This window comes from Sander lucioperca, chromosome 19 (assembly GCF_008315115.2).
Source record: "Sander lucioperca isolate FBNREF2018 chromosome 19, SLUC_FBN_1.2, whole genome shotgun sequence".
NCBI classification, from domain to species: Eukaryota; Metazoa; Chordata; class Actinopteri; order Perciformes; family Percidae; genus Sander; species Sander lucioperca.
In genome coordinates, this window is record NC_050191.1 from 15,776,831 (window position 1) to 15,848,509 (window position 71,679).

At 40.0% G+C, this 71,679-nt stretch overlaps 4 protein-coding genes across 14 annotated transcripts in view; 3 read left to right on the top strand and 1 right to left on the bottom strand.

Annotated features, from left to right (window-relative positions):
- Positions 1-404: 404 nt before the first annotated feature.
- LOC116066293 (F-box only protein 30-like) lies at positions 405-5,760 on the bottom strand. 2 transcript variants are annotated; one of them, XM_031322274.2, is made up of 4 exons: positions 5,602-5,760; positions 4,453-4,541; positions 1,696-3,813; positions 405-1,196 (listed from the first exon to the last, which is right to left on the bottom strand). In XM_031322274.2, exons 3-4 carry the CDS (start codon positions 3,766-3,768, stop codon positions 1,002-1,004), a joined length of 2,268 nt encoding a protein of 755 aa, XP_031178134.1. In that variant the 5' UTR covers positions 3,769-3,813; positions 4,453-4,541; positions 5,602-5,760; the 3' UTR covers positions 405-1,001. The 2 variants fall into 2 exon arrangements, with proteins under 2 accessions (XP_031178134.1, XP_031178133.1); XM_031322273.2 differs by lacking the exon at positions 4,453-4,541.
- A 3,252-nt stretch (positions 5,761-9,012) lies between these two features.
- grm1a (glutamate receptor, metabotropic 1a) lies at positions 9,013-42,682 on the top strand. 6 transcript variants are annotated; one of them, XR_004895893.1, is made up of 12 exons: positions 9,013-9,129; positions 9,979-10,827; positions 14,162-14,411; positions 30,569-30,804; positions 31,001-31,009; positions 31,269-31,280; positions 32,225-32,471; positions 33,101-33,269; positions 35,783-35,909; positions 37,599-38,532; positions 40,201-41,095; positions 41,144-42,682. XR_004895893.1 is itself a non-coding variant. In XM_035995399.1 (11 exons), exons 2-11 carry the CDS (start codon positions 10,098-10,100, stop codon positions 41,012-41,014), a joined length of 3,528 nt encoding a protein of 1,175 aa, XP_035851292.1. In that variant the 5' UTR covers positions 9,013-9,129; positions 9,979-10,097; the 3' UTR covers positions 41,015-42,682. The 6 variants fall into 6 exon arrangements, 4 of the variants coding, with proteins under 4 accessions (XP_035851292.1, XP_035851293.1, XP_031177918.1 ...); XR_004895894.1 differs by lacking the exon at positions 41,144-42,682 and having other exon boundaries at positions 37,599-39,043; positions 40,201-40,313; XM_035995399.1 differs by having other exon boundaries at positions 40,201-42,682.
- Positions 42,683-43,035: 353 nt separating this feature from the next.
- rab32a (RAB32a, member RAS oncogene family) lies at positions 43,036-60,083 on the top strand. Its single transcript, XM_031321879.2, has 3 exons — positions 43,036-43,451; positions 54,438-54,715; positions 58,779-60,083. Exons 1-3 carry the CDS (start codon positions 43,238-43,240, stop codon positions 58,926-58,928), a joined length of 642 nt encoding a protein of 213 aa, XP_031177739.1. The 5' UTR covers positions 43,036-43,237; the 3' UTR covers positions 58,929-60,083.
- A 1,259-nt stretch (positions 60,084-61,342) lies between these two features.
- adgb (androglobin) overlaps positions 61,343-71,679 on the top strand; it is a 40,700-nt gene continuing 30,363 nt past the window's right edge. For 2 of the 5 annotated variants that reach the window (XM_035995276.1, XM_035995277.1), the window contains exons 1-9: positions 61,343-61,565; positions 61,896-62,055; positions 62,228-62,320; positions 63,373-63,444; positions 63,689-63,865; positions 66,310-66,449; positions 68,241-68,327; positions 69,188-69,354; positions 71,194-71,270. In XM_035995276.1, coding sequence (XP_035851169.1) covers positions 61,495-61,565; positions 61,896-62,055; positions 62,228-62,320; positions 63,373-63,444; positions 63,689-63,865; positions 66,310-66,449; positions 68,241-68,327; positions 69,188-69,354; positions 71,194-71,270 — 1,044 coding nt within the window. In that variant the 5' untranslated portion in view covers positions 61,343-61,494. The remainder of the gene's footprint in view (positions 61,566-61,895; positions 62,056-62,227; positions 62,321-63,372; positions 63,445-63,688; positions 63,866-66,309; positions 66,450-68,240; positions 68,328-69,187; positions 69,355-71,193; positions 71,271-71,679) is intronic. The other 3 variants (XM_031321877.2, XM_031321878.2, XM_035995278.1) reach the window with 3 other exon arrangements.

Genomic DNA, 71,679 nt, shown 5'->3' on the forward strand with positions numbered 1-71,679 from the left:
GTGTTTCACTACATATGGGAATCGCCTCTCTGTGACCAACTATGCTCCACTGATACCACTGGTTTGTCCAGTCAAACCAGGCTCAGGGGTTGCCATTCTAGACCAATTACTTTCTATGTATATCCAAGGGTGTGAGTGTTGGTGAAACTAGTCAAAATGCTATTGAGGATCATCATATCATTCATTATATTATTCATAGAAATCTTAAATAAGTCAACATAAGTGATCATTTGCAAAGGTCCTATAAAGTTTTGTACGTTTGTTTGTATTTAAATTTTTCCAAAACAGGAAAAAGGTTGCATTTTAAAGGCAGAGAATGTATTTTCCTTTTATCCAGGCACCAATGGATAATTTTATATTGAATAACTAAGAAGAACTTTAAAGATTAAACCAACCAGACCAACCATAAAAGGCTGTAAAGACTTTATTAAATGGTAATGGTAGCAAATTACATGCATTATCGGGCTATCCTCATATTAATATCAATTCTGTTAAGACTCGTGTCCTGACATACATACCGAGACAACAGACTTTCATAGGTTGACACCCGCTATAGTGATCAGAAAGACTAGATCCTTTAGGGTCACATATCAACAGGAGGAAGTGGCAAAGCTTGTTTAAAGTGCTGGCATAACTTCTGACACACAGAAATAATGCAATATAACCAACAAACTGCTTTTTCCCCATGGCTACTGCTAAAAGGCAAGATAGTGAACACATTTATACAGTATTTCACATAGAATAATATAAATATATTGTGCATATTTGTATTCAAGAAAATATATTTTATTGTTTCAGAATAAGGATGCATTTTTAGCACAAATCCATGCAAAGCTAAATGCTTAATGTGTTTCTTTTCTCCACATAGGGGCCACCCACAACAACAGACCTTCATTGTGGCAAGTAAGGTGTTCTTTCATTAAGGCTTCTTCATAATCTAGTGTAATACAGGAGAAGTTATTTGTTTTCTCGTGCAGCTACGAGAGGTCAGCGTTGTTTGGTCAGGTGTTAATGTGACGCAGGACGCGACGCAGCGAGTGTCCATCTCGTGCAGAACACATGGCAGGAAGGGGTATGGGCTCGGTCTTGTGCTCCACTATGTTGAAGTGGCACTTCTTCAGATGGTCCGACATGCTGGGGAGATTAGTGAAACCCCACGACAACACAGGGCTGAAGGCAGTGCTGAATCTCCACACCTGCATCAGTAAATAAAAAAGATATCAGAAAGAAGAGGACATTGGATATCAACACGTTTAGAGGGGCTCCTGTTGATTTGTTAAATGCCATTTCCATACAATCCTATGTGAAGGCTCACTCCCTGCTTTTGTTAAAGCACCCCCAAATCCTAAAATGTCCTTCTAGCTCACTGCTTACATAAATTTACAAAAATTTAAATTCAAAACATACATGTTAAGCGTGGGGGGCACTACTTAACAAAATTAAATCTCTTTAAAACAGCTTTGTAATAGTTATTCTTTATTGTATGCAGTTAAAAGTATGGGCAGTTATTTTCATTGAGCACGATAATATTGTAGCATTTACGGTAGAGCTACAGTGGCACATCACCTATTTGGAATGTTGCCTCTTGCAAAAGCACATGCATCTTTTCAACTGTTTTGAAGAGATTTATGCATTACAAAAATCCATGAAAAACACTGACATACAGTAAGTTAACAATACACGTTTTCTACTCACCCTATTTTTGATCTGCCATGTCACAGTGCCAGGGGAACCAGGATGTTGTCTTCGCTCCCACTGCAGCTCTACTATGCCCCTGGTCTGGAGGAGACTGGCACACACTTCCCTCATAGTCCGTGACACCAGTGACAGCTGACACAGGCTGAAACTGTCCAGGAACCCAGCTATGTGCCACAGTATCTCGATGGGAAGCCCACTAAATTGGTCAGACTGGAAGTCACTTGAAAGTTTTTCCCTTGGGCAAGGCTGAACCCCAAAGGACCTGAGGTGCCTGTCATGAACCACTTTGGCCCCTTGGGTAGATGGGTAAAACCTCCGCTGAGAAAATGTGCAGCCATAATATGCCAGCGGGCAGCGGTGCTCCATCCAACCATTGAGACCAGCGTGAATGTCACCATGGACATTTGTGAAATGGGAAGAAAACTGGTCCCGGCGCAATGACTGACCACAGACGAAAGGGAACATGTGCTGGTAGCGGGGGTTAGAAGGGAGGTAGCGGTTATGTGGGACTGCCTCGACCTCCAGAGATTCCAGGACAAGGCCGAGGCGGAGAGTGCGGAAAGGGCTTGGGTAGCAGAATTGGGGGGCAGCATGGTCGCAGGCAGATGCAGAGGCAATGTCACCCACTCTAGTGTTGGTTAGCAATATTGCTGCAGGAAAAGTGAAAGTCTGTGTGCCAAAGTCAACACGGTAGCCATCAACATAGACTGTGTCAGAGATCTTTCTACACTCTCGGGACTCCTCTAAACAGAAGAGCAGCGCTGCTGTGATCAGATCAATTTCTCCGAGACCCATAGGGTCATCATCCTGTTCCAGATCCGAGGTATCTACGGCTTTGTCCTCCATTTTGGGTCGCAATCTATACAGTGACCTGTCTGGGATGTTACCTATCCGTCCATTAGATAATGAATATTGGCCCTGGCCCCTAAAAAAATGGTAGTTGTGGAACTTACGCTCAGGGCCATGGTTTTCTAAAATAACTAGCCCCCTATCTTCCAGGACCACATGACCAGCCCTCTGTGTCACACCCTGGCTGACATGCACTGGAGATGCCAGTAGAGGGGTAACTGGCTCCTGAGAAACCCCAGCATTCATCTCATCGTGTACCTCACCAGGGCAGGCCTCCATTGCTCCTGACGGTGATCCATTTGTTGTTTTTACAATCTTTAGATCTATTCCTTTCAGAGCCCCATTTTCTCTCAAACAGCTAGAACAAACACTCTGCTCCTCCATCTCTCTTTTAGTCAAACCATCAGCAGCTACAGGCGTTTTGTCTTCCAGTCTAGTCTTAAGGTCTCCGTTGTTGCTCTGTTTACTCTTCTGCATAGCTTCTCCTCTGTTCACACACTCTGTGCTGCTGTCAACAGAGTTGGCACTACTGACAAAGTCCAACGCAGCAGCTAAGCTTCTTGCAGTCTCCACTGTGGCCTCGTAGAGTTTACTGAAGTGCTCCTCATTCAAGCCATTAATTCCACAGGCAATTCTCTCCTTCGCCGAGCCTGGTGGGGGAGGTTTTGGCTGACGTGAGGATATTGACTGTGAAGGTGACTCAATAATGGTGGAGGCCTCAGAGGCAGTTTTAAGCAAAGCTGAACCTGTTGCCCTATTCTCCTTACTAACAGGGACAAGTGGCTCTCCTTCTGCAGTTGGTGCCATGGCAATCACCTTGAGGGACTCGAGTAGTGTACGCTGGTCTTGAAGAGCAAGTGCCATGTCCAGCTGCTCCACCTCCTCCACCCCACAGCTCAGGCTCTCATAGGAAGTATAGTCCAGGCAGCTAACTGGCCATCTGTTCCACTCCATAGTGCAGCACACCACTCCAGCTGGACACACTTGAAGGTGTGCATACATTTGGTTGCGCACAAGGGTGGCGGGGCAACCATAGCCACTGTTTAGGCAGGGCACCCTCATCAGTGGGCACATAAGGTGGTGCTCATCAACTTTGCAGGAGTGAAATACAGAACCACACACCAGAGGACAGGTGATAAGATCACAAGAAATGCCTGGTTGAGGTCTGACCATGCATCTCTGATTCACACAGGACATACAGTGACCATGGCCCTCCTCCATCTTCAGAATTCAAGGGGTGGAAAAGCTGTGAGAAAATCTGCTGTCCTGCCGAATAAGCGGAAAGAGAAAATAATGTCAGTGTATTAGAGATGTGATTAGGCTATACAAAACAAGCAGGCACAAACAGGAAGAAAGCTCCAAAACTTGTTAAAGGTGGAGTCTGCAAATCTGGAGAAAGATTGCTGATATTTGAACTCAACACCCAAACAAATACACCCCTCCCGTCAGCGCTCCTTCAGAAAGTTAACAGATTTACCGTCCCTCTCGCTCCCACTGCCTTTCTCTTTATACATCCATGGCCTTTCCCCCGTTCTGTGCTCTAGCACTAACTGAATAGTGGTGTGTGGCTCAGTCCGGGCATCTTTGTTTGTTTCCCATTTACAGAACCAGGGCTGAGTATTAACATGGTAGATCTAATGGAACTGATGTTAATCTGTTGTCATTTGTGGTAAAAGTAATTCAACACTGACGTTGTAACATAACAGTCTACTCATATAAATACATTAGCAAAGTCAGTACAACAGCACTACTAAACAAACTGAATGACTAAGCGAACCTACATTGTCTGAGGCGCTGTTGGTCTCTTGCCAAGTCTAGAGCCTGCACAACGACAATGAAACAGCGCCCCCACACGTTTGTGGAAGCTAACTGTAGTGCACCTAAAAGGCTGTCTCATACAAATACCTTATTAGGAAGCTTCCCAGCACGATATCAAGGAGGTCAGAATCTTTCCTTGCTTACATTAGGAATTCGTGAGCCAGCTCCAGAAAGACCTTAGAAAAAAATAATTCAGTATTAAATCTGTGAAAAATAGATTTTGCTATCTCTTTGTGAAGTTGAATTGGCAGTGATGGTGCCAAAGTTTAATTGACGTCTGATCGTTTATACATTGTATATTTTCCTATAATTAATATGCAATTGCATAGTATAAGTTCTTACATACTAACTGCAAAAAAGGTCTATAAAGATGTATATAATGCATATTATATGCAATTAAAATAAGTATTTTAACAGAAGTGTGCCCGAAGAACTCGAACAGGCAGAAAGGGCACTATTTGTGCATTTCTTTCAGTACATCCAACATGCTTGCCATTGTATTTTGATAATTTTATGTGAAGACTGAGTACTTAGATAATGTTATACAACTGAGATGCTCATCTATGATAGTAGTGCTAAAGTAATTTAGCAGCTGCCTGTCTGTTTGTTTCCATAACCGCTTCATTAACCAATATATGAATATACGCAAATGCAAATTTGACAAGGAATAACGTTTAGCTATTACTTCAAAGTCTTTGCCTAGATTTATACATGCAGCTTGCATACATTAGTAAACGTACATCATGTAACTAGTAGTAGTAGTCACTGAGCCATAAATCATACATTTTATCGTAACTAACGTTAAATCTTTAACTGTGGTGCCATGCCACTTTTGGTTAAAAGAGTTAGCAGTTCATCAGGCTAGCTTAACAATTGGCCCAAATAAGGCGCATACACTGTTGACACTGCAGCTTCCTAGGAATACACAGTAAGTTATTGTAGCTAACGTTAGTTAATGTTCCTGACAGTTAACGTTTACTTACAACAAACACCACTGTACCAAACCGAGGATGACAAGCTTTAGATACTATGTACAGTAATTATACACCCCTGTACTGCAAGCCAGTTGGTTGTCAATTTTTCTTTCGCTATTAAATCCACTTGTTTTTGTAACAATGGAAAGCAAACCGGTTACTGGCCGGCTAATGTTGGCTAACAACAGTCAGCCAGCTCGGAAGTTCACAACAAGCTAACTTAGCAAGATAATGTTGGGTTAGCACGCGAGTAGCTTCTCACCTTATCGTTGTGTTGGTAGGAAAACGTACGATAAGATGTGTCTGGTTGTTATATATAAATACAACTAGCTGTTACTATAGTTGCCTTTCTTGAGAAACTGCTAATGATAGCTAACTACAATCATTGTCACTCCGCCTCCCCTTTTTCTGTTCAAAACTTTATTGATCAAAATGTTAATCTGTTACATTTATAATTACAAGGCTTCATGTGAACATGAAAAAAAGAAAAACGACATGAACAGTCGAATAAAATATTTTTGTGTAGATAGACACCGCTTTGTAATTTTAAAATAGCAAAAAAGTAAAGTCTGGAAGGTAAGTTTTAAACAATAAAATAAAATGTGTTAATACATTATTCACCATATACTGTATAAAACATTGTATAATATTACCCAGAAGATCAAATCGTTTACACTGAAATTAATTGTTGAGTCCTTTCATTTAAAATACATTTGATACCTTCAATTAACAATTTGAAATTGTACTTGTATATTACGAAAATGAGATTTATTCTGACAAGTAAAATTAGAAAAGAGATCGTTGTTTTTTTAGCAGTTCATTTCGAATATACTAATATTTGCGACATCTTTACCACCTATAAATAAATGAAACCATCCAAAATACCTTTGCAAACAGACGCATTTTCCCAGGACAGTTATGATACATTCATGGTATGGCAGTTGACTTTAAAAGTAGGCTCTATGCGTCCATAAACAATAAATAAATCAGACACAAAACTTACTCCCAAACAACTCACAGAAATCATTATTTTTTTTACCTGATTACATTGCCTACACACTACACATTCTTTTGTTTTCTTTTTTTTACATAACTGCAGTGACCAGTCACAAACCGGAGAGGTCACTGTTGTACTATTTTTGCCAAGCGGCCTCCTAGCTGGAAATGGTAAGACTGTGCCTAAATTCATTGTCGTTAACTGAGGGAGAGATCGCCACGTTTCGAGGACGGGGTCACCTGCAAAACAGCACCCATGTAGCTGGAGGCGCTGACTCATGGACACATCAGCAGGACAGTGCTTAGCAGTACCGAATACACTTGTCATGAGGTGTTGAAACAAACCCATGCAGTCAGTGGGATGGTATAAAATGTAAATATAGTCAAAATATAAAAATGAGTCCGAATTTGCAAAGACTTTTCCTATTAAAAGCTTTATCATTTTTTAGCTAAGTAAGCAAATAAAAAAAATCAGTTGTTGTATTTATATCTTAATCATTGTATACAATTCAAACTCAACTCCGATTTCCAAATCCTTAATACTGTATCCAAACTTTTATAGTGTTACATAGATGGATTAAGTTATTATAAGATATATGCTGTATTAGAACCTATGTTCAGTGGATTTTGCATGAGAACTAAATACAATCATAGTGTTTGTTTGAGATGTTTTCTGTCAAACTGTTTAATTTGTGTATACGGTGAACCATGAATCTAAGAATGATGTTATGCAAACATTTTTGTTTCAATAGTTCATACTGCTTCAGCTGAGGTTTACTTTAGATGCATGGCAACGATAAAACAATCTCATACTTAAGTCCTACTGTTAAGGCCAGCATTGAGAATAAGAAACCACCAAAAGGTCTACCATGACAAGACCGGACTCTAGATCACACACACACACACACACACACACACACACAAACAGACCAGGCTGACCAGGCACCATGGAGATGTCTTGTCAACTCTTAACCCACGAGACAGACAATAGATGGGTGAAGAGAATTACTTTAAGTGTGGAAGAATAGATGGCTGGATGGATTTTTAACTTCACCACTAATGGTGCTATGAACTTCTCTGTCCTGTGCTGAAAACCATGCTTTTCCCATTCCCTTGCGAGTTTAATGTTGCATGTTAGACAACTAACCAAATATTTACATTATTTGTGCTGTTGTCTTGTCTGGAAAAAGCAATCAATCCCACGTTGATAAAAATGATAAATGTTGCCGAATAAGTGCCAACTTTCCTGATTTCCCTGGGTTGCATAAAGCAAGGTCTACGATGGAAAATAGGCTTGGCAAAATATTGATTGATGGGGTTTATGTTTTGAGGAAGGGAGGGTTTTGAGGAGGGTTTTGAGGAAGAGGCAGATTGCAGTCCTAGAATAAACCGAGCACCGCCGTCACCCTTTGCCCTGAAGTGTGTCTGCAGCATCCAAGATGTCTCTTCTTCTCAAACATGTCACTTTTATTTAGGGTCAATATCAGATGCTCGCACCCGAAGCCCCGGGCACCAGCAGTGGCAGTGTCACAGATATTCCTATAAGTTTATTTGTGATTTGTACCGCCTGGCGTGAGTCACGACAGGACCTTACAAAGTAAACTGCATGCCTCCCGGCAGTGGGCCGTGGCTTTGCGTGGTATTACGCGCAGATAGATTATTAGAGGGGTGGAGTTGTTTCAGAAGTTCTATTCTATGATTGTAGTTTATAGTGGCGGGTAAACTGCTGGAGTTGGCCATAAAACAAACAATTACTGATATGAACAAAATATACTTTTGTGTAATTTCTTTTCCAATGAAAATGTGTTTGCCTCAGGCCTACATCAGTTTACTTAGGCAGACCTTATTGCATAAACGTTAAACTCAGGATGAAATAATGAGTGAAGCTTTATTCAGCAGGTTAAGAGCGATTTAGGCCTAAATGTCACCAATGGCCCTCAATCAAACACTAGATGGCGTGATGCAGATTGTTGACTGCTGTCCGTGGTGCTGAAAACATCCATCCTGTTTGAAGCCTTGAGGCCTTATAAACTCAAGGAGGGAACATATGAGATATAGCCTATTAGTCATAAAGGACAGCGGTGCTGCTTGACACCTCTGTCTGCTTGTTGTTAGCGCTTGTCAGTCTTCTATAAACTTTCAGTTATAGTGAGCTGTCACATTGCTTAATTTAAATCTGGTGATCGCCTGACATCTCACTTTTCCCCTCTCAAAATTATTGACACACGGAATTATTAAATTGCTTCAACTATTTATGATGGGATAGTAATAATGGCACACCCTCCATACACAATCGTGCACATAAACAAAGTTTTGTGCTGCTACAAAAACAGTTGTATGATAGTGCTACAGACCAAACAGAAGACAGGCCATACTGTCTCTCATCATTTCCACACCTGCTTATATGAAGTGGGGAGAATAGTGTGCATGAGATCATTCTCATGGAGATGTAATAAACCAACAGCCAACTATCTTGCACAGAAGCTCAAAGGCTCCACTGAAATGATTTTTTTAATGTATTATACATGACGGCAGATTTTGATTTGCAGATGACCATTGCAGGTCTTAGGTAATGCATGTTTTAAAGACGTGCAGGCATAAGAGGTAGAATACTGTAGAAAAGACGATGGTTGCAGGGGATCTTCATGTTCACGAGAAAAGAGAGAGAGGGGGGTGAGAGAGAGAGAGAGAGAGAGAGAGAGAGAGAGAGAGAGAGAGAGACTCAAGTGATACAGCCGAGGACCACGCGCTACAGAAGACGGACTAAGGCACGCGACATGTCTCAAGGATTCAGGTAAGTTTTGATGCAATAGACTCAGAAATAAATCTGCTTAAAATATGTATGATGTAAATAGGAAAATAAAAACGATAGATACAGAAAAGCTCATATTGGCTGTTGAGAACAGATTCACGTTATGCTTTCTTCTGCTGAATGATATATGCTTAGTTCGTGTATTATTATTTATTATAATTATCATTAGACAATTGTTTAGTATTATCAACCGATGCTACCTTAGGCTGCACGGCAGATAAGAAGAAGAATGTACGGTGCGTTTGTCTTACATCCATCCTCATGTAGAATTTAAATAGGAGTCGACTGTGGAAGGATGCTAGTTTCTCGGCTTTATTAGAAACTAGCTGTGTCAAATCGTGAAGAATGTGTCTGTGAGAGGATGACGAGCCCAGGCAACAGTCCCAAATACGTCCTTGTAACGTGTTTGGAAAGCGCGCTGTCCACGGTGCTGAAATCTGGTTCCTGCCTGATTTTCTCAATGGGCAGCGAGCACAGGACTTCCAGCCTATTTGTATAAAACACGATTGCTTGAGACATTTTAAAGTACCTGGCTGCTCCCTCCAGAACTAACCACATGCACGATGGGGCAATTCCCAGTGGATAGCAGTCCTGTTAAGCTACTAACTGCCCCCTGTTCAGGTGGGTGTGAGTTAAATGCCTTGCTCAAAGGCACATCGATGGTAGCTATAAGAGAGGCATGATGACTGTTGCCAGCTGCAGGAATGTAAAAGGGCGTTGATGGAAAGGAGCATGCGTGCTTAGTCAACTAGTCCCACATAACACTGTAGCACATCTGGCATCGTTTCTCTCAGCTTACATGTCACAGCAGCTTGTCTCATTTCTCTGCAGGTGCGCGAGGATATGCCCCGGGTGTCGTGCTCACAGATCATGGTCGCTGGGATAAACGTGGATGTAGCCTATTGACAGACAGCAGATAGTATGCCTGCACAGTTGGTACGGCTCACGCAATGTGGCACAATATGGCACGCGTAAAGATGGGTCTCTTCGCTCTCCTGTGTCTCCCCACGTTTTTCTTCCGTGTCCTCGTGCTCTCCCACAGCAGCGGCATCAATGAGCGGTCTGCAGTGCCTCGCGCCGTGGTCCGCTCCGTGGCTCGTATGGATGGAGACGTGATCATCGGTGCGCTCTTCTCCGTCCACCACCAGCCGTCTGCGGAGAAAGTGGCTGAGCGGAAGTGCGGGGACGTCCGCGAGCAGTATGGCATCCAAAGGGTGGAGGCCATGTTCCACACGTTAGACCGGATCAACGCTGACCCGAACCTGCTCCCCAATATCAGCCTGGGCTGTGAGATCCGAGACTCCTGCTGGCACTCCTCTGTGGCCCTGGAGCAGAGCATCGAGTTCATCCGGGACTCCCTCATCTCCATCCGGGATGATAAGGACGGGTCCAAATGGTGCATTGATGGCACCCCGTCCCACCAGCCTCCACCGTCCAAGAAACCCATCGCAGGAGTGATCGGACCGGGATCCAGCTCTGTGGCCATTCAGGTGCAGAACCTCCTGCAGCTCTTCAACATCCCGCAGATCGGCTACTCTGCCACCAGCATCGACCTGAGTGACAAAACTCTGTTCAAGTACTTCTTGAGGGTCGTGGCTTCAGACACCCTCCAGGCCCGAGCCATGCTGGATATTGTCAAGCGGTACAACTGGACCTATGTATCAGCAGTGCACACTGAGGGTGAGACCCCTATCACTGTCCTCTCTTAGTGGAAAATCACCATAATGTGCCATCAGCAATGTTGTCTGTTAGTCTGGTAGTGGATGAAAGTGAGTTTAGTGACCCCATCATTGATTATGGAATCTAAATTACCCACAGCATCACTACAATGTACTCATTGATTGAAGTTTGAGAGAGACACATACATTCCATATTTTATGCTATTATTTATATTTAATAGTCAGGATTATATATTATAGACTTTATAGTCTAGTCGGGAAGAATTGTTGGGTCTCTGTAAATTATAGTGTGGTCTAGACCTATTCTATCTGTAAAGTGTCCCGAGATAACTTCTGTTATAATTTGACACTATAAATAAAATTGAATTGAAATTGAGTTGCATTTATAGAGATTCTGGGCATTTGATGGAGTGACTTCAAGTTGAGATATACTGGGAAACCTGGAAGAATAATGACATATTTTATGGTAAACCACTGGCTTATAAAATAATAATTCGATAAAATGACAAACAAAATGTGCGTGGACAACTAAATGGAGGGTTTTGGGGCCTACATCCTCAAACAATCCCACTTCTATGTTTGTCACTTAAGAGGAACTGAATGTCAATGAAATGTAGTCACTCCTTTACAACTCTATGTACAGTATCTGCCTGTCTCAGAGTGTGGCTCTCATGTTTTTTAGAGCAGACGTGCGTACGTACGTATATCTTGATTAGGATTTTTATGCAGTTGTCTGGAGTTGGAGGTTGTATGGACATTGCTTCAAGCATCTTCCCACACATCCTATACATCATCATACATAAGTGTTTGCATTTGTTAAATAACCTGCACTAGGATATTGACTGTAGAGTGTATGTTGAGTAAACACTGGCTGGTCTCTCCTTTTGTTTCTTTGAGAAATAGGCTATATCGAATGTGGAACCAAAGGTGGAGGTTCTTGGCTGTGTTATTAGAGTCCTCAAAGGAAGTTTTAAAAGTCAGTATCTAGCCAAACATGAGAGACCATTTCAGCATTAACAATGTATGTGTATCTTTTCGAAATGTTAAATTAATTCCATGGTTAAGGCTGGGATGAAAAATTACATGAATGTTTTAAATTTCACCAGATACATAAATGTCTTATCTCCACAGAAACCCTAACAATAATAGCATTTGGTTTTTAACCACTTTTTTCTTTTTGATAACTCTTATGCTAATTTGTTCAGCCTAACAGCACAACTGTGTATTATGTTGGAGACATGAGGTAAAAGGAAGAGAGGGTTTGGTTAGAAAGAGTAATTACTGTGACGTGAATTATGTCTATAGCTTTTCATTGAAGTCTTAGTGAAACACATTCATTGATGTGCACCCAAAATATGACTGACAGGCAACATTACCAAGCAACCCCCCCTTGAGGAGCTGTGGACTCATGGGGAGAGTGAAACATCTTTGGAAAGTCCTATTATAGTCAGGTGTTGGAGCAGGGCTTTGACACAAGTTGCTATCAGATACTGTAGATGAAGAGAGGGAGTTAGGGAGCTGTAGTACCTGGAGACATTACTAGGTGGCGTCAGCTGTCTGACCTTCAACATACAGGAGGTGCCTCTGGGACTGAAGTCATAATTTAAGAGTAATGAAAAAACGAAAAAGAATGGATTTGATTGCCAGCAACATCATTTACTCAACAGGCTACAGTGCAAGTGATAAAGTTAGTTTAAAGTACAAACGTGTAAGATTTAATTGGAATTAAATTATGTTTTTTTTTCTTTTACATGCAGACATTCTGTAAATGTAAATCCTTACACTGACTATAGGTTCAGTTTTGCCAGAGACAACAGAGACGTTTGGAGCCACAGTAAATGTTTCTAACTGAGACTTCACATCCTAATTTGGCTGACCTTTGAGGAGTCATATGTAAATCCACTCTATCTTTAGTTATCTCTGAAAAAGTGGTCACGACTGGCTTAAGCTCATGAGTTTTCTCTCCCCGCCACCTTAGACAAGTTATGAATGCAGCTTGTTCCCGTAGCAACAGCTAGGGCTGTGAAATTGCATAAATTACCTGTTCCGAATATCATCAGTCTGGTAGGAATACTCAAAGCAGGTTTTTGGTAGTCACTGTCAAATGGGCTGTCAACTAATGCACCACCACCCACCTGTCTCACAGTCTAGATGGAAAGAGTAAAATAATTGGATATCATTATTTCCATTTACCAGTGGGGGAGTGGCAATGAGGCAACTGAAAATATCATCAAAGGACTATTGGAAAACCAACACATGCCCCATTGTGTGCCAGAGTAAATGCATTACTGTGATGCCTATTTCAGCTGCTCTATAAAGCCATGCCACACACAGATAGAGTTTTCGTTTTTCATCACTCATATAACGGGAAAGCGGCATTAGAGGCCCCCAGGAACCTGGCCTCTCAACAATGCATTTGCACAACAAATGTTCTCAGATTGTTATGGATAGGGGCTCCTAATTTCCTTTTGACAAAATGCACACACACACGCATGCATGCACGCGCACACAGACACACAGACACATGTTCAAGCATGCACAAGTGATTGGATTGCCTGTGTAATCCAGCTCTTATTCTAAAGAGCTGTGGGCTTTATCAACAATCTAGATCGAGGAAATAGAAGATTTAGACTCACACACAAACAGCTTTGCAGGGCCCTTGATTGGGATAGTGTGCAGTTAAACAAGGATAGCTATCGTCATCCCTTTTGGCTTTGATTGCAATCAGTAGCCAGTAAACTCTGTGACACTCATTAAGAGAGGATTAGACCTTCATCTCAGTCAGGACTTGACGCACTAAACAAAATCAACATCATTGAAATAATTAGAAATCTATGGTTGTGGCCGGGTTGGCACAGTGGGTAGAGCAGGCACACATACATTTTGAGGTTTATGCCTCGACGCAGAGGTCAAGGGTTCGAATCCGACCTGTGATGATTTCCTGCATGTCTTCCCCCCTCTCTCCCCTTTCTCACCTAGCTGTCCTGTCAGTTAAAGGCGGAAAAGCCCAAAAAATAATCTTAAAAAAAAAAGAAGTGTATGGTTGAAAGCATTTATGTTTTCGCAAGTAACAAGGCATGTAATGCTTTGTTATCACAAAAACATGATTGTTTCACTTACAATAAGGAAATAATGTCCCATATTTTGAGCTCACAATTAGTGAAAACGCCACAGCCAGTGTATTATCCATATCCACAAAGGCTAATTTAAAAAAACTGTGAAAATACACTTGACAAGGATAATGTTTTATTGTTTAATTCCAGTAAGGTCGGAATGTTTTCCATCTGAATTCTCACTATTTAATAATCTTAATTTATTTTCTTCATCACCTACAGGAAACTATGGGGAGAGTGGTATGGAGGCCTTCAAGGAGCTGGCCTCTCAGGAAGGCTTATGCATTGCCCACTCGGACAAGATCTACAGTAACGCAGGGGAGAAGCACTTTGATCGCCTTCTGAGGAAACTACGGGAGCGTCTACCCAAAGCTCGTGTAGTGGTGTGTTTCTGTGAAGGCATGACTGTTCGAGGTCTCCTGATGGCCATGAGGAGACTGGGAGTGTTCGGGGAGTTCCTCCTCATCGGCAGGTATGGATGTGGTTTTTTTTACCTTCTGATTCACTGTTGAGAGCATCTCGCTGGATGGCAAGACATCAGTTTACAGGCTGGAAGGCTGGGATATGCTGTGTTGTCTTCCTGATGTGCATGTCACCAAGGCAACCAAGAAGAATTAGACCTCATACCATTAGCACTGAATAGAAATGTTCTCCAGCAATGAATAATTGGTATTTCTGTCACAGACACAAAACTAGAGAGAGAAACAATGCTTCTAGTCCATTATCTCCCTTTGGGCTGCCTCTTATTTGCCTTTTTAAGGTCATTTTGCTTTTAGCAATCAAAGATATGCTCACACACATCTATTTGTGCATATAAAGACCATATTGAATCAACCTGAATTGTAAAGATCTTTCCTTTTTGTGATTGATAGTCACATCATCTCTTCCTCTCCATTTTCCCACTCTTCCCCTCTTTTAGTCAATGTTGAGTGACAGTGACTGACTCTAGCTACGATCTTAGTCATTACAAAAGGGCAAGAGTCGTCTCACACACTTATACAGCGGCACATTACACCATGAAATAGCCCTGAAGGAACATTCACACTTATCAGTGAAGTCCAAAGAAACCTTGATGCTACTTTTCAGTTCATTCGTACAATATTTTCCCCCAATCATTTCAGTAAGGGAGCAGGTTTTTTTTGGCACCGGTCTATTGTAGGGCAGTTGTCCACCAAATGTTAAATGAGGAGGACATTAATAAGACAGCTAAGGATGACCGAGACTTGTAGCCTAGCTAAGCAGTATTCGTTGGAGATTTGCATGAACACTGCGTGAGTGCAGGTCAAATTCTCAGGAAGAACCTGAGAGACAAAATACAGTACAGTAACTTCCATCTTTACTCTTTGTCCACTCATTTAATTGTTTGGATTTTGGCTCATAGCACCCTGAATGTTCAAAGACATTGCATACATAAAAAGATGTGCATGCGAAAAGTAATTTTATGATGAAGACTTATGGGTTATTTGTTTTTGAGCCTTTTTGGTTTTTTGGGCCGCATTTTCAAGAGTTTTTGACAATGCACAATCTGGAGTAATATGTACAATGCATAAGATGTAAATGAAATATGTTGTTTTACCTTGTTAAAGAAAAGGGTACTAGATGAATAATTCAATGTTTAAACTACAGTAATGTGTAAAGTATTAACAGCAGGTTTTAAAGATACAGTGGTAGTCTTGCGTTATGTGTGTTGAGGTTGTTGTCTCTTCCTCTTCAATAGATTTCTCCCCGTGTGTTTGTTGTTTGTTTATAAAACAATAGGTTTAGGTAATGTTTAGAAAGAATCAATACAGTACAACTTTTACCATTGATGTTCAAAGTAGATCGTTGAAAATGATTCATTTGGAGTCAATCATTCTGTACATACACCATCCTGATGCTGGCACTATGTGCATTAATCCTCAGCTAAAAATAGTCCCCAACTCATTTTTTTGTTTATTATTTAAATTTATATGTGAAATTTACACCTGTTGGAGTAACATTTGCCAAAAAGGCTGGGTAACTTCAGGAAGTCAGCCTCTTTTTTTAAAAATTAAAAAAGAGAAACTATATATTTGTGAGCAGTTTATAAAGATTTCCAGCTTCAGTGTGAACCAATAGGCTTTAAGCTGAGAGCTGCAGAGTAGGGAAGTTGGAAAGCATTGCGATACAAATTAACCGTTTTTTTTGTCTTGGGATCTGTTGACAGTAAGAAAAATGCAGAAAACCTTAAAAGTGTTTGTTGAATAGCTACAGTATCTAAAATATGTGAGTAAGCACACCTAGTTGTGTTAGATAAAATCTGACTTAATTTCCTTGTATGTACTTAACACACATACAGAAGATTTCCAGTCTAATAGACACTTCTCTATTGGCAGGCACCGAAGGATTTGTTTCTTGTCATTGCCATTATCCTTGAGGAAGCCTTTCTTATAATATCTCCCAGTGGTAGAATCAAAGAGAAGACAAGTGCTGCTCTTGGCAGCCTCCGTTTATGTTGTATGTGTTATATTCGATGCATACGTGCATATTTAAGTTTTTGACAGGGGAAGGCACTCTTTCTTTTCAGATGCAGAACATGCCTTTTAAATTATCCATTATAATGACACTCTAGGGTTACATTCCTTCCCATGTCTCTCCTTTTCTTTTTCCTCTATAGGAGATGGGAAAGTGGGTCTTTTTTTAGCTTTTGTGGAAGTCTCCATGGGCGGAGGAAATGATTTTGGGTCAGAGAGAGAGAGAGAGAGAGAGAGAGAGAGAGAGAGAGAGAGAGAGAGAGAGAGAGAGAGAAAATGATGTTGGGCCAACACAGATGCCAAGCCATGTGTGTGTTTCCTGGCATGTAGTGGACAACTGAATGAGGCTGTCAGACAGGTATAATCTCATCAAAGGGGAGCTTGTTTTCTCTTAAATCATGCTTTTCATGATGTGTGTGTGTGTGTGTGTGTGTGTGTGTGTGTGTGTGTGTGTGTTTGTGTTGAGTAAGGTACACAGGACAAACAAAGAGTGAATGAAATAAAGTGCCGGAGCAAGAAGAGTACTGACAAGCCAATCTGTCGTTCTTACATTTAACATCTAACGCACTGGCTACTCAGTCTCTCTTTTATTACTGCAAATGCCAAAGTCTGTTGTCAACAAAAAGGTAATTGTATTAAAATTGCTAATGTAGGACAAAAATGCCACTGAAAGACAGACAATTTGCAACTGAAGTCTTTTGCACCTTTTTGACTTTTATGCTGCTGTAATCAATATTTTTATATTAACAATGCATTAAATGACTATGTGTTTGTAAAAGGGGTCACTCATACCCACAGAGAATTATCTCTGCAGTTCCCCTCAGCTCTACGAAGCATTTAAATGTCTTTCACTGTTATGGTGTTATGGCAGTACCTGCCCAGCACCAAACAGTAGACAGACAAAGTTAGCGACTAGCTGGTGAACATGGAGTGTTATTCATCGGGTGGCCAGAAACACAACTCCAAATGAATGCTAATGTTGCTCTCTATCTGCTGGATATATACATAGTCAACTGTTTGCTGACATGTTCACCATATCATCTTAAAATGGTAATAATATGTAAATGTTGTGTTTACAGCTTGTTTCCACTGTCTTAGAGTTGCTAAAAATCAGCTAATACAGGTTTAAACAATAAACTTGTGCTGTCTGGTGCTTGCAGATTTCATTCAATCAAGAAACACATACATATGTAATGGTAAAAGCATAATTTCCATTACTTTTAAACAAAAAAAACATAAATTACTGTGCAGCACTACAATTTCACAACAGTGTACTCTCTGGTATCACAACAGATCGCAGTAGGCAATTAGGAAGGGTCTTAATATAAGCTTCATTACATTCAGCATGAGTCAACTACAATGATGATAAAAATTAAAAGTTGACTTTTTGCCCTGAGAAAAGTCATCATATACATATTTAAAATCCACATGGCTCATGCCAGAACAAGCTAAATGTGCCAGGAACAGGGTAATTACAACATAACTTATTAACTTTCGATTACAATATTCCCATGAGTCCAATCGGCGTAATAATTTAAATGTCAAAGCACCATACCAAAATGTACATAAAAAGCAGGCAGTGTGTTTTTTTCATAGAACACCACAGAGGCAGACAGAAACACTATACAGCAGTAGCTACATAAACTACAAGTAGACATGCAGAGAGTTTTAAATCCGAGAGCTTTTGTTTTAGCTCTTCAGTTAACCTGCTCTTCAGACGAGGGCCAGGTGTGGCAGCGTGCTCGACCCACTTTATCCCTGACCTGCAGACTCTACTCTGCGTCACTTCAGCACTTTATATCTACTCTGCTTTGCTATTGTCAGTCAACAGGGCTCTAGTCTTTTTCTCTCTGTGATGTCAATCATGATTTTGCCAATAAGCGCCTCCATTACCCTACAACTGCACACACGCACATGAGAGGCTACATTTATTCCATGCATACACTCCATACATAGATTATCCACTTTATTTCAATCAGGAATACATTGATTTCCATCTTCTTGTTGTGTTCAAGTACATTTCAAAGTGATTCTGTTACATCTGCTTAGGCACATGAATGTAGGCTTAGTCAGAATGGAACAGGAAGCACAGGAAGTGTATTATATAACCTCAGTTATTTTTTAATAACACAAAATTATTGTATGGCTGAGCTGGAAGATGGTTGGTGAGCAGATTAGGAGAGTCAGTCAATTCTGCAATAGGAAGGTCAAAGAGAGGAGTAGACTTTGGATTTTTTGACTGTGGAGTCCTGCTGGTCTGTCCTCAGATTAAGGCGGAGACCGCATCATGAGAGATGTAACAGAGACAAAGAGAGATGAAGGTAGAGGCAGAGAGAGACGGGGAGGAGATAAGAAAGCTAGGTTGGGAGTAGATCGTCACTGATCTGGTGAAAACCCAAGTTTTAGTTTTTACATTTCTAGACAGGTTGAAGGATGACATGCTTCTCAATAGGCTGAGAAATTCTTCCACTTCTCAGGCCCATAAAACAAGACCTTTTGGACCCTTGTCTTTCAGTAACAAAGGTAGAGTAGAAGTAGCATGGCGTTTCCATGGCAACGCAACACCTCACATGGAGGAGTTTGAGATGGATAGACGGGTCATTAAAGCATTTGACTTTGTTGAAACTTAAAGTCAAAACTGCACTAATCAATATTTTAATATATTATGTTGGATAAAACAGCTATGTGTGGTGTGAAAGGTGTTGCTTGTATGCCTGTACGAACAAATTTAATTTCCAGCCACAGTTGTTTTCAGCACAAAAACCTAGAGAGTCTAAAGAGGCAGATATTTCCTTCTGGAGTTGGTAGAAACAAAAAAACAGAAACAGAGAGAATATTGGACCTACATTTATCCGGTGGCCAACTTCAAATGAATGCTAATGTTGCTCTCTGTCTGCTGGATGTGTGACTAGTCAACTGTTGTCAACACATCCCCATACAACGATTCGTAATATAACCTTAAAAAAAGTTATGCATTGTTTTTCGTGCATTATCCTACGAATTTCCAGCAACACGAGCGATCATTGGAAAAGTTTGTATTTTCGGTTAAAATAAGTACTTTTGTTATGTAATTTAAATATGTGATGATAGTTACAGTAAGTACGTAAATGTAAGTTCAAATAAACGTTTTGCTTTCACACAGGACACAAACAGCGGTCTCCTGGGTGAAAGCCCTGTGTTTGTTTGACCTATACTTCGTCAGCCCTGCCCATCCTGGCTCACCATTACGTGGGTTATATACAACTAAAATAGTACATTACATTTGGTAGGTATAAGTATGAACAGTGAATGAGAACAGCTTGAACAAGTTCACCTTAACAAGTTGTTTGAAGCTTGTTGTGCTGCCCTCTGCTAGACAAAAATCTAGACTTGTTGCATATAAGACATTGGATACTCTCTTAAAAGCATTGTCAAAAAAGAGATGTCATCTGATAAAGCTTGTAATTGAAGCCTGGGGGAGTTGATGTATTTGTACATGTACAGAGCAATTTTTTAAGGAAATGTACAAAGTGTTTCTTTACCTTTCATAAACTATCAAAGGCGTAATTCAGTGTATGGCAGTTCCATGACAGATAAACCTTGCCAAAATAAACTATCACATAACGCCTTTACATTTTTTTTCTCAAAGCCTCTTTGAAGTTGGAATAGCTTTTCACCCAATACGTTTAGGACATAACTCAGAAATTAGTTTCACCATAGGGAGGAATTTTAATGTCCACTGAAAAGCAAGCAACAGCTACAGGAATGTAATACATACTATGAGCTGAAAATATGTATGAAAATAAAATCATTGTTCCACTTCATCCTCAGAACAGTCTTTTGAGTCCAGCCACACAACTTATAGAGGAGTAGAGTTATTTCCCATTAAGCTTCATTGGTTGAACAAGAAATTAGTGTGTGGACCAGTGTGAGCTACACAGAGTGCCCTTGACGCAGTAAAATGGCCACAGACTCCATGCCTGTTATTTGACCACAGATGTACAAACAGCTACAGTATCTGATGCACATTGGGCACAGTATTCACAACTGGAAGTCTAGAGTATAATCATTAAGAAGTTTAGAACAAGCTCTATCTCCCTGCCAACAATTCTATCAGTAGTACCATTACATACCTATTTTGAAATTCCCTGTGGCTTCTTTGACATTTGTGCTGTCAAGTACACCAAACCCAGCTACATGTAAAACTAAAATTTACAAATCTTTTTACTTCATCTGTAAATTGCGGCTGTGGCTATTGAAGACAGACGAAACACTCAAAAGAATGCACAGATTTTGCAAAAAGGCCAAAGAAAAGTGTTCACAATTTCTTTCAGGTCTCCAGCTCATGCTAACTCAAAGTGAAGGTGACACACAGCCTTACTGCTGATAGCTGCAAAATAGGAATCATTCATAAAATGGGTTTTCAAATTGTTAGTGAATGTAACAGAATATGTCTGTGAGCTGACAGGAATGCAGCCATGAAAATATTTGGCAGTGTGTGTTTTAACTAAAGTTTCCCTGAGGCAAATCCCATTAAATTCTCTTCCAGTTAAATGAGAGTATTACAGTAAATATCTGAATCCTGACTAAATTTCCAAATCCTCAGTGATATAATGAAATTGCCATGAAATAATTTTTTCAGCTTTGAAATTTAGATATACATCTACTGTACAGTGTCACCATAGTTGCAGGGAGCAGGGAGTGAACCCACCTACCCATTTTCCCGACTGCTAGCTCTCTTGCAATTAGCAGCATTCACTTTCTCTCTCTCCCTCTAATGTTGCTTGAATGCTGTTATTACTAAACATAATTTACATAAGCTCCTTTTCCACATGTAACGCTCATTTCTGCCCCAGTCTTGCACACACAGTTTTGGTCTGGGTCCCATTTTGAATGCTTACTTCTTGTTTTATTTTATTTTATTCCTGACAAAACTGACACTGAGACAAGAATGTAGATGTTCTTGTGTTCTTGGCTTGGCACAAGTCGTTAGCACGGTATGACTGTGTCTTTTGAGGTGCAGAAGAAAGCTGTGACCCCATATTGTATGTTTCACATGCATTTCTGCATTTGGCTGTCCTATTCGATTTCCTGTAACAAGGGGACTCAGGTTTTGCTCTGAGCTTGAATAAATGAAACGTTTAGAGCGCCTGAGAGAGAGAGAGAGCGAGAGAGAGAGGGGAGTTGTGGTGCTACACATTTAGCTGCCTTTTTCCTGTCATCTCTAACGCTTTCATCTCGTACCCATCTCAGGAAGGAGAGCGCGGAGGATGTGGAATTTTGCCTATTGACTTGCAAGTAATTTGGCAAATAGCGGGCCATGAGCAAAAAGAGACCTTATCTCTGGCAACAGCACTGGCAACAACACCATCCAGAATTGTAGATGTACAAGGGGTTAGGACTAGATTTTTGTTTCTCGGCTTTGGTGTTATCCATCCTTCAGAAATTCTTCTGAATCAAACATTAAAAGATATATTCAGATTTCTGAAATCTGTTTGGATAACAAGATCAAGGAAGTTTGAGGGCGCAGAAAAGGATTTCCATTTAGTAATTGATGGACAATTTCAAGCTTTAATGCTTTACATACTACAGGACCGTGTTTAGCCCCAATTTAGCAGGTTTTTTCTGATCATCTACAATTCTCCTCTTCAGGATTATTATGAGATGTGTGTGGCGTGATCCCCATAACCGCCAATGTGCTGCACTCTCTTGCTATAGGCTCACTCTCCAGAAACACACTGTCTTTTGTTAAGCTTCCAGTGAGAGCACAAAAGCGACTGATACATTATGAATGTAAGGAAGAGAGAAAGTGTGGTGGGCGGTAGAGGGGTGTGCTGGGACTGAGACAAAAAAGCAGATGAGGAGTGATGTCGAGCACCGAGCCTCCATCTTTACATTACTCTCTCTGTGCGACATTATTCTGTCCTTTTGACCCTCTTAACGAAAGCAATCTTCAGGCAAGTTTAGTGAGAGTTTAATGGGGCACGTCATGCAGGAATCAAGCTCAATATGATTCTTGTTAGCAGGGCAGGATTTACTGTACCTCTGAAATGAAAGGCTTGTGTGCTGCTTGTGCTACAGTCACCATGGAGATTTTGTTTTGGCTCATGATAGAGTTGGTGTGATCGTCTCACTGCAGATCTGTCATTCAGTCTGTCAGCAGGGCTCCAAACACAATAGTCCCTTCTTGGGAAATATGGCCGACATCTGAAAAATTCCTCCCAGCAACAACAGCAACAAAGATTGTAATTATAAGATACGGACACACTGTCTACATTCATTCAGTCATGGAGCCCTGCTTGCGTTACTCGTACACACGTGGCTCTGGAAAGTATATTTAAGTTGAGGCGGGATTTGTGATTGCATCTGTTTGTCTTCCAGTGAGCAATGGAGCACAATAAGCTGCATCTGAATATTTATAACACGCTTCTGATGTTAATTGAAAGCAGCTACACATTGTCAAGGACATCGCTCTCTTTCCAATTGATGCCTTGTGTTCCCTTGTGCAAGGGGATGGGTGAATGACATTGGAGTGATCAAAAATAGCACACTGGCTTTGCATCTGGACATAGATGTCGCATCCTGATTCACAGAAGCTGAAATGCTTTCTTGTACAGACAGCCAATATTGAATAACGTATGAAAACGTGCAAAATTCAAATGACAAACACAACACATCAGTTAGGATCTGCAATAACCAAATAGTCTTAAAACAATAAGAATTGAAATAGAAATGAATCAACAATATTTTTTAATAATCTAATTGTTTGTTTTCATGCAAAAATCCCAAACATTCTCTGCTTTCAGCCTGTGAGGTTTTCTTGCTTTTTTTGTTTGTTTTACATTATTGTTAATTAAATAACCTCAAATTTTGGACAGGTGGTCGGACAAAACAATCACCATCTTGTGGTCCTACTAATATAACATAATGTAAAATAATGGTAGAGTGCACAGCGAACCCCAGATGCAGGAGCAGGAGAGGCAGCTTCTTAAAATGTAGGCTAATAATGCAAATATACCCAAATCATCAAAAAAAAATAATATACAGTAGGCTTCAGTGTTTAGTAAATCATTTTGAAATAGTGGGCATTATTTTGTATCAGTTGTTTATAAAGTTTTAGGTGGAGCTGTGATTTTTTGGTCTGTTTTTGTTCAGGTGGATATTTGCCTGACAAAGACCTTCCAGCCACAAATGTTGCATCATTACATTTTTGGGAGCTTGCAAAATTCAGTGAACTACCACAAACAGCTGTGCTCTAACCAACCTTATGTAATGATTTTAACATTAAATTGACCAACTGATGATAAGATTCTGTCATCCATCAGTCACTGCTACGGCTGATATTACATGCAGAGACTTTATCACGGGGTTTAGTAGTGGATTGACGTTCCTTGGTGCTAAAAAGCAAAAAGGATTTTCTCCCAGCAGTGTTTCCTGTCAACGTAGAGGAGACTGATCTCCCAACTCAAACTGGGGCATGATGAATTAGTAAAAGCAGCTTGGATGGGCTTTTAAAGGCTCCCCGGCTCACCCAGGGTCCTCTGTGTCACCTCAAGAGAGTCATGCTGCTGCCGCCATCTAGCTAACAAGCCACCACCACTTCTGTTTTAACTCCACAGAGTTGCAGAAATAAGGGAAATGGAGGAGAATGGGAGTATAGGGAGAGAGAGAGAGAGAGAGAGAGAGAGAGAGAGAGAGAGAGAGAGAGAGAGAGAGAAAGAAAGGCAGTTTTTGAGATGGAACGTTAGTGTTCGGCTTACGAGAGAAACCCATGTATGAATATTTCTTCCACTGCCAGAGCAGTTTCGAATTAATTAATGATGTTGTGCGATCATAATAGAGATAAATGTAGAACAGAAAACTAAAATTACCCCAAAGAGCTCCTATTGTGTGAAATTCTTGCTCACAATTATGTACTGTAGGATCTGAGAGCTTCTTCCACCACTGAAAATGAGATGATTGGACAATGATCAAAAAGAGAAAGAGAAACAAGAAGTTATGATGGGAGTAAATGAAGTGTGTGTGTGTGTGTGTGTGTGTGTGTGTGTGTGTGTGTGTGTGTGTGTGTGTGTGTGTGTGTGTTAAGATCAAAGACCTAAAGCCTGATTTTACTTTTAAGAATAATGTAATTCTAGCAATTAGACCGGTTGACATTCTAGTGAATGACAGACAGATTAAAAGTTTTTTCCATTAACTACCTGAACTTTTATTTCACTCGCGTAGAGCAATTAGGAAACTCTTGACTACCCTATCCTCCCTTTCCTCTTTTTAAAGTAACTCTTCTCATTCATCCTCCAGGGGAAACAGCGCATGTGATTAAATCTCTGCCCTGCCAATTAATTCATGGCTTCATAAATATACAAATGTGCTATCAAACTGGAACTAGATCATCCGGGAGAGTTGGGAGAGCTCTCAGTCTACTCACTTTTGTATACTACTCTATAAATTATCCAGCTTGGCATGCTGCAGCCCTCTAAACAATGCCACACATCATCAAGTCTCAGTAAATCATCAAAATACGCACATCCCATTATTAAGCATGTGGCATCAAAGTATTAGCATCCTGCTGACTTTATTTAAAATAAATATATAATGATGATAAATGCTGACTTAAATTATTCAGTATTTGGAAAGTTGATGGTAAAAGAGAAATTGAGTTGAGTTCAAACTGTCAGGATTGGCCTCAATCTTGTGAGTTTTACTTGTTTAAATCCACTGTGCCACAAATATATTTATACTTGTGTTGTATTTACCTACTTACTTAAGTGTCTAACGTAACATTGGCACTGGACACTGTGGTTCATGGTTCACATCTACCAACAGCCAAAGTTGGTTTCTTTTAACTATGACACTAATCTTTCTTTTCAATCATGTTTTTTTGTTACCAGATCAGAATAAACTCATGTGAATCGCTTTTGTAACAGTCATATAGGTCACTTTGGAAGGTTAAATAAAAACACTCATATGTTGAAGGGCAATGACAAATGACCTATTTTGCATTTTAGGTATAAATACTGTTGGATTAACCATACATAAGTACTCATAGTGTTTGCATTTGTGATCCTTATTACTGCCAAAAGTAACTGGTATTCAGTATGTTGCCTTGCATCACAAACCTCAGCTTTCTTAAAACTAATGAATTATTTTTTAAATCGTATATATGTCAGAGGTATGCTCTGTTTTATAGCTCAGACCTGCTGCCTTGTCTGTCTTCAGTACGATTCCAAAACTAATAACATACTTGAACAGCGTTGACTCCTTAATCCGCTTAAACAGGTGTTCCTCCACTATATCTGACTCAGGCTGTGTAATAATGGGCCTTCCAATATGCAGTGTGAAGCTGCAGAACATTGAGGTGACATTAAATCAGATTTTGTCCCATTAGGCGTCTCTCTGATGGCCCAAGAGTTTTGATGAGCTGCTTGGAGTTCTGCCAGACAGCGTGATCCTGAGAGAGGAGAGCAAGGAAGAGAGAATGTCATTTTTCTACATCACAAACTCCACTGTGAGAAACAGCCAAGCATGTCTTGCACCTCACTCTCTTTATCTAAAAAACAGTCTGTTTTCCACTGTTCTGTTAGAAACAAATACGTTAAACACGGAATCGTATTGAATAGACCATATGAAATGTAGTTACCCTGTCAGTTAAAGTATGTTTATGATAAACACTCGGAAGAATTATGCACACAAATCTATACAGTGGTGTGTGTGTGTGTGTGTGTGTGTGTGTGTGTGTGTGTGTGTGTGTGTGTGTGTGTGTGTGTGTGTGTGTATCTGTACTACATGTACTGAAAGAGAGCAGGAGGGACAGAGACAGCATTCACTTGGAACTAATTAAGGAAATGTGACTAGGACCAATGAACTTCACGTGTTTCGGACTCTAAACTCAATTAGGAGAGTGAAAAGGATAACTCAGTTGAATTGTTCTTCTTAAATATATAGCAAACACTTTAGGAGACACAACGGGCAGATATCCTTGTACAAAGACTAAGACAGGTTATGTTGTGATCTAGACCCTATTGCTGTAACTTTGTCCTCTCAACATTACCAAACATTGTTCTTGTCTTTGACAATAGTTGTTGCTGACAGTAGAGCATACATGTATAATTTAATGGATCCTAGCCTTCCTTTCTTACACCATTTATTTAAAAACATTTGTGAACTTTACACAATTACTGTATTACAAATATTCCCTATACCTTTTGCTATAAGCCATACAAATCTGCACATTGATATCAATTATTATAATTATTATTTTATTATCTTTCCAATGCATTTGTGCAAAGATGCAAGTATGCATTTTCTTAGCTGCATCCCACATGCCAAAACATATCCAGCTGGCTCTGATTGAACTGTGCAGGAGGAATAATTTAAAGACAAATCTCTATCAAAAGAACAATATATTTGCAGGTGACTATTAAATGTCAGTTGTTGGGGTGTCCTTCCAAAGCTAACGATGAATTGTTTCTACTATAAGTACTGTCTCTGTAGCAAAAGCCTGCAGTGTCACGAGATCACACGAGAATTGCAAGATCACAAAATCACACAAAAATCCATCTTGTCAGGCTTCAAGTAATGCATATGTGTCCAAACCACTAGCGCTTCAGACCAATCACGTCCTTTGAGGAGCAACTGGCTAGCTCCGGGCGTGGTTTAGGTGTGCATGATGACTGTTTGTTCAAAACAACAATGGTGGACTTGATAGACAGATGGTTAATCTAATCACCTGACAAATATTTTTTGAAAGTATCTGCCCTTTTTTCAAACAGTTTCCAATGATGGCTTCTCAGATGGTTCTGTGTAATAAACAATCTGTCAGGTTAATAGAGCTCCATTGTTGTCCAGAAACTATTAAAAACACACCAGTGACACAACTGTTTGTTTCACTGGGTGACATGTTTATTCATTACTATGAACATGGGCACTGTAGTTTATCTTGAGTCAATCCTTCATACATCATTCTGGTGCGGTAGGTACTCGTTAGTGCACCTAATGTGTATTCCCCGGTGGCTGAAAAGAGACACCAACAAATGCACTTTTTGCTTTTGTTTAAGTAACATTTGCTTAGAACTACAGTGCCCAGCTGTTTTAGGAAATGACATAGCATTTTTAAAGATTTATATCTTCAGCAGGAACCAATGGGTTTCGTGCCACAGAAATGGTAGGGAAGTCAGAAGACAGAGTAATACATGTTGATTTTGGCACTGTCAAGGGTTTTGTTGACAGTAAGAGAAATATAAAACAACGCCAGCCTTGTCTATTAAATTTTCACCTCCCAATGTGTAGGATAAGTGAGACAGATGTCAGGATCAGCTGGAGAAACTTCTGGATGATCATTTCAATACTGGCTGTCTCCTGCTGCCCAATATATGTAGGAATGCATATGTTTTTTAGCTTGAACAATGATATACATATGTTTAAAAGTTTCCTCTTTACATTCTCACAAATTTGGTTGAATGTCTTCCTTTTTCTTGACTGAAGGTAATTGTGGACATAAAAGGTCCGAGACTTTGACCTGCACACGCACACGCACACACACACACACACACACACACACACACACACACACACACACACACACGTCCTTGTCCATCACCCAGAACATCCCATGTGTGCAAGGTAATTGGTTCCATGGTGAGTCATACCTAATTGGTGTGTAGCTGTCAATAGCATAGGTATTTCAAAGCAGTAGACCGAAGCCCACATTAGAGATAGAGAGACACAGAATAAAATACAGCCGGAAACCCCACATTGGCTCAGATTTAGAGAAAGGGCAGAGCTCAGACTGCTTACCTGTTAATTTGTTTTTCAGTGTCCCCTTTACTGATGTTTTCCATTTCTCTTAGAGCCCACTGGCAAAGCTGTGTGTCCAAATTGGCTTGGTAAGGTAGAAATTCTCGCACAGAGTGTTACACAAGCAAACAAACAAGCAAGCTAAAGGGATTGTGTAAAGCCTACAATTACGGTTGAGGCAATAATGGTGAGATTTCTATCCTCTTTAAATTAAGGATTGCTGCAGTGGACTTGAGATAAGCCTCTAACCAGTGCTGCCAAGCTAATTTAACATCGTACAAGAGCAGAGGCCGTAGTCGACCTGCTTGTAGTGGAAGCTCATTATTTAAATGAAAGCAACACATGACTTAAAGTTTGGGTTTGTGCATTGATGTTGTTCTGTCATTACATTTGCTGTTGTTTGATAGAAACGTTCTGATTAGTATCCATCTGAACACAGACATAACAAACATCATTCAGCCCACAGCTGCTCTACTTCTGTATTGCCTTTTACTCAATGATACTGCTGTTCTGTATGTCCAAATGGCGTTTGCATGGTTCTGTTTTCATGCTGCTACTTCCTCTATAATCCAACTTCCCCTTTAGAGGTGAACATTACTTTTCAACTGATTCCGCTCAAAGATTCATAGTCACTGACAATGTTTGCCAACACATCACCATTCAAATCCACAATCAGTACATCGATCAGTGAATGGATCACTGTTCATACAGCGCCTATGTTCAGTCTTCAGGTCATTTATCAGTTCAGTCGGTTGCTGGTACAAGCTGTTCGGTTCAGTTGGGTACAAAACTAGGCCTATGCAAGGAATGTACATTAGCTAGGTATTAGGTTAGTAGCTCAACAGTAGTTAGTAGCTCAACAGGTGAGTATTTGCAACAGAATTATAATCTTTTTTTATTAGTTTTTTAAGAAAGTTTTAATAAGGAACTAAGGGCTGAACTGACCAAGATGCTTTTGGTCACTGTTTTGAATCTGTTACACTACATTCTCTAAAAACTCTGAACAAAGCCCCTCTCATCTGTTTTATAGGTCCTATGACATGCTGCTTTTTGGATGCTTTTATATAGGCCTTAGTGGTCCCCTAATACTGTATCTGAAGTCTCTTTCCCGAAATTCAGCCTTGGTGCAGAATTACAGCCACTAGAGCCAGTTCCACAATGAGCTTTACTTAGGATGTGCCATTTCTGTGTCTGTAGCTTTAAATGCTATTGAGGAAGAGAGAGGGGGGGGCAAGGTGGAGGGTGTGGGGTGTGGCCTTGACCAACTGCCATGCTTCGCTTGTTTTCAAGCCATGATGTCTCTCTCTTTCTCATGGGCGGGCCAAATTCTCTGGGCGGGCAAAGCAGAGAAAGGGGAGGTAACCTTCCTCCTTATGAATCATAAGGAGCAGATTCCAGATTGGCTGAGCTTTCATTTTCTCAAAGGCAGAGCAGGATACCCAGAGCTTGGTTTACATCTATCATCATTTCTAGCCACTGGGGGACCATAGGCAGGCTAGGGGAACTCATATTAATGTTAAAAAACCTCATAAAGTGAAATTTTCATGGCATGGGACCTTTAATTGGTATCATACATTTGTATCATAAATTGTAACACCTTCCTTTCTAAAGATTTATGTGAGTGAACCTACCTTGAACCAATCCAACTTTTCTATGAAGCCTCTTTCTTATCTATCTACTGTCACGGCATCAAAGTGAATGCAGCGATTGTTATATTACTGTGTGTCTCATTTAAACTTTAGAACATTGTAAACGGAACCCTGCTTTGTGTCGTTTTGTTCAGCGAGAACTCGTAGCTGCTTTCACAATCAACTCACAGAGGTCAAGCCAGTAGATGATAGGATACGAACCACAAAACAATCATGATCGGATTGTTTCATAACAGTCACCAATGAGGAGAGCTTGCCTGCTCAAAGCTACACATTCATTCAGTAACAGTTGTGATTCAGCACATAGTCAGTTTCGTTTAAAGATTGTTTCATATTTGTTCGTACATGAACTGAACACTTTTACTGCCCTGTCCCCCTAAGAAGAGACAGAAAATCATCAATAGAATAGATAATCTATCATTCAAAGTAAATCTGCATAAGTGGAATCTGTTTTGTTTAGGTTGTGTGAAATTAGTTTGACTGTAGTGTCAATGATGCCAACAGTTTTATGGGCATGTCAGTCTGAATCAGCAGTTTAAATCATAATTACTACAATCCAATATAAAATACTTGTGACAGTAACATGAGAGTGCCTCTCATTCTAAATGTTGACAATGTTTTATTCTTACTTAAAATATTTTTTTATAATATTTTACTGCCCTTCCCCTACAATCCTTATGTTATAGCCTCTTCTTCTTTTTCTCTTGCTCCTGCAGTGATGGTTGGGCAGACCGTGACGAGGTTGTGGAGGGTTATGAGCAGGAAGCAGAGGGAGGAATCACCATGAAGCTGCAATCAGAGGTGGTCAAAACCTTTGATGATTACTACCTGAAGCTGCGCCTGGACACTAACACCAGGAACCCCTGGTTCTCTGAGTTTTGGCAGTACCGTTTCCAGTGCCGCCTTGAGGGCCACCCACAGGAGAACAAAAACTACAAGAAAGTCTGCTCCGGTGGGTGACAACAGAGAAATGTATATTTTTTTGTTTATAAATAGGAGCATCATACTCTATTTTTTCATTTTTCTGTCAGTGGGAGTAGAGGGTTACATTTGAACAGAGTGCATAACTCATGAATAATAACAAAAACTGTGTATTTTTTTTCTTTCTGTTTTCCTCCCCGAATATTCTCTCCCTTTGCTCCCAAAAGGTGATCATGGTAAATTGTGTTCTGCACTTATTAATGGCATTTAAATAACAATTCAAAATTACTCAGAACAAATCCAATAAAAAGTAATCAAATCAACAATGCAATTTAAATGACATTAAAAATAAATTGCTCAGCATGCTTTTAATCAACTGATAACTAAAATCAATTAGTGGCTTGTACTGACTGTTGCTATTTCAGAGCAGAACAATCGTAGTTGCTTTTCTATTTCCACTGTATCACACTCTTATATACCTCTTTTATTCCAAAGACCTTCAAGGTGGTAAGTGCATTTTTTCTTGCCACTACTATGGTAATGATTTTATCAGAATTGCACCTGCACTCTGTGAGCATTTTACTCCTCCAAGACAAGAAGAGTTTGACTAATGCTCTCTTTAACACAAGACTCTCTGTAATGTCTGAAAACTGCTATTTTGTAAAATTGTGAGATGTCTTGATCCTAGCAGTCTCAGGCTCTCGACCAGAGCGAGGATTGCATTAGTCAAACTCTGATGTGGAGCACTGGGCTTGTTTATAATGTATGAGGAATAACAGGAAATTGGCCTTACACTTTGAAAACTGCACAAAGGAATGGCTCACCCAGTACACACTGTTCACCCAAAAGGCTGAAACACCTGAAAAAGATGTTGGTGTATTGAAATAGATCACACCTTCTGATGTATGTGCATGTTGATGTATATGATTTAGAGTTGTAGACAATAAATATCAGGATTTTAAATGCACTATCTTAGGGGGCAAAGAAAATGGAAATTTAGGCATAAACTTTGGGAGAAATATTTCCATACAAGGATGCAAAAATGTAACATTTTCTACTTTTATTTACATCCTCAAAAACATTAAGGTTTGACTGTGGGACAATGCCTTTAGAGGGCTGACGGTGAAGTACAACTTGTCGTTCACAGCCTAGGATTTTTCCAGACAATGGTTGTTCTCCACATCTGTTTCCTATTGAGTTTTTGGACATCCTATTGTGATTTCCTTGTATGCTAATATATTTTTCTGCAAAAGAAGGTTCTACTTTGCAATAGATTTTCCATGTCTGGTTCTAATTCAATCATGCATTGTGGAAAACACAATGGTTCTACAGTGTAACTGCAGTTTGAATACAGCACAAAACACCAGACAAATAAGAACGTTTTCTTCAATTGTAAAAATTGTATAAATGTTTCCATTATTTTGATACCATCTTCTTTTCCCCTCTAACAGGAAATGAAAGTCTGCATGAAAACTATGTTCAGGATAGTAAAATGGGATTTGTCATCAATGCCATCTATGCCATGGCTCATGGCCTCCATGATATGCACAAGGAGTTGTGCCCAGGGCAGCCAGGGCTCTGTGAAGCCATGGACCCCATCGATGGCAGCAAGCTGCTGGACTACCTGCTGAAGACCTCCTTCAGAGGAGTCTCTGGAGAGGACATTTATTTTGATGAAAACGGAGACACCCCAGGAAGGTAAGAGGATGAGAAACTGGTAAAAAAAAAACATAGAAAAAAGGCAAATGGAAATAGACATTTCATATCACCAGGGTGGTTATAATCTGTGAATTTCCCCATCTAACACTCTACTCATGAGCATGCATGTACAAGCACACATGTGCACTAATCTTGAGCACAGAAGGATGTAATTGGTTTGGACTGGAACAGATTCAGTGGATTGTCCACTATGGCAGGCACTTTCATCTCTCTTCAGTCCAACAGACAGCATTTGACAGTCAGAAAACACAGCCGTGTCATTCCTCCGTCAACTAGAGGTCAGGTGGAGCACACTCTGGTTCAATATAAAGATGAGGCCAGGTGCACTGGCATGAGCTCTTGATGTTACACTAATGGGGTTGTAAGCTGTTTAAGTGACTTTGGTAGGTTTGCTAAGTTGCGGAATCGTTATCATTATATTACCTGTCACTTTCTCCTTCTCCCCTCCCTCTATATCTCTCTTTTCCTTTTTCTGTCTTTCTCTGTTTGTGATCTTTAACTCTCCTCCGTTGTACTCCGTCCCCCTTCTAGTCTTTTTTTTCCCTTTGTCACTTACTAAACTTGTTCTTGTTCATTGTGGTCCTCTGTCCCTCCCTCTGTCCAACCAGGTATGACATCATGAATCTACAGGGTGTGGGTGATGATCACTATGACTACATAAACGTGGGCTCCTGGCATGAGGGCATCCTAAACATCGATGACAACAAGCTGTGGTTGAACGGCAGTGACATGGTCCGCTCAGTCTGCAGTGAGCCTTGCTCCAAAGGACAGATAAAGGTAAGGGTTCAAATCCTCCAGCATTAAATTAACTCCAACATTGTTAATTTAGTCTGAAAAACCTGAAGTCTAATAAATCAATAGTCATTAACAGTGAAGAATTTTCTGTGTGACTCTGGGGGTCCAAAACTGTCTAGAAGTGTTAATTCAACACTGTGCCAGTGTATAGAAGTAAATACCAGCAGAGCTTATTTAACATTGATTCTGCTCTAACTAGCTCATTTTCATTGCACCAAGGAGATGAGTTTGGCCAAGTTTCGGGCCGACTCACACACAATGAGTTTCACAAAGTACTAGTGGTGTGTCTTAATTCTGATACCTCGTGAGTTAAGGTACATGTAGTACACTGTGTACACTATGTTCTCACTTTTGTAGTGCACACATTTCGACAAGGTAGTGTTGAGTGTTGTCGAGTCGTGCACGACCCGTAGCCTATGCACTGCTCGGAAATGGAATTATTATTATTAATGGTAATTTGCAAACGGGCGCAGCATTACCGCCACCTTTTGTTGTCCGCCAAAATATATACTGGCTTTTTTTCTTACTATTCAACTACAGTATAGAGGTACCTATTGAAAAACACATGTATAAATTACATTTGTATAGTTCGGTGTTCACCATTTCAATCACAACCGCTGCAGCTTCCTCCCCCACCATTGTCACAAGTTTGAAAATACATTGGTGGCCCCCAGGGACATAGCACAAAATTCTGGGCCCTGTAGAAACGCATTTTCTATGGGCCCTTTCCCACATCCACAGCTATTCATTCTAGCATCTCTTTGGGTACTCAGTCCCCTTATCACCCCCAGTCCGACACCCCTGGTGGTCCTGTAGCTTCTGCTCCATAGCAAAGATGGCGACCGTTGAGGGCGAGTGGTGTCCAGTGCAACATCCGTGTACTCATAGCGCACTTCATTTGGCCGTACTTTGTCAACGTGAATGCACTATGCATTCAAAATAGCAAGTTTAAGTACAGAAGTGCGCATTGGTCTTTATCAATTCCAAGAATGCCGACACAAGTAATATACTTGAAGAATGCTCTCCTCCAGTTGTCTTAGAGTAAAAAGTCTCATAACAAGACTAAGAGTCTATACCAGTACTAGCAACTCCCTGAGGCTGTACTAAGCTATAATGGTGCTTTGAGCTAAATGCTAACATCAACATGCTAACATACTCACAATGAGATGCTAAAATGCTGATGTTTAGCAGGTGTCAAAACAACAATTCTGCATTTTGTGCTGGACTGTTTCTTGGAACTTATTTTTTTCTACAGAATGTACATATGAGCTATGAGGTGTTAATTTAGCTTTAGAGGTGCTGGTAGGGGGATTTTGTTACCAAGCCAGGCTAGCTGTTTTCCCCTTTACGATAAGATTAGTTAGCTGCTGGTGGTGTATCAGTGTTCTCATCTAACTCTCGGCAAGAAAGCGAATAAGTGTATTTTCCAAAATGTGGAACATCATCAAAGTTATTACAAATAATCCTGAGAGGATCATGAATATCTGTACAAAATGTGATGGTAATCCATCCAAAAGTTTTTCAGATATTTCTGTTGTGACCAACGTAGAAGACCGGCTAACCAACCAACATAGCCATCTCTAGATCCACACCGCCAGCATGGCTAAAAATAAGTGCAATCAGTTAAGACAGAGATAGTTTTTCCCCTGTGCTCTCAAAGAACTTTTTTTTCCTACTGGTAACTGTGTCACTGCTTAGACGTGATGCCCCATTCTTGCCATGAATCTCGACATTTCCCATTTGTTCTCTTTGATAATTATCCAACACGTCCTCAGTTGCCAAGTAAACTTTGGGGATGTTAGTTTGTCCTACATTTTGACATCCTGCTTCATCAATTAAATATTGTTTACAATGCTTCATAAAAGAGAAAATAATTTACACAGGTACATTTTTTCTAAATCTAATTCAACATGAAAAAAAGCTAAATCCTTGTGCTTTTCATGATTACTTATGAGAAGTCTTATCAGTCTAAATTATGTCACACACAATGAAATAAGTTTGCACAAGGTGAACAAATCATTTCCTGTGCCTTTCACCCTATCTGCCTGAGGAGAAAGGGAGTTCGGGACAGTAAATAATAAAAACTGGTATTGAGCCCAGTTTCAAGAAATGCCCTGATTTGCTTCATCTTGAGACAATTGTTTTCACTCAAGCTATACCATAAATTGCCCTGAGGGAGGCTGCTGCTCACGCTTCCCCCTCTATCTGCTTTGTTTCCTGCCCCACTTATCACCCTGCTTTACATATCACAGTGCTGGTAACAGTGTTTTAGGGAGCAGAATGTAAAAGCAGCTGGCCTCGTTTTATGTCTGGGGCTCAAGGAAAAAAGAAACTGCACCAACATATCCTCGTCTTTGAAATCCCCTTGATGCTGATTACTTATTTAGGTTGCTTTGGGTGTGATGTGCTTCCTATCACTGTTTGATTACTGTTGTGACTGGTTACTAAGATGTCTGTGACCCCTCATCGTTGATGTCTGGCCTCTCTGTGTGTAGGTGATTAGGAAGGGCGAGGTGAGCTGCTGTTGGATCTGCACCACATGCAAGGACAATGAGATCGTCCAGGATGAGTTTACCTGCAAGGCATGTGAGCTGGGATGGTGGCCCGATGATGACCTGGAAGGTAGGAGAGACAAACCAGACACTCTGAGCCAATCTACTTTTAATTTTATGAACAATGTCCATTGATACTCTCCATATTTCCTATCCCTTGACCAACCCTCATTAATTATTTCACCTATTTCATGTGTTTGCTCTGAGCTAATCTACCTTTTGCCTGCTACTTTGTCAGGTCATGTATATCTTATAACACCAATCTAACTGAAACAGCACAAGCTCTTTTTCTCAAACTATTTTCTCTGTCAAAAATCATCCTCCCCGCATTAGCCTGTTAACACTTCACACCCTGAAACCTCCTTCTGCTGATGCTTTTCATCATCCAGGTCCTATGACCCTGCTCTCTTAACTTTCTCAACCTCCACACTACTCCTTCCCTCCTCCCTGCTCTTTGCCTTGTTGTGACCCAGTGGTTGTTTTGACAGCGATTTATAGAGTTGAGAGGAGCTCTCAGTTCCCAGGTGTAAAATCCTATTACTGACATGAGAGGCTTGGGGATACATCTCAGCAGTCTGTCGAAGAAGAAATTCTCCCTTCACTCTCATTACATGTCCCTATCTAGAGAATACTAATAGATAGAGTTGGTATCCTATTCATAGAGTTAGGTTGTACTGTCCATATGCTCACTCATTTGCTCATTTAGGGCAGGATTTCTTTTGTCATAATACCTTTATTTTTTAACATAATTTTTTCATTTCATTTCATTTTGGTGCTGGCTTCTCTTCGAAGTCAATGTGAATTGGCCCAGAGACAATGTACAGCACAAGAGTGGGCTTTGTTTTTGAATTATGTCTGGGTCTTCCCAGCTTAGATATGACAGCATGGGTTTTATAGGAATAAGGGTATTGAGGATTGTGTAAGAAGAGATACAGATAATTCATTTTTTCAATTCATCTTTGCCACCGTTGTCCGTTTGCTTGCAGTGGGGCTGATGCCTCGGTGAACTTAGCCGGGTGGGTGGTCAAAATAAACCAGCAAGAGTTCACGGCAGTGCGCTTCAGACACTTTCCCTCAAGTGTGTCTTAGTGTGTTTTTGCAGAAGTGCTTTTAAATAATATCTCAGTCTGACAATTGCTTTATACCTTCATATTCACATTAGTAAAATTGTGTGTGGAAAATACCCAAGCTTCCTGGGGCCAGAAGTTATTATAACATTTCACATTTCTCATGATTTGACATATTGGGAATTAGCAATGCAGACCAGTAGTGTGTTTCATACATAGGCATAGTCTTGCTTGTGATGGCAGTGACTGTAATGCTATTAGCAGCAGCATGTAATTTATAGAGGGTTAAGCAGGGGAAGTCTAGGGATGTCAGTTTTCTCCCATTAAGCTCTATAAACTTCCTCTGGGTGTTGGGTGGCAACTAGTGTATCATGACAGAGTTGACACACATACCCACCACATGTCTGCACATACACATTTGGCATTAAATGAAAATGAGAAATCTGACAGAACTGGAGCTTTGACACATGCAAATTAGTTCTTGAGCAATTTTAGGCCATCTAGATAGACTCTGATCTCTGCTACACACCTGACTTCCCTTGTGTCTCCACATTTGTGTTGCTCTCCTCTCTGCCACCTCTCTTCTGTCTGCTTCTTGGTTCTTTTCACCTGTTTTAATGTACCTTTCATTCACAAAAAACTACTACAGTACCAACAAAAGATTAACCCGACATCTCCTCTGCTCTTTTCAGGCTGCCAGCCCCTGCCTCTGAAGTATCTTGATTGGGCGGATGTGGAATCCATGGTGGCAGTGGCTTTCTCCTGCGTGGGCATCCTGATCACTTCTTTTGTCACCTTTGTGTTCATCCAGTACCGTGATACACCTGTGGTTAAGTCCTCGAGCAGAGAACTCTGTTATATCATCTTGGCAGGCATCTTCATGGGGTACATCTGTCCATTCACCTTAATCGCCCGTCCAACAGTGACCTCCTGCTACTTGCAGCGGCTCCTGGTGGGCCTTTCATCTGCCATGTGCTACTCTGCCCTGGTAACCAAAACTAATCGCATTGCCCGCATTCTGGCAGGCAGCAAGAAGAAGATCTGCACCAAGAAGCCCCGTTTCATGAGCGCCTGGGCCCAGGTGGTGATTGCCTTTATGCTGATCAGTATGCAGCTAACTCTGGAGATCACACTCATCATTCTGGAGCCTCCTGAGCCCATCAAGTCCTACCCGAGCATACGTGAGGTCTACCTCATCTGTAATACTAGCAACATAGGCATGGTGGCGCCACTGGGCTACAACGGCCTGCTAATCATGAGCTGCACCTACTATGCCTTCAAGACGCGGAACGTCCCGGCCAATTTTAATGAGGCTAAATATATTGCCTTCACAATGTACACTACCTGCATCATCTGGTTGGCCTTTGTGCCAATCTATTTTGGCTCAAACTACAAGATCATAACCACATCCTTCTCCGTCAGCCTGAGTGTAACAGTGGCACTGGGATGCATGTTCACACCTAAGATGTACATTATCATTGCCAAACCAGAGAGGAACGTCCGAAGTGCCTTCACCACATCTGATGTGGTGCGAATGCACGTTGGAGATGGAAAGTCGCCTCAATGCAAGAACAGCAGCATTCTCAATATGTTCCGCCGGAAGAAGCCTGGGTCGGGCAATGCCAAGTGAGTGACCTTTTATGTTGTTCATCTTGCTAGATTGTTTTTTGTTAGAGACAAAACTATAAGATGCCTAAACACTCAAATGTTACAGTGAGTTGTCCAAAACTAGTCGTTTGGCATTTCTCTAAATAAATCATCAACAGTAACCAGCAGCTGCTTATTTTTCACAAGAATATTTGAGTGCTTATGTGTAATGTTATTGGTCCTTTCCAGTACCCCAATCTATGTAAAACTAAACTGATAGGCCTACATTGATTTAGAAACAGTAAGCAGTGAATACTGATTGATATGGCACATCCCCCTCCCCCTGAGGGACATGAAATGTTATCAATGAAATTAAGCTAAATTTAACAGAAAACTCAGGGTGGGACAATTTGATGTAATTGATTTAAACAGACCATGCTAATGCGTAAGTGATTATTGAAGTATAGATGTCACACATCTGAACTAGATATAAGACTTGCATATAACTTTTTTGAGATCCACAGCAGTGACACATGGACAGGTGTCTAAAGTAAGGAGTGGGGAAGAGTATGAGAGTGATCCCAATATGTTTGCGTGTTGTCTCTCACCCTTGCTATGCAGCCTTTCTAATCTTCTAACCCTTTAACCTTCGTAATCGAGCAGCGTACTGTCTGCAAAGTGTTGAGGCTGGCAAATGTTTTTGGCATGGTGGTCCTTCAACTCCTTTCCTGGAGAGCTGCACTGTCAACTGAGACATATTTTACTATACATACAACCAGGGGAGACATTTAGACACTCCCCAGCCAGATGATCATAATTTGCCCAAAAGTCCTAAAGCTGAAGATTTTCTGCACGACATAGAGGTGGCATCGTTTTGGCACTGTTTATTCTATTTTAGATATTTTTTTAGAAGATATTGCATTGAATTATGCTTGATTTTGATGAGTGACATAAAGGAAAAGGTGTAGCAAGTATCTAATTCATTATTTGGCTTGCTCTCAGCTTGAGTTTATTGATTTTTTTTTGTATTCAACAATAAAGTCTATCTGGCTGGTTAAAGTGTCTGATGAATTAAAGGAATCACTTGCCTCTGTGATCCTGTCACTCCTGATCGGCAATGGCAAAAATGTTTTTGACACTGCAGCCCTCCATGAAGGAGATCTGCCACCCTGCTGCTTTTGGTTTATCCTGAATTAACCTCACATTTAACTTTTCTCAGCATGAACCCCCGTCTGCACCTCTCCAACTAATCACATTAGAACTAGTCCTAGCTCATTCTGCACTAAACTCTGTGTCGTCTTCAGGCCAGTTCAGGCACCAGCTGAAATTCCCAAAATGCATGCATCCCATTTTAACTATATAAGCAAACAGTTAAGACAGGAAGAATTATCTGGGTGGCTCTTAATTCTATAAGCTTAATATTTGAAGTAATTTGAAGATCATGATGCTGTCTGCAGCACATTATGACTCACTATGTTTGTGAAGTGCCACAGTTGATAAACGTAATGCTCCTTAGAGCTCATGTGTGAACCCCTTAGCAAAGCTGTTAATGTCAAGTCATGTGGTTAAAAAGTATTTTAACATGCATCAGAAATGTTGAAATGCTGCTACTCTGTTGTGTTGCGTTGCTGCTATGTTGATGTTGTTTTTCTGCGACCACCTCCCGGTTTCCTGTGATAGTAACTTGGGTCTTTATCTCGTTCATAGTTCTAATGGCAAGTCTGTGTCATGGTCTGAATCAGGTGCAAGACACCCTCCAAGGGGGGGGAATGTGTGGCACAGACTGTCTGTGCATGTGAGGAAACAGGAAGCCGGCTTGAATCAGACGGCGGTCATCAGGCCCCTAACTAACACCCCCGACCCCCACAGTTGTGAGCCCTCCACCTGCGACCTTGGCACAGAACCACATCCCCCCCAAGAACCGCGTGGTGCTAAGCCTCTGTACAACCTGGTGGAGGAGGAAGACGAGGGCGATTCACAGCGCCCCCTCTGGACTCCGACTTGCTCTGGACAGATGCAAGGGCTGGAGTCTAATTTAAATAAGCCGGCTTCTTATTTGCCCTCTCACTTGAAGGGCTGCACCGCAGAGCGCTTACAGGGGGCTGTGGTGGACACACACAGCTCCTATGTCCCTGCACTGAATGACCACGCCACCGGGGAGGCAATCCCTGCCAACGAGCCTTTGAGCTTGACCCCCTCTCAGCTTCCTTTGGCCCCACAATTGGGGACGTTTGAAGAAGAAGGGTCTGAGGACGAGGAACTGGATCTCTTGCACAGCTACATTTATGATGCCAAGGAGGGGGAGGGGTTGGACAGGGAAGGCGAGGATTTAGCTCAGAACAAGCCAACTCTGGAGGATTCCCTAGCTTTGTCGCCCCCCTCCCCTTTCAGAGACTCTGTGTGTTCGGGGGAGTCTGTCAGCGACTCCCCCATCATGGAGTCGATGCTCAGAAGCCCTCCGAACTCAGTCTACACCTCAAACATCCTCGAAGACTTCGCACACAGCTCCTCAACACTGTGAGAGCAAAACAGGCGCTGACACACTTGTGCATCAACAGACGTGCATTTCCACATACAGGTTCACGCACAAACACACACACACACACACACACACACACACACACACACACACACACACACACACACATATACATACTGTACAACAACAATTCTTTTATTATCATTTCAGGTTTTTAGCATTTATGCTTTGCTGTCATTTGCTTGCTTGTATTTATTACTCTGCTTTTATAAGTAAGGGGTTAATCAAAATTATAAGTAGAAAAACACCAGGAATCATCCATGAGTGCTTACATTTCTGAAGGGTTTGGGAGTACACAAAGCCTTTCTATAACGTGTTAAACTGGAAGAGTGCCAAAACGGGTCAGCTCTCATGCCAAATTGTGATAAATTAAGCAACACTGGGAATCAAAATGAAGGATGTAGCTGTGGTTCTCATAATGGCAGTGCAATTAAATGGTCGACAAGAAACAAATGGAAAGACAAACACATTTCTGTGTATATATATATATATATATATATATATATATGTGCACTGTAAGATACATCCAGAGTCCAAACTGACTCTAAGTAGTAGCTCAAGTGCATTTCATGCCAGTTTTGATTAGCTCTGCTTCTCTCTCCTGCACATGTACAGGTCTGTTCATGTCTGTAGCAGTCGCAGCTGCATCGAAAAACTATTCGCCTTTTTTCATTAATTGATTTCACCTCAGCTTTTTCTCATCTGACCTCATCGTAAGTTGGTTGAATATTACTTTTTTACGTGTTATGAGGTGCGCACAAAAATATTATCACTAAACTGAGTTTCTGCTGAAGACTTGCGCTGTATGATATATAATATGGATATAATGTGCCAATCAAAGTTGTTATCAACCTACATCCCTGCTTTCAGTTTTTACAATGCAGCTGATACAGGTTAGTGTGATTGTAGATGATGGCGATGTTGTTAACTCAGCTTCCACTCGATCATAACCCTGAGAACAAGTTTCATGAGCATGGGATGTGATAAAAGAACTACTTTTGCTTTCCAATGCCGTGTTTATATTTCTCATGTTTTCTGAGTTTGCTGTGTCATTGTAATGAAAACACAGTACTTGTACAAGTTCTCAAAGTTTGTAATACTGTTAAGCCATCTCTTGTTTTTCACACAGGTGGTATGTTTGTAATACTGATAAATGTTTCTATATTTAGAATGTCAACAGAAAAAAAGAGTTTATACATTTTGAAACTGTGCTCAGAAACTTGTCGGAGCAGTGTGTTTGGTTTTTGGGTAACATTTAAGCTAACTTGAGTCAACTGTATCCTCTTGAAAATATTCAGTTGTAAAAGTAACCAATAATTAGTTGCTTCTTGTAATGAGATTATACATGTTTCAATTTTGCTTCAATCTTGCATTATAAACTTAAGTAGTTTACTTGAAGTTAAGTTCCTTAGTTCTTTATCTATAAGAATGCAAATTATTTTAAAGTACATGACTATACAGTACATAGTGCAATTGTATTGTATTTCCAAATGTTTTTAGTCTATTATAGTGTAAGTTGCTAAATGATTTTAACCAATGTAAAATATAAGAAGGAGCCACCTGTTTAACACTGTCGAATCTAGAGTGAACTAGGCCTTTATGTTTTGGGAAAGATGAACAATGCTGTAAAATAAAAGCTATTTATATTAAGACGACTGATTACTGCCTACAATAGCCAGAAAAACTGGTTGTCATTAGGTTCGAGTGCAAAAATCCTACAACTTGCCAAGCTTAACATTAGTTAAAACCAATGTTTCCAAAACAGTTTGGTAGCAATCAGGATCCCTAATTAGATGAGGTTTTTAAGGCATCTCAAGCAAAGTTACAACGTTTTAAGTCCCCTTCCACTTTTTGCTGATTGTTATTTCACTTAGATGTTTTCATCAGTTGAATGGGGTAGGTTTTTCTGAGCTAATTTTAAAACCGCAGCAGCACGAGGAAGCTTCGGGAAGCTTGAGCATTTTTTTTTTTTTTTTTTTTTTTTACATTTCCGGGTCCTATGACTTATCAGGTGGTTGCTGAGCGGCAGCAGTAGGAGGGCCAGGAGAATTAGAAAGGGGGGTAGAGAAATGTAATTTCTGTTGCATCTGGCCCTTAGCCCTCTGACCAGGCCAGTCCTACAACAGCTCCTCGCAGGAAGCCTATATGAACGAGAAAGCAGAAGCTGTCTGACTTTAGAGAAATTTTGTCAGTGTCAGTCTCAGCATGGCCGGGGGCTCGGTGTTTGAGTGTAAGGAGTACTTGTTCAAAGTGCTGGTCATCGGGGAATTAGGCGTCGGGAAAACCAGCATCATCAAACGCTACGTGCACCAGCTTTTCTCGCAGCACTACAGGGCGACGATCGGGGTCGACTTTGCACTTAAAGTTATCAACTGGGACAGCAAAACTCTGGTTAGGTTACAACTGTGGGATATCGCAGGTAAGCACACGCGCATTCACTGTAATAGCGCGATATTTGGTGTTACAAAACTAATTCAGATGGTTTTATTATCAATGGATGTCAAGCTGTGTGTGTGTGTGTGTGTGTGTGTGTGTGTGTGTGTGTGTGTGCGCGCGCGCGCGTGTGTGTGTGAGTGAGACGGGGAGGTTTCACTTTCACAGATTGCTTGCTCAAGAGTTTAGAGAGATACTTTCATTTCATGATGGAATTGTAGCCTAGATTTAATCATGGCCAGTTTTCAACCAGAAATACCCATTCTCAGTGTATGAACAATATGTAAAAAGAAGCTCAAAGAAGCAGGGTAAGAATTTCCAGCAGAAAAGACCGGTTAATCATGTCTGCTCTTTGTTTTTTCCACTTTATGATCATGGCAGAGCATAATTGTCAGTGGAATGTAGGTCACGTTGTTATTATCGACTGAGCGCTGCCCCCCTCCATGCAACTCACCATAATATTCTTGTAATATTTTCTCTAGGGATTAAACATGTTTACTAAGTGACTTAACTGGCCCTTATCTTTATTTCATGCTGTTGTTCATGTTGCAATGTCACTGTAATATTCTTCAAATGTCCCTGTCCCATGCTATCCTTGTATTTATGAGAGGATTTGAGTAAACTTCAGTACATTTTTCCTCAGACTTTCTAAACTTGGAACACACAGCATTTGTGCACTTGTGCATTCCAGCAGCTTGAGTAAGCAAGCCCAGAGAGAAATCAGAGCAGTGTAAATAAAAGTTTCACACATGCAGGCGGTTCTACTCAAACTCAGGGTTTGTTCATCTCCCTGGCACAAAACTATATCGCACTGCAAACAGAGGAGTCTGAGAATGACATGCTGGGAAGGACAGGTGGACAGGAAGTGAGAGGCAGACAAACCAGCAAAACAATGACTAACTTGTATGTTGACCAAGCTGACAGAGTCTCTCTACAGTTCAATCAGCAGGAGGGAGGTGTGTCTGTGATGTCCCATTAGCCTTTATCTTTTCGTGTTGGATCTGGAGTATCTTTATGGGCAAAAATAAATCTCACATTAGGGGTTGTGAAATTGCTTGGTCACATACTGTATACTGTAACACATAAGGCAAATTTACAGTGTGTGTGTGTGTGTGTGTGTGTGTGTGTGTGTGTGTGTAATAGGAGTTGTTAATCATTCTCTGAGAAAGTGGCATTCGAATAGAGGAATGTGGCTTAAGGTTTGTCTGTGTGTAAATACTTTTTATTTCATTTTTAATAATCTGCAGAGGATGACCTCAAGTAATTGATTAATTTCTAGGTCTATTTTATGTCAGAAAATAGTAAAAAATGGTCATCACAACATCCCAAAACCTGAAGTTAACATATTTAAAGTGGTTGTTGTGTCTGACCCTGTGTCCAAAAACTCAAAGTATTCAGTTTATCATAAGAGACCAAGAAAACAAGCAAATATTCACATTTGAGAACCTGCAAGAAAATTTGGCAGATTTACTAAAAAAATAATTGATTATCAAAATATTACTCTAAAACTCTTGCTACTGTAATACAGTTAGGTTGCAGGCTATTTAACCTGCTAACATAGTTACCAAGCTCTCATTTTGTTTCCAGCTTGTTTCCAGCTGTAGGCTGGAAACAAAATGTTCAAAATATTCAAGACAGTTTAAAGTCACCATGTGCAAGTGATTTAGCACCACATGCAGCACAGAGAATAGGGATTGTTTTCTAGTTGGCCTACATGCTGTTCATATAGTCTAGGCCTAAAGTGGTAGTTATAGCATTCTTATCTGGCCTTGCCATAAAATGTTTTATTGCCTAAGTAGTCTGTGAGATTTTTATTATATGTTAAAGAGTCAGCTGCTATAGGTCATATCCATTGTGTACATACAGTATGTAAGGTCTGATTAAAGGTTATGATTACATATTTTCAAGTCTGTCTTAAAACAAAACTGCCCATACTGTATATACATGTGGGCATGTGAGTACTGTGTTTAGACAGACTTGAAAATGTGAACCTATCCTTTAAATAATTTTTATACAGTTGAAAGAAAAATGATTAACCCTGCCTCTAGATATGTTCTATTCATACTTTTGAACGCCGCCATGGTTGTGCAAGTTTATCCTCTCCCTCAATCAAACAAACCTCACATGCTGAGACAGATCAGGACAGATGGTCAGAACAAGACTGCTGTTTTTATATTTATTCCATTGCTTACAGCAGTGACAGAAAGAGTGTGGACAGTTGGGGGTGTGTGTGTGTGTGGTGATTGGCAGTGTGGGGTACATTTCCCTGCTGTTACTTGGGCCCTGGCAGCACAAGCTCGGTGTGCAAGGGCATCTGTGACTGAGTGCCAGGGAAGGCCGTCTGCCTGTCACAGCCAGACAGCACTCGGTCACAGAATCTTTGAGGCTAAATAAGACACACACACAAACACACACACATATTTAGACAGACTGATATCATCCATTGAGACAAAGGGAACACATTTACACATATGGATAAACAGAACATGCACACAAACTGCGACCAGAAAGAAAGTTTGAGGTACACAGATACTAAAACCTCATTATTCACACCTACAACAAGGCTCTGAGGATAAAATAAGTAACGAAACGTGGGTGTGAAAGAGCAAAAGCTGGAGGTATATTTGCGAAGTCATTAAGACCAGCCATTAAGCCATTTTATCGTGCAGAAAAGGAAGAGGAATTATCTTATTGGCAACACTGAGAGCAACTTCAGAGTTGCGTTGTCTTTTACCAACCTTACTAATGATTACAGTCTGGGAGGAATGATAGTAATCAGAGGCTTGTACGAGATGGGGGCACTATGGAAGTCAGTGTGAAGCTTGTAGCTCTCCCACCCCCTTTACCAAGAATTGCTACTCTCTCCTGGATTTGTCTTAGCCATTGGACAGGAAGATTACCACCATAGCATACTGTAAAAAAAAAAGCCTGCACCTTGTAGGACCAAACATTCCTGTAGGAGCAGGAGGTCGCACATTAACAGGATACATGACCCCTGACACTTTCGTTAAAAAAACTCTCTTTCTTACTCGAACACTGCCATTTTCCACCAGTAGTCAAAACTTTCAACTATTTCAGAATTTTGTCTAACAAGACCTTTTGTGTGGAATACTGAATACATTTACCTTTTTTGCTTCTGAAAATCCTGTCCACACTAAGGCCATAACCTATAACAAGAGGGTCACAAACCAAAAGATAAGGGAAAGAGCAGAAAGTAATTGATTAGTAATGGATTTCATTATCAGTTAATTAAATTTAATTATAAATATTAAATAATATACTTATATTAAATAAGTATATTATTTAATATACTTATATACTTATATTAAATTTATAATTTTATATAACCTTTTGAAGCACACAATGTGACTGACGGTACCACAGTCGAAGGAGCAATAAATGTAACAAGGACAAGGTGCCTTGTGCTTGTGTGTCTTGTGCATTGTTACTTGTTAGTAGTAGTCTTGGTTTATGTGTGAACGTTTTTGGCACCAATAGTGATTAAGACCAAAAATGTTTTCCTTTCCTGTTCTTGATTGTTACACAGATTCTCCAAAAGACTGTCGGTAGATGAATAGTTTAAATGGGTCACATGTTCTTATTCTACAACAAATATGAGTATTTTGAGCTAAATCCCTGCAACCTTGTGCCAAAGCTTTATGTTGATCAGCCCCCACCAACCCTTGAGTGGAAGGTGAAGGGAAACGAGTCATACCACTTAAAGGTTGCGGATTTTCCCTCAATTCAGACTCCGTTCAGTGCTAAAAGCCGTAGTAAGCTGTAAGTATCTTCTCACATGCTGCTCAATGGAATTTTAACGTGCCAGTCATGTGTTGTTCAGTCGCTATGCCGTTATATATGTGCCTAATCCCCGAGCGAGTAATTGTATGTTTTGAGCACAGAGAACTATATTTTGCAAGCACATTACATTGCATTTTGAACAGAAATTAACACTTGCAAAAAAAATTTTTGAGTAAACAAAAACCTATTCCGTGCTCAATAAATATATTTGCATGTCTTTCTCTGCGTGCAGGTAGACACTGCTGTGCTCCGGTCATGTCTCCCTCGCTCTCAACCTCTTCACTCTGCACGCTCAACTCTAGACACACTCGCTCAAATTTTCACAACGTTATAAGTCTGCCACAAAACCAACCAATTTGAGAATTAAAGGTCAATTCTGATTGGCTCTTCGTCTCCAATTAGATTGCAAGTAGCAGGAAACAAAAATCTAGGAGGAACAATCTTTTTCAGTCAACACCTGTTGGTCAGCATACTGGTACAGCAAATACTGACTACAGTGGAGCTGTTCGACTAACGTTCTGGATTAAAACACATTTCGGTCAGTATTTTGTATTATTGACTTATATCACAGAAATGTCTTAATATTTGTGTGTACTATAATGCCATTGTTTTGTTTGACTCATATCTCCTTGTCTGACTAACATTAGTTTGACTCATCCTTCACAAGCAATCTAGCTAATTTAGCACACAGCAGCCGACATGTCATCTGAACAGGCCTCGCAACACTGTAGCTAAGTTAGGTCTCGCAATGCGAGACTGAACAGCAGTAGGCCTACCTACATGTCACACTATAGCCACATGTAAGTAGTTTTTAATACTTTGGTTACATTACCGTATTTTATTAACCTAAATTCAGCTTACATGCATTTTAGTGTCACAAATTATTTTCCAAAAACTGAGTGTCCCAAATGATGAGGGTCTTATTTGAGACATGTTAAGGTTAGGGTTAAGGTTAGGGGTAGGGTAGGGTTAGGGTAGCACAGGTAGTTTAGCAGGATCATAATTAATTAAGGACATTGTGTCAATGGGGAATTTGGACACTAAACTGCACGTATACCCCTGGATTCTGTTGATATATTAGCTTGCGAAGGAGCTATCCGTTGCTAATGCTAATTTATCTCAAAAAGCAGAAACGTTAGCTAACTACTGCCAAGATATGGTTTCACTGGAGACCAGAGAGGTGTTGTAAGACTCGTCAAGTGTTGACATGTGTTTGCACTGTGCATAGTATATCCTTATATATTTTTTTAATGTCTTTAAAATGAAACCATATCTTGGCAGTAATGTTAGTTAGCTACTGCTTTTTGACATATATTAGCCAATGTTAGCGTTAGCAACGGATAGCTACTTTGCAAGCCAATAAAATATAGCCTTGGCAAACAGAATTAAGGTTAATAAAACACGATAACTATGTAACCAGTATTACAAACTTCTTACAAGTGGCTGTATTGTGACATTTTAGGTGTGTTTGGATGACTTGTTGGATGCATAGTCTTTATCCATGTTGGGCTAATGTTAGATTGCTTGTGAAGGATGACGTTAGTCACACACGTAGATATGTTATTGTAATTCAAACAACACAACGGTATTGTGATTAACACAACTATAAAGGCATGTCTGTAATATACCGGTCGGTAAATAATGTAAAATACTGTAGATCAGTGCTTTCCAACCTTTCTGGTCTGAGGTTCCCCCACAGCCCTGTCATTAACTCACATACCCTTCCCTATCAATTCCCAATGTGTTCTATTTGGTGTTCACTATTTATCATATTAAAGTGAATATTCTTACATTTTCATGCAATTGAACTGTAAACGTTTAGGTTGGTTTGGTCAGAAATTCTACTAGCTAGGCCTACTACTTGTAGTGTGGTTAATGTTTCAACAGTCATCCATTACTTTTAGCTAATCATTTGAACTGTTGAGTCAGTAGGCCTACTTTTAGCTATTTATTTCTACCATTGATTACTTCGCTATATGTTTAAACATCTGTGTTGAGCTGTTTTAGCTGATATATTGTTTTAAATAAATCATCACTTCAATTATTATTTTGATTAGTTAAGCTGCTCCACAATCTTTCCAAGTACCCCTGGCAACAGCAAAAATAGCCCTTGCTGGGGAATCACTGCAGGTGTTGTGTCAAAGACTGTTTCCCTGTAGATATGTGTTTCCTGCTACTTACGATCTAATTGGAGACGAACAGCCAATCAGAATTGACCTTTGATTATCCGATTGGTTGGTTTTGTGGCACCCTTGTAACTGTGAAAATTTGAGCGAGTGTGTCTAGAATTGAGCGTGCAGAGTGAAGAGGTTGAGCGCGAGGGAGACATGACCGGAGTGCAGCAGCGTCTACCTGCACGCAGAGACATGCAAATACATTTATTAAGCACGGAATAGGTTTTTGTTTACTCCAACTAAATTATTTTTTGTGAGTGTTAATTTCTGTTCAAAATGCAATGTAATGTGCTTGCTAAATCTAGTTCTCTGTGCTCAAAACATACAATTACTCGCTCAGGAATGAGGCACATATATAACGCCATAAGTCTCTCCTTTAAAGCTTGTGCTTAAGACAACCTTAATGACTGGACCCTGTATTGTCTTTGTTATTTTAGTTGTTGGGAGGGCGTAGGGGGACGTTTCACAGCCAGTTGCCTCCTAACAACAGACGGAGACTGCTGCTGTTGCTACTGCCGTGTCTGGCTTGGACAGTTTCTATGGTAACCCACCCACAGGATAGCAATATGTACGACCGTAGAGGAAACTGGGGTTGCTAGGGCTATGGATAATGATGAGACTTTTATTTCTGTTTCTCCCACACAAACAGACATGATACAGTGGCTGTAACTAAACTGTATCTTTTTAATCAAGTAGTTCTGCAACTGCAGATTTCTGAAGATTTCACGTGTTCATATCTAGAATCACCTAACCGTACTTTAGGTCTTGCAGCAGTGTTCATCAGTGTGGTAGACTGAACTGAAATGTCCTCAGTTAAAGCCTTTGGAATTCCACAGTAGTTCACGGTCTCTCTTTACAGACAGATTCAGACATATTTCTTTTTAGTTTGTAGGCATTTTGAGCGTTTGAGGCAGCAGCACATGTCTTTGTTCTCTTCTGCAGTCTCATGCTCCTCTGTGGCATTCAGTGAGTAAATACTCTATTGTTCAGCTCATTCCATTCCGGTGTTTTCTGCTCATTGGGTTAGCAGCATATGACAGTCATTAATGCTTTTAGTATGATTTTATTTGTCCTTTTATTTAAATGTAGATTGCTTCATTGTATCCCCATGTTTGGCTTGCTGGTTCCAGCTTCTTAAATGTGAGGATTTGATGCTTGTCTTTGTCATACATGATAGTAAACTGAATATTCTTGGGGTTCTGGACTGTTGGTCAAAAAACAAGACGTTTGAAGATGCCACCTACAGGCTGTGGGAAATTATACACATTGCACTAGGTGACCTGTTCATTAGATTTCGATAAATATAGGCACTGTAGTTTATTTCCAGTAAATTCAACATTTACTGTGCTGCTGTTATCTATTAAATAATCACTAGTGGTCCAAATCCACTTCTAAAAATAGTCCCCAACACATGTATTGTTTACTTCTATTTGAGTATGGATTGCTAAAAACTGCATTGCCCAGATGTTTAAGGAAATTATTGTGAAATGATGATGTCAACAACAAGATGCACGCGGAGAACATCAGGAGTGTAGTGTAGAATGTGCTCATTGTGTTGTTCGTTAGCAAAAGGACTGGGTTTAGTAAATGCAGCTGAATGTGTATTAGGACTTACTTAGGCCACTCTAAATGTCAGGCATCATAGGATTTGCTGTCATTTAATGTTAGTGGCTTCTGCGCAGAACCACCTTATCAATACCCCAAATAACTCATTACACCATGCAACAGTCAGGTGTGTATGTGTGAGCGTGCGTGTATGTGCATGTGTGCAACTGCAATGTCATCGGTATTGTTGATTGATATAATCACCCCACACAAGTCTTTTCCACCCAGCGGGTTCTCTCCCAGGAGGAGTGAGGTTAACACCCCCAGACTGGCTGTGCTTGCACATCGACCTAGCAATAAGGACTAAATGTCATAAAAGTGAAGTGTGTGCTGTAGACAATGACACGCTGTCATGGCCTCTTCAGTGGAACAGTTTGTTCTCAGTTCCAAAATATAAAAGTTGTTTTTAGTATGTTATGAAAGTCAGTACATAATAATGGGTCTGCTCACCTGTCCTTGTTGCTCTGACACAATTTCATTGAGCTGAATAAAACATGGTATACTGTATTCTTTGCCTCTGTGGTCAATAAATGTTGGACTCAGTCAGACCCTGCAATAGAATAACAAGAAGACACGTGCCTTGAAAAATGATTAAGTCATAATTTCTTTCTGTACTCTGCCTCTGCTTCCACTCGGCTGGATGTATGAGCTCTACAAGACCTGGAAATGAAAGCCGTATTTCAGTCTATTGGCTCTTTATCCCACTGTGTCGTGTCTCTGGTGAATTCACCTGGGGTTATATCAGCTAAAATTAGACTCTCAATTATGAGCAATTACCGCCAAGGCTGTGAGCCCCACAGTGTATTCACTCTCTCGCTCACACCCGCACTGCGCCACGCCACTCCAGTACCTTACGTGGTTGGGTAAGTACCCACAGTAAAGTGAAAGTATGCTGGGAGAAGCTGTGCTCACAGTTCCTCAATCCTGTTCTTGGTTCATTTTCTATTTTGTAACTCAGCTCTAGTGGAGGTTAACTGTCTAACACACTGTACAATTACACTTGCCCTGTAAACTTTGCAGAGATTAATCTAAGTTATGTGAGCAGGTGCATTACAGTTATATGTGATCCAATGCAAATAAGTGAGCAAAAATGTAAACACAATCTGATGTCACAAATTTTGACAACTTAATCTGATTTATAGATGCTTTTTAATGCTGCTATGTGTGTGTTCATATCAGAAATCTAAAAGGGACCTATATTTTTAGTTATACTTGGAAAATCTGCATTTTGTGAAGGTTTAGGATGGAGAGTGGTCATACAAAATAACTGATATTGGCACACAAAAGCTCAAAAACAGGAACCATATGTGGAAGCTTACGCAAGATCACGTGTAAGAGAGTAAAACCAGTATAATCCTCCATCTTACTTTTAATGTAAGACTGCTTTTGTTGTATGTGGATAAAGAGTTCTATCTCTGAACGGTCTGAAACGTATAGATTTTATTGAAACCATGAGCTCCCGGCAGGAAAAACGATGAAATCTTTCAAAGATTCTCTACAACTTTCTGCCTGAAGATGTTTTTTATTTAGCATTTGCAACCCAAACTGTCTAAGACACAGATTATGATCACAGCTTTAGCCTGTTCATGCTTGTAGTCAGTTCCTCTAGCTGCAGGCAGTGTCAACACACCTAACTGTCCCGGGATCCAGTAAAAGAGTGAGCATCAGCCCAGTCAAATCCCTGTATTTTAGTTACCAACTAATCTGTTCTGGTTGCAGTTTGAGGAACCAACTAATCTGTGTATCCCAGTGGTTACAGGATAAGTCTTGTGATTTTTTATTATTATCAACAAATCACATGAAACGACCAAAACCAAGTATTGTCTGTATAGCCAAAGCCTGATCTAAGCTTCTTTCCTGTGCCATACACCAACACAATGTGACATTTTTCTTCATTACAATGAACTTGGGCACTGTGCATTTATTTTAAGTCGATACCACAAACTCTGTCCTGCTGCTGTAAATACTCACTAGCACAACAATTCTGTAAATACTTACTATAATAGTAAGTATAAATACTAAGTAAGTGCACCAAATGTGTATCCATTCACAGCTGTGAAAAAGGTCCCAATAAATCCACTTTACATGAATCCACACTTCCATAATATTTACCAAAAACTACAGTGCCCAGCTGTTTAAGGTAATTATTTAGTCTTCTGAAATTAAAAATGTATGTTTGTGGTCTATTTTTAAGAAGGACCAGAAGAAGGAACAAGTCGGCTTGTGGGCTGAAAGCAACACAGGCAGGGGAAGCCTGAAAGTATCGAGAGAAGATTGTTGGTTTTGGTCTTTTCATGGAATTCGTTAACAATAGGAAAACCTATAGAATATCGCCTCGTTTAAATTTAGGATATGTTTTTCCTCCGAGGAACACTACAAGACAAACAGAGTGGTAAAAGTTGGAGGCAGTCACTGTTGCTATTTACCATGACCAGCAAAAAAGCATAAGGGCTGAACAAATACAAAGGAAGGTGTCAGCCAAGTGTTACCAGAGATACCTTTTGCCAGTTGAACTGCTGATCACAGACTCTTCCCCCCCCACCCCCCTCCCAATGAGGCACTGTGCTGCAAGCCTCAGTGAACACTCAAAGGTGTAGTGATGCGGGCAGACTGGAAGGTATGTTAGAGCGCTGTTCCTGGAATCTTTATCTCACCACATTATTGTCTGTTTCCTCTTAAAGGTTTCATTTTAAATGTTCTAATTAAAGTATGGAAATTCCAATGGAAATTTAAATTAGTTATGACTATAATAATTAAACTATACAACTATCTGTAGTCAGTTTCCATGATACGGTGGCATCTAAAAAAAAATCCTTCATTTTTAAGCAGTTGGTGTGATGTGAATACAATCAGTAGATTTAAGAGAAGTATAAAACAGTCCAGTTGTGTTTCTGAGACCTTCTCAGATTGACAGTGACAACAAATATTCTGCTGGTAATTCCCCTTGCTTTGCCTTTGTAAAATATGATCTTAGATTTTCTCAGAGAATGACTTCAGAGAAAGGGCTTGTTATTATGACAGCTTACTTGTGCCATTCTCTGTGCGGATTAGGTAAATTAGGAAAAGTAGGTTGAATAAGAAACCTCTTTATCCGCATCATTTTTGGCCACATTTAGAGGAGGAAGATTGTTGAGCTCTCATGGACTTGTGACAAAATTGAGAAAGATATGAGAATTAAATACTCACATTTCGCCATTTACCAAGATCAGAGCCAGACATTTGGTTTCATCCTTAAGATACTGTTTTGGTATTTTGGTTTGGATGTTCTGCTTTTGAGGGAATTATCACCACATGTTTTAAATCGTTCACAATCCCCACACCGTGTTACTCATCTAGCTTTTAGCTGCTTTGTAAAAATGCAATTCAAATAAATTCTCTTTCTATGCCCCCAGGTCAGGAACGATTTGGGAACATGACGCGGGTGTACTACAAAGAGGCTGTGGGGGCATTCGTGGTGTTCGATGTGACAAGGGGCTCCACATTTGAGGCAGTGTCTAAGTGGAAGCATGACCTGGACAGCAAGGTGAAACTGGCTAATGGCAACCCCATCCCCTCAGTGCTGCTCGCCAATAAATGTGACCAGAAGAAAGAGAGCTCCAACAACACAGCCCTAATGGACAATTTCTGCAAAGAGACTGGCTTTCTGGGCTGGTTTGAAACCTCAGCTAAGGTGAGAGATCAGTACATTAGAAGTATAAGCTATTAGTTGCACATATGCGTAAAATAGATCCATGCTCTTTAACATACATTACTATTTATATCTGTTAACAGGCTTTTTTCATAAATACTCTCTCTGATGTTTCTTTATGTTTAACTCATGGTTACTCTACACTTCAGCAGCATAAAACTACCAAAGGTAGGGCTCATATTAATGCTGGCTGAAATATGTTGCATACTGGGGATATATATTTCCTTTAAAGGTAAAGAGTCCAAACATGACTAGTAATGTCTTCAAATCTTATTTTACGCATGAACATGACTTGAGTTTGCAGCAACTCAGATGTGATAAGAGTTTCGAAATGCTCACACAGCCAAGTCAAAATAAGCGGAGCCACTGGACTTTTATTGTGAAGACATTTTGCCGTGGCTTCTTCACTTCTCATGACAGGAAATCCTCCAAGCCCCTTCTGAATGGTGTAATCACACTGGTTAGACTGTGGCAATTGTGAAATAGTTACGATTAGTAATTGTTTTTTGTTAAACAGATTGTAGATAATTGGTATAAAATTGAGACGAAATTTTTTTGAAAGCTTTGCCAAATGACTGACGTTGTTTTTATATTGTACAAATGAGACAGGTTGAATTTTCTGACAGGAAATTTTTGACAACCATTTTTTTTATCCTGCTGTCTTTGCCATTCATGCACAACATTTATGGACATTTATCTTTCCAGCCAGTGAAAAGATTTGTTGGACAGCTGGTGCCGTATGGTATCGCATGACATTGATTGATGTTGCAGGGTGTGTGGGTTATAGCGACAGGGGTCTGAAAGATAATGTTCGGTGGTGTTTCTCCTCAACTCTGGTTACTGGGTTTGTGTGTTTACACTATGCTTTTGTACTTTTGTCTCTTTGTGAGTAGAATTTGGTAAAGTGAGATAATTTTGGCTGCCTCTCTCTTCAACAGAGGTACAGTTAAAGTGCTCATATTATGCTTTTTTTGGCTTTTCCCTTTCCTTCATTGTGTCATATATCTATTTTGTGCATGTTATAGGTTTACAAAGTGAAAAAGCCCAAAGTCCACCCCAAAGGGACTTACCATCTCCAACAGAAAACATTGTTCACAAACTGCTCCAAACAGCTCTATTGTAGTCCAGCCTTTACTTCCGTGACGAACGTGCGTCACTTTGTAACACGTTATAATGCTCGCCTAGCTGCTAGCGTGGCACGCCCTCATACTCTGCTTCTGACTGGGTAGTAGTCCTTACCTAGCTACTGCACATGTTAGGGCTGGGTACCGAATTCAATACTTTTTAGGCACCGACCAAACTGCCTCCTTTAGTATCAAGTATTGAAAAATGCCTCGTCATTCAATTCCAAATTTCAATACCTAAGGAGTAAATCTCATCAGCGTCAGTGAGCCAGTAAGCATGCAGCATGCTTGTACCAAGATCTAATAATCCTGCTGATTGGCTGTCCAACGTTACATGTCGTAGAGGCACGCAGGAAAAACATTATGTTATGCATCCATAATGTTGTAATTTCTTTTTGTTAAAATAGATTTTATAATATATTTTTGCGGTATTGGTATCGGTACCAGTATTGAAGGTTTTAGAACGATACCCAGCCCTAGCGAATGTGGACTCCCAACAAAGATGGTACAGAAGTGTGATGCCTCTCTCTGTAGCTAAAACAGAGAGCTCAACACAGGGTGAAAAGAGGAGCTGCAGCAATGTGCAGTACGACAAAAATATGGTGTTTTTTGAAAATTAAACCATGTAAACCTATTCTGGTAGAACCTCTAAATACAATTATGAACCTGAAAATGAGCATAATATGAGCACTTTAAGCAGTGCGTTTGTAAATGTAGGACTAAAATATATCTGTTTAGTCTGCAGTGATGGAAGAAGTTTTCAGATTATTAACTGAAGAGTAGTAATATAACACTTTCCCCTTTGCAAGTAAAAGTCCTGCATGCAGCATTTTACCTAATAAAAAGTACAAAAGTATTGGCAACAAAATGTACGCAAAGTACAGTGTTATATTATGAGATCATAATTAATTTAATGCAAAGCAGTACTTTGATATACTGTTGGGTAGTTTAATCTATAAAAATGCATCACATTTTCTGAACTAATCGTATGTTTTATATGTTAAATCTGAAAAGTAAATGCCAATTTAAACTTCTGTGTTAAATCGACGCCGTGGGTATGTACGTGGGTACGTGGAGATACAGACCCTACGCCATAGCCTGACGTGCACCTCTCAAAAAATGTTACTACACGTCACGGCAACACAGACCGCAACACCTGATTGGTCCGCTTGGCTGTGGCTTGGTAGCGTTGCATTTCCCCCTACTCAATTCCTGGTTCTCCTTCTCCATAAACAACATGAAATCAAGGAGAGGGTTAACTTTTCCTGCTACAGATTTCTGACCGTGGTCAGAAAGCACAGGGGAGACACTTTGTTTCTCCCACTATGCTTCTAGAGTTGGAAGCTAACCCTCGTCACTCTCTCACTCACTCTACACACACTACACGCGCACACACATGCCGGCCCTGCTATTCTCTTAAAGAGATCGACGCAGACACCAACGCACAAGTATAAACTTAAGTCTACTTACGTAGGCTATGGCGAAAGCTCTGTGTAGAGCCTCCGCAGAAGCTTAAATCCAGTTTACGTAGTAACTAGTTGTAAAACAAATGTAATGGAGTAAATAAAAAGTACACATTTTCCCTTTGAAATGTGGGTACAAGTACCAAAAAATTGCACAGCAGCACTTGAGTAAATCTTCTGACTTACTTTCCGCAGCTGTTAGTCTGTGTTGTGAGGCTTGTTTTTTGTGATAAAGTGCAAACTGTCAATGCTATAATATGAGATTATTCAGCAGGTAACAGAGTGAGAGCATGAGGTAGACACAAACAAAAGGCTGCCAGCAGTCTGCATGTGCCACCTAATGTTCAGTGATGAATCACTTCCTTTGAAAGATGCAGTTGTGTCTGATGAGCACAGCAAGTTAAGACGTTTGCAAACACAACTTATGCATTTTAAACCGTAACCATCTTTTCTACTTTTTGCAGCCGGAGTAAACTTTGTTAAATCATTCCAAATAACCTAAGGCCCTGCAGCTATGTCACGTGGTGTGTCATGTGAAGTGTGTGGGTGTGATGTGTGCAAAGCCTTTCTGGCCATTTACTCTGTGTTGCTGTTTTGTGTGCCTGTCACGCTAACAACCTGTGATTGGAATTCTGTCAATGACTACCAAACTTTCTTTCAGTTTGAAGTGACAAAACACATTCCTTCAGGTCATACAATATGCACAATAATCATGATGGATTATAGATATGCATTATTTTCATCAAGTTTTAAGAAGTTAGCTGAGGTAGGTCACTTGGCCTAATGCTGAGGGGCTGTCAACTTTCTCTCGTCCCACAAAAATTGTAAAATTGAAAAGTTATAAAAGTTTAAGTGATGTAGACAGTACTTGATAGTATTCACATGCACTTCCAATTAACTCACACATTTGAACAGTACATGTTTTGCAAATAATATACCACATTGCTCCTTGCAAGATTTGTAATTATTTTTTAACATAATAAGCTTTAAGACTTTTGGATCTCAATTATTTTCTTTTCCACAAGCATTTTTTAATAATATACCTCAGTAAAAAAACAACAACAACTCTCTTTGCCTTTACCCAAGATGCACATGCCTCTTTGTTACTATAGAGCCCGGAGAAAGACCATTAATATTCAATACCTCTTCAACCCACCGGATGACAGCTTTTGGCCACAGTGTGAAGGACAAAAGCAAATGGTGGTTTTTACCTTGTCTGTGCTGGCCTCAGATCTCTGTCTCCCAGCTTTAACAGGCTGGCTCATAAAAAGAGGTTTAGTAGACGTCTAAAGCAAGTCTGAAAAGCTGCATAAAGACCATCCTATTAAATGTACCTTGGCATGGCAATGGAGTAGTGTCTTAATTGTCACTGTGTTAATGTCCAATATTTTGTGCAATAATGTTTATTTAATAAGGGTCTTATCACCACTATGACATACTGTTTTGATCTTATCCTAGGACAACATCAACGTGGACGAGGCAGCACGTTTCCTGGTAGAGAATATCTTGGCTAACGACAAAGGTTTGCCATATGAGGAGAGCAATGGAGACCGGATCAAACTGGACCAGGAGACTGTGGCTGCGGAGAGCAAGTCAGGCTGCTGTTGACAGTCAATCCATTCGTATTAGCCATCCGCCTCCCTTTGGCAGGGTCCAACCCGAGGACCCAGCCTGTGGCTCTCGGCCCTCTCCTGCAGCCTCTCTGAGGAATATGAATTATTGAGTCTTCAAAGCTTCAGGATCTTCTCCTCTCTGCACTGATGCCCGTTTGTCCTACACATCTAATTTTCTCATTGTAGTTTTCCCTAGGCCAGAATAAAAGCCCAATTTTATCTTGATGTTGCAAATGTTGTCACTGCCTCTATCAGGCTGTTTCCTTTTTTTGTCCCACACCTCTAAACTACAACATCTTTATTATTATGTTTGTCTCACTCCATATTTCCCTGATTGTGTATTCAACCACCAACTATGAACCCCACCCAGCCCTCCACACTTGAACCCTGCTGCTCCTCCTGTTGCCCTGACAGCCTCTGAAGCTCTGGACTATACAACGCCTAGGAAGGGGTGCCAACTAAGCAGAGATTTTAAAACTGCCTGTAGCTTCTTAATTTCTGTCACTTTGGTCTATTCTCTCTCAGTATCCTTGTCATTCAACATTTATCTGTGAAACAAGACACTTCATTGTTCAAGTATTTCTTTAGTTAACATGGATGGATGTAAATGACAATAATTATTTTCAGCACACTCATGTTTGTGTTTACAGCTGTTCTTTAGACTACTGTGTAAAAGTAAGCAAAGGCATCACAGTTAGGCATCACAGTTAAGCATTATCAAAATGTTATCATATCTCGTATCGCTGTCATGAATTGTTGTCTTTATGCTGTATTTTGTCTGACGTAAGGTGCCATAATACAGTTTTTGTTAAGGTAATTAGAGGGGAACACTTTTTGTTATTCACTCGAACATTTATGGACGGACAATACAGTATTTCACAAAAAAACTCTAATAACCGGATCATATGAGGCACTGTTTTTCCACTAGTATAAAAATGTAGATCTGATTTACAGTATGTCTTTTTTTTATGTGTTGGGTCAAGTATTATGCAACTTGTGACCGAATCAGAAAGGGGACTACACTCTTGTATGTATGAAAGTGTTCAGATGAAATATGAAGGATTTAAAAAAATTTTTTAGTTGAGATTACATTTTCTTGTTAAAATACTTCAAATCTGAAAGACCAAAATAGAATAAACATTTTAACATATTTGTGTTGTCTATTAGTGATTAAACGGCCTCTTTAGTGTAATCTAATTTATTTAAATGTGTGAAACATTTTGTTTCCCTGTGTGGATTTTATGGTTCATTGTCCTAAGCAAATGTTTCAGATGAATGAAATGAATTGTTTTTTACTGGCACAAATATGTCTGGGTTCAAGCCATCTGAACTGGGATTATACTCAAATTAACACATTTCTTATTAGCATACTGCACAAGCAAAAATGCCTGGTGCGGATGATTTCAAGTACTTAGGACTTAGATCTAAAGTGGGAGCAGGCTGGTATTGCCATGCTGTATAGCATGTTTGCTGCAGCAACACTACAGAGTGACAATAGACAATAGATGGTGCAAATGTCTTTATGTAAAGGAAATTATTCTCTTGTATTGTTCAAAACTTTCTGCATATTTAAAACATCACACGTGTTTCGGGATGGTTTTTTTATGAATCATGTACATCTCAACAACAAATTGTGAATGAGACCTTGTAAAGCCATAAGCTCCTAAATTAAATCTACATAAAAGATGGAATCACAAGAAATTATTTATTATTTTTCACTCTCCTGTCGTGTTATTTAACTCCCTAATGTTGCAAAGTAGACAGTTCTTGTTTTGAGCCTCCTGAACGTTTTAACTTTTTGGGGGTTGTCTAATAATTTGTGTGTGTGTGTGTGTGTGTGTGTGTGTGTGTGAGTGAGAGAGAGAGAGAGAGAGAGAGAGAGAGAGAGTAAGAAACAGTGTGTGATAGTCATCAGACACTGCTCATCACCACTACAGCTTGTGCTCTTCCACTCACATAACTGTTTCCAAAGCATGCATGCAATAGGCGTGCCAGTGTGGTGTATAAGCATTACAGCAACTCTCATTCCGCATATCGCATGCATTTCAAACAATGGACCTTGACAGCATATTGGTGTATTGCTTTTCATCTCAGTGTATTTCTATGTTTCTTTGTGCTACAATTGTGCAGTTTAAAAGTATGAACCATGTGTGCATCACATGGTGACACACTTGAGGCACATTTTGAGGTCATGAGTTACACACATTACACATTAGGCCTTCAGGAAAATTACGTTACAATTTTTATTAAGATGGTTCCAGAAAGGTTTTGATATAAATCTGCACCGCATTTTGAGGCTATATTTTGTGGTGGTATTATTGGATATTGCAATATTTTTCCAGTTTATAGGTTGTTTAATTTCTATAAGTCGATGTATTGTAAAGGAAAATCTGTCCATCCCTACTAAGCTCGAGACCCCACCCACGTTAGGTCCGTTGCTTCGCAACGAGTAAACTCTCAAGAGCAGACCAAACCAAACAAATGCAGCTCCTCCTGGGCAGGCTAACGCTACCTAACTTGTTCTTGGTCAATTAGCTTTCAGATTTATTAAACCAAGTGCAATGTCCAAGGCACAACCCAAGAAAAAGGAGTCCTCCTCCAGTAAAGTATCTTTATCCGACCGACAGACGGAGTGAGTTTGGTTAGCTAATTTTAGCAATTAGCGTTAATTAAGGTCAGTTTTAGTTAGCATTAAAGTTAGCAACGTATTATCAAAATAAACTAAGCTAGCGTTAGCGAACGTTAGCATTTAGGAAGCTTGCTAATCGTGACAGAACATCATATTTTAACTGTGATTGGTTTAATTCGGTTATGTAGCTACGTAAATACATATATGTAACGTTACTTATATATGGTATATTATTATATTTGGTACTGAGCTGTCTAATTTTGTTGCTAAATATTGACAAAAGGGAAGCCAAGAACAAATAAAGAAATGAAGAGTTATGTGTCATTATTTCAGAGCAGCGTCCCTAGTAGCCACTTCCTCTGAGAGCCTAGGAGGTGTCTGGAGATGCAGATTCCCCAATTGGCCTGAGTGGAATGATGCAGAAGTCAACAAGGAGAAATGGGACTCAAGTAAAGGAGCTGAAGATGGAAAGACGAGCAAGAGTCACAATGCTGTAAATCTGGAGTATAAAATAATGAAATTTGCATCAGCAACGTATACTGTACAATATATTGATAAATGGAAAAAATGCTTCAAATCCACTTTACAACTGACTGACTAATTTTGACATTATGTTGATCTCTGTTTCTGTATGTCACATTCACTTTGTTTGCTTTTGTCTGCAGCCATTTTTTGAAGATCCTGAGGGAAAAATTCCCCTGCCTCCATCTTTGAAAGTGCACTCCTGGAAGCGTCCTACAGAGTTTATTGCCAACAAAGTATGCTTCTATGTTAATGATATGGTTTCTGTGGTAGTACTGTACATGCCAAATTTCTACCTGTCTACAACAATGACAGTTATTCCATGGCACTGTAAAATTGATAAAAATGGTTTATGCTTGGACTGTTATAGTATACCACACTATGTAGCTGTTCAAAAACATGGACTTGCAAAGACTAAAGCATTCATCTCCTGATCAAAAATATTGATTTATTGTTAATTAACTGTTGGTTGCATCAACAAGTGCATTTCTTTGCCACACAGTGTGAAATGTAGTTAAGGAAATCTGCTCTCTAGTCGCCTCCAATGAAGTTTTAATTGCATCACTCCACTTTTGTGTTACCCGTCGCTCAGTGCAGTATTGAGCAATTACTGGAAAGTTCCTGCTTTTTGAATTAGTCCTTGCCAGGTCACAAGCTGCCTTTCCACTAAAGATGTCAGAAGCATTTCATTAATTTCATACAAGAGGAATACAGGCTAATCACAAAAGCAATCAGCTGTGCAGATGCAGGCAACAGCTCTATTGTGAAACTCTCTTCATCAGTCTATACCAGTCTTATTGACGGAATTAATTCAAAATTTGGTTCTTACTTAGAGTTGCTGTGACAATGGGAGAAAACTCAACCTCCCTTGAGGTGAGATCCCCTGATCTCGCTCACCATCACCTGACCCATTAACTCATTTTTAATTAGTAACACTGTAGAGTCTATTAACTTGGTTGTGAAATATTCATCACAGACACAGTCTTGGGAGTATCATGGCAAGGTTAGACCAGTTTAAGACCTGGGATGAGTAGAGAAGTATTAAGTAGGTTAAATATTCATGTCCATTTTAAACAGGTGAGGCATGACAGCAATATTCTAAAGCTGGTTGATCACTGTGTATACTGAATAATACTGATATGTACAGATACTACCACACACTGTATAACAACCTGAGTGCATAACGTTTGTCTGTCAGTCATCTGGCTGTGAAGGTGCTAAAATTCTCATGCGCATGTATTAATTTATGCCTACAATGAATACAATGATCTGCTTTATTTTACTGTAGGGTCTCACCATTGTTGAAAACCAAACAGCCTTTGACCTAATCTCCCCCAATGATCATCTGTTTTGCAGTGAGGTTAGTTTTCAACTGTTGTTTTCTACTTTTCTATGACCAGTATCAATCAGCACTTGGGTAGTGTAATTCATATGTCAGACAGGGTAACGTTTTACTGACAGAAATAAATTAGACTGGGGTAATGCAATGCACTATTGCTTTTGTGAATGATAGATCAAATAATTGAGGATTCGTCCAATAGATTGGTTGATAGTTGTTAAACTCATGATTCATTTTCTCCCCCTTCTCTCCATCTTTGATCAAGCTGATGAGGTGGATCATCAGTGAGATCTATATTGTTTGGACGCTGCATAACGGCACATTTACAGAACAAGATGCTTGGAGACCTTGGGAGCACATCTACTCGCTGTGTAAGGTGGTGAAAGGTCATGAGCCGCTCTACAACAACTATGGGAAATACGTTGTCAGACTCTACTGGATGGTGAGCCTGACATGCACGCAAACATCCATTCACACATATACTGTAAGGCTCCTAAAGATTACGTTTTTAGGAACTCAAACCTAACATCACAATGCCTCTTTGTTAATAATACATTTTTTAGAGGCACACTTGAGGCAACGGATAACACAATATTGCATTTTATTATTCAACAGAACCCATAGGATGCAGCATATGAGAGGGAAATGAGGATGAACTGAGGCTTGGAGGGGGGAAGGGATGAAAAAGCCTTATCCACTCAAAGCTCAAATCAATCAGTCTTACTACTGTGCCAAAAATGGCCTGGTATCATATATTGCCTGATTTGATAAGGCTTAACAGAAGTCAACTGCCCCTTATAGAGCGCAAGACTCAAGTTGGGATCTATAACTCTTAAGACCATTAGAGCAGGAACAACCCTGGGAGGGCTTTATGCACTGCGGTGTCATTCATATTGATTATGTGCATTGAGTGTAAAGATTTTACAGGTTTTTGCCTCTAAATAAGGCTCATCATTACTTTGGGATACAGCTTACAGCCTGAGAGTTTCAGTATGTGTGTTGCTTGCAACATATCTTTAAGTAGTGGACAATACATCATTGTGTCATTTCCGAAAGGGAACTTCTTCCAGCACAACAATTTGGGTCAGCGAGAGATTGAAAAAAGGCAGAGCTAAAAATGATGGGGTTCTGTAACACTGAGTCTTGCCTTGACAAACAAGCATGACACGGTTGTAGGCAGCAGTCCCCGTGCCAACCATAGCACGCTAACAGATGGTTGTTGAGATGGCATTAAGCACCCAGCCCCCAACCACCCTTCCCATTTCCACGCCTGTTTTCGCTGATAGGCTACTCTTTTTCTCCCTTGCTCATATGATTCTTTATTGTTCCACCCCAATCGTTTTTCTTCCTTCATGCCACTGTAAATATCCATTCCAATCTCATTTTCCACCGTCCTACAACTCTGTCTCTCCTTTCCTCCTTTTCTTCCTCTCTCCTCTAACTTGCCATTTCGCACTGTATTTTACCCCATCTGCGAACACATTGAGCTCCTCCTCAGGGCGATGGTTTGACAAGAAAGTGGAAGAACAAGCAAAACAGAAAGTAAGCCTGCCCACACTGTGCACACTGCTCTGATAGATAGAAAAGATAGAAAGGCACAGCTGTGAACAATCAGTCAGATTATCACCTGCGTGTGCTGCTTTTTCATACAAGCAGTGTGAAACTCCCTCAGACGGCCAGTAGACAGAGCACACCACAGCCGCCATGTAACAAGCTCTGACACCAAACAGGATGCAGCATAATGTAGCTAATGCTAGGAGAGGTGTTAGAATGTGAAGCCCATAGATCTGAGATTTTGAGGTCATGAGTTACACATAGGGCTTTTAGGAAAAATGTTGATGATCTGAATCACACACCTATGGCACACACTTTAAAATGGTAGGAGAAATCAGTTTACATTAGCAGTGGATGTGTTAGGGGCTGGTATCAGTCATGGCCAATCACATCAGCTCCTCTCATTACCTCTAAATGCAGTTGTCTCCCCCACCACAATGTACAGACTGTTTGGTAAAGGAATTGAGAGTTCAGACAAGCTTCCTCTAACATGAATCTGCTATTTCAGTCAGAAACATTTAAGTCAAGGAATTCACTGCAAATGGTTATAGAGTTCAATTCTGCAGAAAATGCTCTGTCCCTTTAGGGAACTTTCAAGGAATCTGAGCAGTGTTGAGAATTATGCTGGGAGAACAAATTACATAACAGACTGTAGTACAGAGTCAGTGAAACCTGTTTATGTACATGAACATTAGATCCTAGTAGAGTCAACAATACCCAAAGCTTAGCACATTTTGGAGGGATTTGGGGTGGTGGAGGGAGTTGACTCTGCTGGCAGTGTTGGCATGAAGCTATCAGCAAAATAAAAGTATTGTAAGGTTGTGAAAGCTGCCTAGTACACTTGAATGTGATTGGATGTTACTACTCAGCTGATGGCTGAGGGCAACACTCCATTCTGGTGTGAGAGGTGCAAGTGTAAATATATAGCAAAAAGCAGTATTCCATCATTACAAATATCCTGTGAGGTGATGCCTCTTTTTAAGCTGAATTGATTTTTTTGGTGATTCTGAGACCCTGGTCAACATGTCTTGTCTTTTTTCTGTGTGTAATCATGGGTGTTTCTTTTTGAAAACACAGTTATCCACATGTGCCACTCTAAAAAAACCTTAAAAAACAAATTTGCCTTTATTTTGTTTTACTTACACTAAGTGGTTAATAAGGTTCTGATCTGAGACCTGAGAGTGGTATTGTTCTTCTCATCTAACTCTTGGCTAAAAAGGAAATATATGTATTTCCCTTTAAGGTTTACATGACTTGCTAGAACCACTATTTGAGGTGGATTGACTGTTATACCGTATCTTCACTCACTATGTCTTCCTTCCTTGCTTTTAGGGTTGTTGGAGGAAGATAACAGTAGATGATTCGATGCCATTTGATGAAGAAAACAACCTTCTTCTTCCAGCCTCCACCTGTCAGTCAGAGCTGTGGCCAATGTTGTTGGCTAAGGCTCTTATTAAAGTGGCCAACACAAAGTGAGTTACTATACATTCCATAAGCACATCAGTACAGCCACAAGGAGTTGGGAAACAGTTATAATAGTCTTAAAGTAAGTGGGCGGAAGAACAGAGTCAAGCTTATTCCAAGTATATGCCCACTATGCAGTCTGTCTCTAATAGGACCACTGTACAAACTATGCACACTTCCTCTTTAATCTAACACTGTACACTGACCCTGCTTAGGTAAAGCAGTATACAGTACAGGATGTTACTATTTCTCAATTCCAATTGAATTTAAATGCAGTGATTAACCAGTAATTTGCAGTGAACAAAATGAAAGTAATTAACTAACTGATTTCTGAGAACATTTTGACCCTGTCAGATCAAGGACATTAATAAAATCCACAGAGCTTTATTTCAAAATCTAGTCAAGATCACAGTGTTTCCAAAGATACCAAATGTTTCATGCTGAACTATTAGGAAATGTTTGTAAAATAATGCACAACACACCTAGAATTTCCACATTTCATGTAATGTCAATATACTGTACAGTGTAGGCTTTACTTTAAAGTTTCTGAAGGTAAATTGTTAGTGGAAATCAGGGTTCAGGAGGTTAATTTCCTGGCTGACAAGTATGTACTGTGCATGCTGAATGAAATGAACTAAACTATTTAAAGCTCACACACACATGCACAAGAACCCCCACACAGAGTGTGTTCTGCTGACTTAGCCAAACCTTCACCTGACCTAATCTCTGCCCTGAGCTGTCTTGAGTTTGGTGACAGGCAGGCAGTGTGTGTGTGTCTGTGATGGGGAAACATGGCGTGTGTAAAGGTGGCTGTTTCAGTGTCCACAGAAGGTCGAGAGATAAATGTTTCATCCAAAACAGGAAACAAAGGAGCCTCTCTCCTCGTGAATCATTTATGAACCATAGTGAAAGTTCTTTGTACTGAACTAGTACCAAACTTTGCCCAGGTGTCTGCTGGAGCTCCTCAGAAAAGCAGTAGTCTTTTCTTTAATAAAAAGATGAATTTGAGGGCTCCATCACTTTGGGGCTAAGTAGCTTTTTTGTAGTGGTTATGGACTGTGGCATTACTGATCAAGTTGTATTGATTTCACTTCCTTGGGTATCATGACTGTGCTGTGGACTGGACAGGTTGGTAACAGAATCCTAAGAGGACCAATTAGAGCTGCAGCAGCCATCTGTTTCAACTGGAAATTGTGTGCCAAAGATACAGACACACACACTCCTTCAAATCAGTTCTAGAGACTTAAATAATAGGTGCAATACACATAAGACACATTTCAAAATGTATAACAGAAGCTGAGCCTATATCCTTGCAGACTTGTTAAGATAACACCAAACATTTCTGTCGACTTGTTGACCGATATATGCTTGTGATGGTGCCTTAAATGGTGATTGTGTTTATCAATTGACCAAACCACAACGAGAGTCAATTTTCACATCCAATTATTTCATTATTCGTGATACTTAAGTTTACATTTTCGTCACAAAAAAAATGGCGAAGTTCATGGATGTCAGTTACCTTGTCTTTACTGGTGTCATCCCTTAACATCATGATAAAATAAAGACAGAGAACAAGAGAAAGTGACATCCATTTTTGTCAATTACATAGAAACAGTATTGCCATGAGTTTAACCACTTGAACACCAAGCATATTATGTGCAATTTAACAAATTGAAACTGTGACCTCACAAGTTCCATTTGAGAACAGTGCCAGTGCCACTATGGGTAGTTTGAATGGAGTCTCTGGTTTGTTGCAGAAATGTCTTTTTTTAACAGTTCTTTGTATTGTTGTTTCTCAGTGTAGTGTCAGAGGGTTGCGGGCAGATGGGCGAATTGACCTTTATCCACACCCTGACTGGCTGGATCCCAGAAATCCGTCCTATGAAGTAAGGTCCTCATTGACTCCAATCTTGTACGTCTGTCTTCTCGTCTCTTAATCTAAATATTTTCCATAGGTGTTCCCATTGACAGACTATCTAATCTCTGGTAGTTTATCACAATAAAGGCTGTGGCACTAAATGCACTCACACAGTCTGACAAAGTGTGCATTTTTTCTTCTCAAGTGTACTGTTTTATAAAGTATACTGTAGCAAAGGGAGAGAGAGAAGTGTATCTGTCAACAATAGTATGGGAAGTCTGAGGTTTGGGGTCTAAAATGGATACAGAGATATATAATAAAGGGGGAGGAGAGGCAGCATGGAGTGGAGAATCTCAGCTTGTCAGTGATGGAACTTTAATGGGACAACAGTGTTTTGGAGTGGAGCTGGGAAGTGTTATTCTCTCTAGCTCAGCAGGTTAGCTGCTGTTACTGGGTTGCCTGGGGAATCTATCAACACGTACAGGCACTAAACATGACATTGTTTGTGTTTCAGATTGATTCATGACACATGAGTTTGCAGTCGTATGTGCATGTACCCACACCCACATACATTTTACAGGATTACATAAGTTAAAATTTCTGCTCACTGTCTAGTTACGGGAGGGGGGGGTTGGGGCATCGACGACACACACACACACACACATTCTAATGTGCCCTCCTCACATTAGAATGACAGGATCAGGCTGCTTGCTCAAAAGTTGTAATTTTGAATTAGAGAAGTAGTTATTAGAGTCAAAACAGGCTGAAAAATGCAGCTGGTTAACTTAAAAAAAAGTTATTTTAAGAAATAATATTATTTTGAAACTTAATAATAATGTCATCCCCTGTACCTTGTAACCAATTCAGGTTTTTTTAACCTCCTATCAGGTCTGTATACTTGGGCAAAACCTGGGATTTCTTACAAGACACCATTCCCGTATTTACACACCCAGATGAGAGTTTGCCGGAGACCAAGCCACCGACTGCAGATCCAGCTGCAGGGAGAGATTCCAGCTTTAATGACAGCAAGAGTCAGCTGCCAGAGAAAGGTAAAGGTCTGAATAGTGCCACAGTTAGACACACACACACACACACACACACACACACACACACACACACCAGGACACACAAACATGGAAAGGCATACAATAATGCACACATGCATACCCGGAAACATACATCTCAATTACACACATTGCTTGCACATTTAATTGAGTGAGTCAATTAAATCAATGATCCATTAGATTGTAATCATTTGTATGTACATAATACTTCACTACAGCTTGTTAATTTATCAGCGGGCTGTTTGAAAAATTAAATATATCTGTTGTGTGTCTGTATATGTGCAGTACTATATATTTGTATATATGCATGTGAATGCAAAGTGTGTGTGTAAATCTGTATTTTCCTCCCTCTGCATCCATAATTCAACTACTATGGAGCATGACAATGAATATTTCATTGTCCAAAAGAAACTCACGCTTATCAATGATTCCATTGCCTTATAGCAGTAATAACCCTACTGTACATTTGCAGTATTAATAGTATTCATTGGGGATGTACTTTAGGACTGGGGAAAACTCAAATTTCACTATCATGCCATTCTTACAAATACCTCCATTTCTCAGCCAGTGCCCTGCTGCCTCTTTCCTGTTCTTTCAAGCATCACTTCCTGTTTTCCCATGCTCATGTATTATGGAGCATGAGATGGTTAATGTGTGTATGGTGGACTATAAATAAACCAGCAGAGGGAGCAGTGGCAGGGTGAATTATTTGGTGTTCCCGCAGGACAGAAGAGCCTCCCAAGTCAAATGTGGTTATGTGATGAAAAATGGATTGAAACGTCCTAAGAAAAGAGTGTGTGGCTTGGAGTTGTTTCATGTCTTTAAGGTAGAGAGATACAGTAAAGGCTTTATTAAGGTTGTACCCTTGATATCAAGATTTTGTTTTTTTAATTGAACACACCACATTTAAGGTATAAAAAAATTCCCATCAACATAAATGGGTTTAAATGAATTACATTTCCTCTCTTGCTCTCTTATTTAGCCACCTGCCAATAATCTGTCCCTTGGTCTCTCCTACAATTCCACTTGTTAACAAAAAATTAAAAAAATTATAAAAGTGTTGGATATTACTAACATAATGTAATGGCATGTACGCACAAAGTAGTAATACCTCACGGAACATTTATCCTTCAAGGGAAATGCATCACACAGTGCTTACATACAAGCATGCAAACACAAAAAAAACCCTACACATTCTTTCTGTCTCACTGTTTTGGTACCCACTGTCCAATGAAATGCATAAATTGGAATGCATAACTCACTATGCAGTTTGAGAACCACTTTTCTGTTCAATTCTTAATGTGTAACCTTTGTATTAGTCTAGCAGTGCTCCCATCTCTCTTCACCATGGTCCTTCAAATTGATTTTCCATGTCCCCTGGCCCATGTGATCCTTATACCATATTCTCTAAGATGCACCATACGGGGGCAGGACCATCCATAGATCACCTAGATTCTCTGTTGTTGCCTTATTTATACCTGTGGAGGCCAATAGTGCTTCCACTCCTCCATGGTTGCACTTTACATTGATTTATACATACATTTTTACAACTTTTTATTTATCAGCTTTACTTAACATTGGTAGATGGCACTACGTTTCACTATATTAGTATGTTCAATAAGGTTCCGTCAATAATGTCTTCTCTCAGTAAAATCTATTATGTACTGATACAGTGCAAGTTCTACAATGTCAGTCATACTGTCAGAGTATAACATTTTTGCATGCATGTCCATGTTGGAGTATGTGTGTTTATGTGTTTGTTTGAGTTTGCATATGCCTACGAGGTTTACCTGTACTAGTGTCAGTTTTTTGTGTGTGTGTGTTTCTCAGGTTCCCCCGAGGTAGTGGTGTGTGCGAGCTACTACCCTTTACAGCCGCATAACAATTCCTGTGGGTTTGGAAAAATGGTATGTATTTTCTCTATTCCTCCTCTGTTGCTGGCTATGCATACATGTGCTCATTCAGTGCAAGTTTTGTACTTCCGTCACACCGTCATGAGAGACATTTTCATCCATGAAAATTAGATTTCACCTTCTGTAGATTGCAGTCAGATATTCATTACAGATTTGGAAGCTTACAGTAGAGAGATTCACATTGTGACGCAAATACTATGTAGTCTGAAGGCAATCTGGCCAGAATGTCTACATAAGCATTTTGGATCCAATTAAATATAAAGACTTACACAAAATCTTACTCACACAAAATAATGATTCTACCCTAAACGTGAAAACATATAATTGTGTTTCAATACCTTTTTAAAATATATACTATCTTGGTCATCTCTGTTATATAGCACAGTAATGTGAAAAATGTACT

Bases quoted from the DNA above. Each gene is read 5' to 3' on its own strand.
- LOC116066293 (XM_031322273.2), bottom strand. From the start codon at position 3,768: ATGGAGGAGGGCCATGGTCACTGTATGTCCTGTGTGAATCAGAGATGC. The intron at 1,197-1,695 runs GTGAGTAGAAAA...TTACTGATGCAG, and splicing joins CATGGCAGATCAAAAATAGG to GTGTGGAGATTCAGCACTGC.
- grm1a (XM_035995399.1), top strand. From the start codon at position 10,098: ATGTGGCACAATATGGCACGCGTAAAGATGGGTCTCTTCGCTCTCCTG. The intron at 14,412-30,568 runs GTATGGATGTGG...TTGCTCCTGCAG, and splicing joins GAGTTCCTCCTCATCGGCAG to TGATGGTTGGGCAGACCGTG. The intron at 33,270-35,782 runs GTAAGGGTTCAA...CTCTGTGTGTAG, and splicing joins GCTCCAAAGGACAGATAAAG to GTGATTAGGAAGGGCGAGGT.
- rab32a (XM_031321879.2), top strand. From the start codon at position 43,238: ATGGCCGGGGGCTCGGTGTTTGAGTGTAAGGAGTACTTGTTCAAAGTG. The intron at 43,452-54,437 runs GTAAGCACACGC...CTATGCCCCCAG, and splicing joins ACAACTGTGGGATATCGCAG to GTCAGGAACGATTTGGGAAC. The intron at 54,716-58,778 runs GTGAGAGATCAG...ATCTTATCCTAG, and splicing joins GGTTTGAAACCTCAGCTAAG to GACAACATCAACGTGGACGA.